The sequence below is a fragment of the Caenorhabditis remanei genome, chromosome X (assembly GCF_010183535.1).
Source record: "Caenorhabditis remanei strain PX506 chromosome X, whole genome shotgun sequence".
Lineage (NCBI taxonomy): Eukaryota > Metazoa > Nematoda > Chromadorea > Rhabditida > Rhabditidae > Caenorhabditis > Caenorhabditis remanei.
Window position 1 is genome coordinate 14,954,825 of NC_071333.1, and position 56,342 is coordinate 15,011,166.

Sequence of the window (56,342 nt, forward strand, 5' to 3'; positions counted from 1 at the left end):
CACCAGAGATATCACGGATTAGAAAAGGGATTTGCCCTTTTTAAAGTCCAAGATGCGGAATCAAAGCCTAACATCGAAACAAAGTAGAGAATGAAGAAATATGAGGGACAAACTCAAAACGTAGCCAATGAACGGGCGGTAGTTCTCGCAACGGCTGTCCACAAAGCACTGTCAAACATCATTGACCTGACCTTATACTTTCGACGACAAACCGCGCGTGGAAAAACATACAACCTGGTTTTTCCCGCAAGTTTTAGTTTCGTTCTCCGATTGTTGTACTTTTTTCAAGTGGTAAACTTGTTGTGAGATCTTTGGAACAGAAATTTGTTCTCAGTTATAATTTTTAAAGAAATGTTCATATTTTTATGGATGAACGTGAAAATTTTTATCCGACTTTGAGTTTAAAAACAAATTTCTTATTTGAAAATCAGAGACTAATCCCATTTCGAAATTTCTTGACGTGCTTTTTATTGTTGGGAACCCCGAAAGTAAATTTTTTCTCACATGAAATAGTGCAAATCACCCCAAAAAATCTTTTTGACACATCGTTCATTTTTAATCTCTCAAATCTTGATGATCGAAACGATCAAAAATATCATCTTATTGAAGTGACGAGAAATCCGAAAAAATCTTATCAACTCTATCGGATCATCCTTTTTTATGTGTTTTAGTCATACACTTTCACAATATTCCTCCAGTATCCCAACAAGCTGTAACTAATGAAAAAATTATTCGAGAAACGGCGGAAACAGGAAAACGAGGAGAGAGGACCAATTTGTTCACACATAAGTGATTAGAACGGGAAGAAGAGCATTAGTAGTGGTAATGCGCTCAGCTAATCTGAGAGGTTCTGACGTTTTGATATGCTAATGTGCTCGTTGATTATCGAAGTTTCCTAGAAATCCAGATTTTTCTGCAAATCTATAATTCGTAGAAGTGTTATGCTTTCAGGTTTCACTTTCAGAAAATCACTTTCAATATCAAACTTGGCATTGAAAATTTCTAAAACTAAAAACTTTTTAGTTTACGCTCACCAACTGTTTTTAGTAATATATTCACGTTTTGAAAAAGACGCAACAAACAGAAAGATCACTTCCATGTTGAAAAAACTGTTTTTTTTAATCAATACAGTGATCACTAATTTCATACAATCCGCCGTGAAACTAGTATTTTTAATTCGTTTTTGTTACGAATTACAAATCAAATAAAAATATCGAAAGTTCAAAGTTTCGATTGTCTTCCTTTCTTTCTTTGATTCTCCCATTGATACTATAATCAACAACAATTGGTATGGTCATGCGCAGTCTGCGTTTCTATTGATAGACACTATGCCAAACACAGACTATACTTTTCTAGAAAGGTCTCGCTTGTTTTGAGACCATCGTTCCGAGAACTTGTGATATACAGGTGCTTTTTTGAAATTGATTCTAGTGGAGAGTGAATATATATATATATATAAAGCGTGGTGATGAACTTTGAGCAAATAATGTTTATCTGAACTGATTCTCTGAATCTGAGAAAAATTTAATCCGATTTCATCCTGCTACAATGTGCTTAATTTTAGTGCATATTATGATCTTGATCTATTCATCTTTTTCTCCCGAAGCATTTTCAAAGTTCTTGGTATATGAGTTCTCATATTGAAATTTAATGAGTTTTATCTATTTCTACTAGAGTGTGTGTACTTTACATTTAGCTATTTGCTTAAGAAATGTGCTCTTTTTCTGAAATCGTGTTATTTTTCACAGCTCTTCGTTCTCAAATCTTCTTTTTTCAGCCATGCTGGCTTTTGAAAGCCATATCGATTCAACCTACACACGTCAAAAGGCAAAAGATCTTGCTAAAAAATTTATCCCTGGTTTGTTCTAGCCCACATTTCACCTGAAACGGAGAAAATTTGCAGGTGAACTATGCACAGTGTGCGGTGACGTGGCGTCAGGAATCCATTACTCGGTGGCTGCTTGTAACGGGTGCAAAACTTTTTTTCGTAGAGTCGTTTTAGAGGTAAGTGGACTCCAAAACGGGGGATTGGAATGAAAACGTAAAAATTTTCAGAATCGAACATATTCCTGTAAAAATAACGGTGACTGTATAATTGACAAGTCGATGAGGTGTTCCTGTCGACATTGTCGATATAAAAAATGCATAATGGCCGGCATGGATCGGGCAGAATTGAGTATGGAACGAAGGAGGAAACGAAAAAAGCTGAATGGATTAGAAGGATCAGAGGAGAGTTGGGAAACTGAAGATCCGCTGATCAATTTGTTGCTTATGAAGGAGGCACTGTGAGTTTTCAATCAGCTTTCAATCTTATACATATCTGAAAATCAAAATTATTGTTTTTTAGGTATCAAAAACTGTTACATTCCTCTGCGATGACAATACACACATCTTTACGAGAAGCACTGGATATGACACAAATTGCTTTCAATGATAAGAACAGCAAGGTGGGTTGATTATTCATTCTTGATAACTCAGAGTTCAAAGATTATTGATAGTGTAACGAAATCAAAAAACAATCGTTTTTGAAATTACTACAAATTCGAAAATGTTTGGAAGACCATGGTACTGTCAGCGGAGCCAACCTTGTACAGTTAAACTTGTGATATATCTAAAAACAGTTCGGAGCGTCATATTTCGTCTAGCTCCACCGCTGGGTGTATGTCTAGTTGCGGAACTTTGATTTACGAAGGCTCTTTACCCATAAAAAAGTTTTGATACTACGGTAGTCGCAACGAGACCCAGACCTCGTCCCCGGGCTGAACTTTGAGTAAGCGGTCAGCCACCATAAAATGACTCATATTTAGTAATTTGGCAACTTTTCGATAGCTCTACTAGAAACATTGATTACTGTGAAGGAAACTAGGGACAGTGAAAATAAAGTTGATGTAAATCAACACACGTCCTTCACACAAAATTATCTTCAGCTTCTACCATAACTATTTCCCTTTATTCAGTATGAATCTCGCATGGATCCTAAGTATCCAACCAACTTCTCATTTTGGCGTGCGAAAATACTCACTGTTCTTGTGGAATGGGCAAAGTCTTTTGAGGTAACCATTCAATATTTTTTATCCAACGATTCCTACTAATTTTTTCCAGGTATTTGCTCATTTGATGCCAGAAGACCAAAAACGACTGTTCATCCACACCGCATTTTCCAATTTAGTACTAGCAGAAGCATTTCACACTCCGGAGAAATACAACGATCGGATTGTGTTTCCTGATGGATTGTGTGGGTATGTTTTAGTTATTTTGGCAAATACAGTGTACATAAAAACTGTGCTTCCAGGTTTCGAAACGTAGCACAATCAGTGTCAAGCGATGGTGTATCGAACAAGACGTATGGATTAACACCTACGGTGGTAGCAGTAATCAACGATGTTCTTGTACCGATACGAAGGATGCGGTTAACGAAAGTTGAATATGTGCTTCTGCAAGCAATTATTTTTTTCGATCCAGGTGAGAATTTATGTTTTGAAACGTAAAACAAAGAAAAAATCAGTCAGAGAAAATAACTCAAACACGTTTTTTTGCTAATAAGCTTGTTTTTGTAGTTCATTAGATTATTTCCAGCTTTTGGACTACATTCCCGAGCCATACATTCATAAGATACTGTAAATTCACACGTGCTAATCCATTTCAAGTCAACCATTTTTCAAAAATAAAATACAGCAGTTATTTCCATTGTGTACGTTGTTTCAATCCTCACAAGCAATAGCGCATCCATACTTCAAGCTAAAAACCAATAAATTTATCTTCAAAAGTCTCCCCTCGTACAGTTTATTCATTTCCCAAACAAACCAAAAAAAGAAAAAAAGAAATCCGTCGAGCCGGATTCGAACCAGCGACCTAAGGATACCCACTGACTCTACAGTCCTCCGCTCTACCAACTGAGCTATCGACGGCACGCAAGTAGCTTGGAGAGACTAGCGTTAAATAGCGGGTAGACGACCGCAGCGCCGCACTCTTGTGTCTCTCGAAACATCAGTGTATTTCTCCTGGAGAGGAGAGACCCAGAGACATTGGTGGTTGAAGGGAGATGCAATCCTATGTGTTTCCAACCCAACCTAGCTTCTCTTTTACTCACTCAGAAGTATGACTCGTTCACGAATGTAGGCATAAACTAATTTAGAGGAAAGTACGATTTGTTGATTTAATTAACATTGTGCCCCAGGTGGCATAACACATTTTTTGGTAGAGGAAACTCTTGCACAGCGAAAAGTTGGGTGTGAGTAATTTGATTCAAAAGCCCAGAAAGGAAAAACTCAGGAAAGTGCTACAAACTACAAAAATGAAATCATGAAATGATGTGAATAGAATCATAAAATTAATTATGAAATTTTTGAAGACCAAAATAGAATTACAGTATGATTTCCAGTAAGATATAGTTACTGTCAGGATTGTACACAAAGCCACAAATTTCCCTCTGTGAACATTGCGATTATCTCCTACCGTTTCCTTAATTCCAAAATTTTAGACTGTCTGTCATTAACAAAGCACGGTGCCCAAATTATTGCTGCCAAACGGAAACGACTTCTAGATTCCCTCCAACGATGGCTTCAAGCTCAAACCAAAGATGCTATTGAAGCATCAACCAGATTCGCGGAAATCCTGCTCAGAATATGTAATGTACAGGTGAGTTCTTTTTCCATTGTTCTTTTTTTAGTTAGTCTCTAAAAATTATGGAAATTTGGAAAAACAATATCGCAAAAACAATGATCCATCCTTTGTGTTATATCCACACAAATCAGTGTACAGTTCATTGAATTCCAGGCCAACTATACGCTTTTTTTATACTATAACATAATAGATAAAGTATTTTATCAATGTTTTTTTCAGAAAGTCGCAGCATTCAAACGAGAAACGTTATGCACCATCGAAACCTTCGAATTGATGCAACCACATCCGTTTACGATGGAAATATCAAAAAGTTATCCGGATTTCTCTTATTTCTAGCCATTTTTCAATTCTGCCATAGTCATCTAGTCACTTTAATACTGTGATCCGTCGTTTAGCGAAAGTGTCAAATTGTATTTATAACACCTCCAACTACCTCAAGTTATTGTATATCACTGCTCACATGTTTATTGTTTTGAACGATTCGAAGTCAAATGTCTTGTTACAAGTTTCCCCAATTTATTTCATGGTTTTTCATTGTCATGAAATTTATTTCTACCCAATATTCCTTTCAAACTTTCTCTTATCATTTCCTTACGGGTTCTCAGTTTCTCGTAGACTTTTTTTTCTTTGTTTCCAATTTCATACATTGTCTTATTGGATCTCTTATAATACTCAGTCAGTTGCCAACCTTCCCCCACTCTACCCTTTTTTCTAGCATTTTCCAAATATCAGTGTCAAGCTGAGTGTCTTGTGATAACCGACACAATTCAATAAAAGGTTTCTTACGCCAAACGTTTCCGTGATAATTCGATTCACAGGTCGGGCCGACTACTGTAGTGCATGACGTGCAATGCTGGAATTCAATTATTATTCCGTTGGCTCTAAGAAAATTGGAAAAGGGGAGGAGTCAGCAGGGCCATGCCCACCTTTCGAATGGGAGCTCAGAATAAAACTTGTCATTCGACATTTGAGCTACCAGCTAAGATGAATCGACAACTTCTTCTTGGTGAGTTATTTTATTTTTGAGTGGTTGAGTAGTAGTTGCTAACATTGTCTTAGGTACCATAGTAATTAGAAAATTTCAATTTCTATTGAATCGCTTTCAGTCTTTGTCGCTATCTGCGTGCTCTCCCAAAACGCAATGGCTCTCCGTGGCGCGCTTTTCCGTTCCGGACGCAGTCTTCTTCACCGTCAAATTAATCAGGAGGTCGCTATCGAGCAACCGCAGATGATTCAATCCGAGAAACGTTCTCCTGTGAGTCGGCCTATTTCTTATTAGATTGATTGTCCAGTATTGACTTGGGTGGTATACGAATTCCTATTTTCAGGTCGTTGAGCTCTATCCGGTGGTCGACACAGGAAATGGGGATCCAGAAGCGTTCGCATCATACTTCAGATTTTAATGTTGCTGGCTCAGGTTGCGGTTGACATCGACATAGCAAATCATCTCCTATCCTGATAACCCATGTTTATTATTTATTCCTCGGTACCACGCATAAAGAGTAAACGGTTGTGAAATTGTGTATTATGTGGGAGTATTCAGGGAAACAAGTTATCACTTTTGCAAATGAGTGGATAAAATATTAATTATGAGGACACCACACTAGGATAACTTCTGGTTTTTGGCAAAAGTTACTAGTTTGCACGCAAACAGAGATGCTTCCTGATATAATTAAACTGCAATGTAGACTAACTTCATACAACTATCAGAGCCAAAACCACTGAAAATCAGCAAATTAGAGGCAGCACAATAAATAGTTTAAAAAAAACAAAAAAATGTCGAAAAAAAGAAAATTGGCGCGGTTGTGACGGCTTTTATACAAATTTGGGAAAAAAGATAGAAACAGTTCGAAAATGAGAAGACACTCTACGGAGAAACGGTTTTGTGACGTCACTAGAAGATTCGATTTGCTTCTGGGAAGATATTTTTTCATTCTCCCAATCATTAGGTCAAAATAATGATTTTGAGAAGTATATGGAAGTAACAGTAATTTCTATTATCCTGAAACCATAAAATATTTAGAAATTATCCAAACATCCAATTTTCTTTTTCATAATTAAATACTGCTCAGATATGAACTTTTCAGACCCCTGCCTTATTCACTGTTCACTGTTTAAAAATCTTTTTTTGTTTGTATCTTTTGTTCCGTTTCGTCTACCAATACTTTACACTGAATCTGCGAAAAAAATACCTTGAATCATGTCGTATGTTTTTCGTTGGGTAATTTTGTTAGGTAATGGTCTTATGTTTATTTCAAAAGTCGATACTCAAATATTTACTGAAAAATATCAAAAAAGATCTGCCCCATGCCAGGCTCGAACTGGCGACCTTGGCATACCCTATAGACTATAAGTACCACGCGCTAACCGACTGCGCCAATGGGGCACATCTATACGTCTGAGAGATGCGGGAGAAGAGACGACGACATAAACAACAACAATATGAATGCGAAGGAGGGGGGATGCGATACTGCGCGGAAAAACGGCTAAATGACGTCACACACAAACGCGATGTGCCTCTGGGAAGCCTTTACTGCCCCTCTCATTACTTATTTAACGTTGAAGTTTAAGCTGCGCACTAACGAAGAGTTTTAAACCTAGTATCTGAAAATGTTTTTTTTTCCTTTTCTGAGAGTTTCAAAGCGGTAACTCCCTCTCAGTAAATTATTTTCAATTGGTTTGCTCATGACAATACGTTGTTGCATGTTCTTTCTCTGTTTTTTTCTTGTCTTTGTTGATTTTAATAAATTCAAATTCATGAGTAAACGCATCAAACAACACTCAACATCACAGCCTGAAAATTAGATTGAAAAAAAAATGATCTGCCCCATGCCAGGCTCGAACTGGCGACCTTGGCATAACCTATAGACTATAAGTACCACGCGCTAACCGACTGCGCCAATGGGGCACATACACACGTCATACCGTTCGGGAAAAAATGGCGACGGGAAGAAGGACAGAAATCCAACAATGAAACAGATGCGATTCTACGCGGAAAACGGCTATATGATGTCATGAACAGACAAAATGTGACTCTGGGAAGAAAATCTCTATTGCGTCGATCCATTTTACTATTGATCTGCAAATTTATAATTTTTGTCATCGTCGATATTGTTTTTCTATGATATTTTATTCCCGAAAGAAGTTTGCCCAAGAGAGATGAAAATCGAACAGTGACAAGTAGTAAACAATTCAAATAATAAGGAGCCGAAAATCAAGACGAAAATAATCTTACATATACATTAAAAAAAGAAGTCAATGTAAAACAGAAAAAGTATCCCAAATGAGAATAAATACAGAAAATTGAGTTATAGCCTACCGGATCAAAAAAGTAGTTTAGAAACCAAGTTTTGTGGATCAAACTGGTCGCTTCCAGAGTATCACCAATTGACGGATAAACAAGAGAAGGGACTACCACTGAACAATTTTGAGTAAGGTCCAACTACCGTGTCTTGTTTGAAGGCTGTGAGTAAAGAAACCGATGAAAAAGTAGATCCACAAAACTCTCCCATGTTGAATATACAAAACTAACACAGAGTGAATTAGGAATGAAAAAAAATGACTCGAGGAATGGGTATGTGAAAAATAGAAATGGGAACGACACGTGATAAAATAATACTGTACAATATTCTAATATAACGTAAAAACTGTATGATAATGGCACGCCGTTATATTTTTCAACTGCCTCCCAGAGAAATGTTGTGGTTTCATAAACTAATTAGAGTTAAACGGAAAAACTTATTTGGACGTTCTATTTGTTGATCTAGATGTTACTAAAAACGCTGATTTTTATCAGAATCTAGAAAAACACAGGGACAATCTTACTCATAAATGAAAGAATAAATGGTGTGCCGTTATAATACAGTTTTTACGGTAAACGTAATATTTGGCCTTGAAATTCTAACTAAAGTAAACTTGAACATTGTCGACTTCCTGAAAACTGCATGATGCCGTTGAAGAGGTGATGAGCTTGGGGCGAGAGTAAAAAGTGGTAGATTCGGGAAAAACAAATGCAAAAATGTCACATCCAACATAATTAGGATTGTTCTCGCCCAACGCGGTACGCTCTTTTTCTCGGTTATCGTTCACAATAGTTGTGACTTTCTTGTACATAAGCAACGCGGCGATGATGAAAGTGGACAATTGGTAGACTTCTTTTCTGTGCTCATCAGATGAATCGAAGCCACCGTACTTCATTTGAGCCTCGCATACTTCGATCAAAAGGAAAACGACAACAGCGTTGAGTCTGTGGTAGAAAGCATCCAAAATCTGAAACTTGGTCAGACAATTTTGTTCCTTAAGGCATCTCTCCACGATTATGAAGGTCTCGTAGTAATCCCGGACGATACGGTCAAAATCGAATCTGATTGGTCCTTTGGTCCTCTCGTTAAAACTGAATTTGATTCTCATTTTTCCCATCCACACTTTGACGTGTTGCTCTTCAATATCACCAAGACTGGCCTCCAAAACACCGTGATCCGAGTTAATCTTTGAGATAGCATCGTAGTTTTCTGAAACAGAAAATGTTAACAAAAATAAGGTTGTGCAAGTCATTACTTGAGCCAATTCGCTCTTTGCAAAGAATGTGGAAGAGATCGTGTTTATTTCTCTCTCTTGCTTTCGCAGCAGTTTTGATCCAACCGTATCCAACTTCCTCTGGCTGGAAAAAAGAAATTATGAATTGCAGACGTTCAACGAGCCGGGCCGATTTGAGATTTTTCATAGACCTTTTCAAAAAACTTTTTTTAACTCTTGATAAAAACTCAAGTGTACTTGGGACTTTCGACTTTTTTCGGTAAAAAATTTCAAAAGAATTTTTGCATATTTTTGACTCGGGCAGAGATTTTGAAAGTCTGATGAATTGCGTCACAGGTCGCGCAACTAATGTAAAGGGAACATCAAAAAAAAACACTTCACAAATTTTCTACGCTGCTCCCAGACATTGTTCAGAACGATTGCGCCATTAATGTATTTTGTGAACTTTTTCAACATTCCGACAATATTCCCATTTCAATTACTGTTTCCCACGATCATACGAAATGGGAGCCTGCGTCTATTGGTATGGTAGTCGAAAGGCTCATTTATACCTTTTATTTCCATCAGCAAGGTGTTTACCCGTTTTGTCTCCTGTTTTTCTTCTTTTTTAAACAAGAAACTATTCTAAAATGACGCGAAAAACACTTGTTCAATAACACCATGCCATTTTTAGTTTCAGTTTCTTGTTTCTAATAGTTTTAGGTAATGCATTGTAGAAAGTGCTGATTTTCTAATTCCGGTGACTAGAATCTTACCGGCATGTAGAGATTCAAGGTGTAGTACTTGTCCAAGTCCACATGTTGCCACTCGTCATTATTAATAACCTTCTTTTTGGAGCTTTTCTTGAACAGCTTTTCAATCGGTTTCATCTAAAATCTCTATTGAGAATTCGGTCCAACTGTTCCGAAACTCACGATATCTTGTGAGTGACGAAATTTCGTTCTGAGCTCATCAACTGCCTCCTCTACCGGTGTTAACGAGATTAGCTTGGAGAAGATCATACTTGTGTCTCTGGAAATTGTATTCCCTGCAAATGAGATATACATAGTAATATATCGAGTTGTAAAGGATAAATGGTTAAAAAAGATCATAAGATCGGAACGACTCAAAAGGGGGACGGTCATAAACCATATCGAAAAGTTGCACACTCAATTGTAATTAGATAGTGCGAAAACAGATTCATATATTTTACGCCCTCGATGTCACGAGTGTATCTGCTCAGACATAGCCATATGGCTAGAACATCAGACAAGACAGTCCGACACAACAGTAATTAAACTTCTGTCAAAAGTTTTCAGATTACCGCGATTAGTGTAATAATAATAATAACAATGTGCACGTATCCTGCTTTTTTTCTCTAAAGCTCTCTACTCTCTCCTCGCTCTATATAAACCCTCTTCTGTAATCCACCATATGGTTGAAGGCAACCGTGTGCATCACTTCTAATTAAACTTTTCACCTAAAGTATTATTCTTACAGCTTGAAACATTTCAAGAATGACCAACAACGAATCCATTCAGAGTGCAGACTCTCTAGTGAATGGAGCGCTGTTCCAGCACCTCAGCAAGACTAGAATTGAGAAAGAAAAAATGATGAAGGAAACGCAGTTCAACATGGATGAGTGTTGGACCGTAAGTTTCTTTTTAAATTAAGTAGACCTTATAGGGATACATAAATGGAATAGGAATAATAATTAATGTAATGTTTTGTGTAGAGTAAGAAATTTGACATGCTTAAGGTAGGCGCTGTAGTTTCTGTAGCTGCACGGTTTCTGGGTACAAGGCAAGTTAGTGAAAAGTTTTAAGGAAGTGGGATGAACTAGCTCGTTTTCAAGGATATGTTATCTTTTTGGCCCCATTGTTAGGTTCTGTAGTTTTAAAGATTGTTGCCTAAAAAGAGCACACTCGGACCGTGAGAAAAAGTCAACGTTTCTGAAGTTCTAGATATATATATATATATATTCATTCCACCATCAAGCCGGATTTCCTATTCAAGGACGTTGAAAATTTTGGATGAATATAACCTTTTTGGCTCTACTAGAATATTGAGGGATTCCAATGAACGAAAAACATTTGATTGTCTAACACAGAATCTTCAAATCATCTACTTATTTCAGAGAATTGCTGATGATCTCTATCACCGCACTTGCAACTATTTGGAGGTAATCCCAACAGTCATATAAGTGATAACTAATACCTGGTATTCTAGGACAAGACCCCAAAAACAAACAAGTTGCACGCAATCGTCCGCGACATCCGCATGGGCCACAAACACCGTCTGGAGTTCATCCTCCCTCGTGCGACGCAGCGGTACAAGGCGGTGAGTCGCAAGAGTCGGTTACGAGCATGACGTTTCCATGAGCACCGACATGGAGCTCACATAAGAGGAAACAAAAAATCTTGACATCGTAATACAATGATTTATGTACATGGAATCATGCGATTCACTTAGACAATCCAAATCTGCATAGTAATAAATCAAGAGTTTCAAAAATATAAGAAAAGGAAAATGAAAGCGTCTTTGTCTATAGAAAAACGTTGAGTCATCGAAAAATACAGTTGTTTTGTTAATTGTAGAATCAGCTATAGTTATCATAAAAAATTTTCATGTGAACGGTTTTAGTACCAGATATCTATCATCTGCCGCTAATGAATTTGAACTTCAAGAAAAACAGTCAAAGCCACGTCAGCTCAGAAAAAATTGAATGCAATCCTAAAGATTGTTTCTTCTAGAAAGGAAAAATAAGATTCGGGCACATTCTAATGTTTATGGCTCCACTTGTCTGTGGCATCGAAAGACAGAAAGCTAATCACATAGTTCCCTAAATTGCTATCGGCGCCAAAAAATTGCCTTCCGATTCTTCATTGAACGTGTTCGTATACACGTTACGAATCGGGGTTTCTGCGTAACAATAGACATGTAAAAATCACACAATATATTGAAAGAAACTATTGAAAAATATAAGAAAGCATTTTGTGTGGCATATTGAAACATATTTCCATTGCGAAGTCAATGAAACCAAACTATTTGCCACGACTAGATTTTTTCATGCCATGCTAATTTCGATAACCAACACAAAAACACTGTGAATTGATGAAAATAAGGAAAACGCGCAGAAAATTGTTGTGGAGTGAAGACATGTTTCGAGAGCTTTCTGTCGGGACTTCTCATGGAGCGTTTCCAATAGAAACCATTCCGAAATGCCATTAATGTTTTCCATGTATTTTTCCTAATGGGACTCCACCAATTTTCCTTATTACAGTACACCTGCTTCATATTGTTCGAGAGCCTCCACTTGTGTCTTCAAACAGAGGGAATTGCTCTCTATTATTTAGATCGTATCCGCAAAGAGGAAGAAGCTGCTCAAACTGCTTCAAATGCAGTCGTCGTTGCAAGCAGTGCTCCAACTCCCAACGATTGCACCATCTTGTAAATCACCTTTGGATCCGATCAACTTCCATACAATCTCTTGTAACTTTAACAAAGACTGAAGCATTGCACGATTTTTGATGAAACCGGATCTTTTTTCTGCTCAAAACTCAAAAGATACCATTTTTCATCAAATGTCGTCCAATTTTGAAATGGGATTATTTCTGACATGTAAAAGTGTATTTTCAGATATTTCCTTATTTGTGAGCGTCGAAAAATTATTTTTTCTTAAATGTCATTTTTCCGCCGTCCGTGAATAGTGAAAAAATGTAGTATAATAAAATACACTTTTACATGGTATGAATCACCTCATCATTGTTTTAATGAGTAACTGCTCAAAATTACTATACACCTTCCCCAAAATAATCTCATCGTACTATCTCCTCCTTTTTCTACCTCTTTCTTAAGTTCTGAATCTCATTGTTTTGTTGCTTATCATTTGTTCAATTGTTTTGTTTCTTCTTCGATGACTGTTTTCACATTTTCAATGTAATGATTCTTCTTTTGATATATAAATCGAGATCCAGCAACTCAATCTTTAAAAAAAACGTTTTTTCAGATCAACGCTCCATTTTTCAAACCCATCACTCTCATTTCCATTTCTTTTTTCTCTTTCTTAAGAGGTCCCGAATTTCATTATCTCCTAACGTTTTCTTCTCTTTTTTCCATTCCTTTCCCATTTCCGCACTCTATTTGTTTTGGTTGACGCCGGCGTCCGGCGGCCGCGGCAGCGTCCCAGAAACCCCTTCTGCCGAGAACAACATTCATGAAAAAGAGGGACCGACAGAAGCAGTCGACTCTTCCCCTAAGGGTACACAGGCAACATTCGAAAATTCTAGAGAGGACTAAGAGGCAGAGACTTGTCAGCAGAACGGGCGGTGCCGTGCGGTGTCGTAGCGTTCGTGCAATGCGGAGTCAAACGCTCCTCTCGGCGCCCCGCTCCCTCTCTTGGATGAATGACTAAGGGAAAAGAAGAGACATAGAGTATTTCCCTCCCACAAGGACAACAAAGGCGGAGTGAAAACGAACAGACGAACAGTTGGGAAAAAAAGAAAGGTAGAAAATAAAAGTAGTGACCCAGTGACCGTTCCTCTTTTCACTTTCACTCGCTAACCCTCAGAGTGAAATAAAAAGACAGGTAGAAAAAGACTATTAGACAGGTAGCATTCTGTTGTTCAACTTTTACTCTGTTCTCTCTCCGGGAGAACAGCAAAATGAAGATATCGTTAGGAAAAAGAAGGAAAAAGTGCTTAGGCTACCACCAGGGAAGAAAAGCGAACAAAGTGAAAACGAAACTTGACTTAAGAAGTGAGAAAATGGAATAACAATAAAATAGGATGGAAATGAAAGAGAATAGAAACGAACGGAATGAATGGAGAATAAAAAATGAAAGAAAAAAGAGCAGAAGGTTGGGGGGAAATAGGTTGGAACCTCACACCAAGCTATACAGCTGTTCTCCTCTCTTTCTTGGCGAAGAATAATCAATCACCAAAATTGGGAGGTTCATTAAGCATGGAGGACTTCAGGGACGTCGAAAAAACCTGCATTCATTGGAGCCTTCGGAGGGAAAGAGGCATTTTATTTTGTCAAAACTGCTGGTGTTACTTATCATAACTTATTAGTGATCAGTACGCTAATTGGAGTGTGTGATTCTGAAATGCCAAATTTGAATGGATAGTTATCTTTTAAGGAAAAGTCTGAAGGAAAATATGATGTCATGATAAGAAGATCTGTAGGATAACGTCGTATTATCTGGGATAGCGTTTTAGATTTGCTGGAAGATGTTTCTGGATTCTATTTCGTATGCCTCAAATATTCATTTTATTCATGTTTTAAAAAGACACAGTGACTAGACAGTCCGAGTAACTTTACTGAACTTGATATATTTTACGACATTGAGGTCACGAGTGTTTCTGCTTAGACATAGTCATATGGCTAGACAATCAGACAAGACAGTCTGACACAATTTTAATTAAACTTGAAACTTTTGAGATTATTGCGATAACAAGTGCTTCTGCTCAGACATAGCCATATGGCTAGACAATCAGACAAAACAGTCCGACACAACTTTAATTAAACTTATGTCAAAAGTTTTTAGATTACCACGATAAGTGCAATAATAACAAGAGTTTGCATTTGACCTTCTCTTTTTCTCTAAGGCCCTCTACTCTCTCTCTATCTTTCTACTGTAATCAACCAGATGTTTGAGTTCAACCGTCTGTAACAACTTTGATTGAACTTCTCCCTTTAAATATCATTCTTATAGCTTGGAACATCGCAAGAATGACCGACAGCGAGTTCATGCGGATTTTTGATAGTTTTTTCAGATTTGTTTACTGTGTTTCTTTTTTGAAGAACATAACTTCAGTTCATTTTGTTTTTACTGATACCTATGCTTTCAATCACCCCTCAATCCAACTTTAGTGTAATTACTGCACTTTCCCAAATTCTTGATGACAAATGTTTCAAACTGCACAACAAACATTTATACATACACAAACTACTCGCTCTTATCTTTCCACAACGAATCTCCTCCTCTTCTATTTCATTCGCCTCCTTGAATGCACTTTTAGAAGACCATTCCTCCATCCTCTTCTCGTTCCGCGTTCTCTCGCCCACCCCTAGGCGCCGAGCAGGGGAGCAAGCGGCTTTACGCATGGTGCCGGCACGGACTGATACTGAAACACGGGCGCCTGGAAATGTGTGCTCCGAGGAGGGGCGGCGCCGTCGGTCGCCGTCGTCGTTTTACGCACTCAATGCAACAACTAGAGTGAAAATACATCTAAAAGTGCACGGCGCCAACAAAAAGAGCGGAGAAGATAGCGCGCCGGGCGCAGAGAGGCGAGAGGAACGGGTTCGGCAGAATGCAAAAAGTGCAAGCGAACTTACGTGAAGAGAAGAGAAATGTTGCGGACACACACGCTAGGGCGGTGCCAGTCCGCGTGCCCCCTCCGCGCCTGGGGGTCAGGCAACAAACCGAACGTCTGATAGATGAGGCGAGAACGGGAGACCCAGAGACTCGAGGCGCTCACCCCCAGGCCCTATGGCGTCCAATTTTATAGAGAAAAAGAGGAGGAGCGTTCAGTATCTAGAAGTTTCTCCTCCTGGTGTAGTAGAAGAGTGACCATCACCATCTCACCGGTGAGAGAGTTTATTTGTTTGGGGTCGTCGTGCTCCGTTCACTTTTTTTTTGGTTTTTTTTCAAACCCGTTCGGTCAGTTAGTATAGTGGACACACGGAGCTCTGCTATATAATATTGCGTTTCTCTCTAATCTTTCTTTCTACTTTCTTTCTATGAAGATTTCATCCTCTGGGATTTAGTGATTTCTTATCAAGCTACTAGAACCAAAATCGTATAGTCCATGAAGTAAAAACTTTTTTATAATGCAGTCCAGTTTCATTCTCTTTATTAGTGGATAGGTTGAATGGGGAATTTATAATTTCTGAGTATAATTAGCTTCGTTTTCTTTTCTGAAAACGTCTGGGTAGTCTCAATGAGCAAGAAGGTTCACTAGTTATCGCTTTCAATGTTTTGTAGTGCAATTTTTCAAAAAGTTCTTGAGTCTGCTCTGAATATGTTCAATAGGATATTGATACGATTTGAAATAGGTATCTAAACATCAAGACCCCGTTCTTTGAGTACTTTTTTTGATACTTCATACTACTATTGAACTAGTCGTACCGAAGGTGTTTTGACGTCCGCCATACCGGCGTCTCTTTTCTCTGTTCGCTGTTCCCCTTTTCAGCCTCTATAGAAAAACAAGTGACGGGGCAGTGGTAGTGGTGGAAATAGTAGCACTGTTCCAGAGAGCGTCAGACATTCTGAACGTCTATACGAAAACATGAAGCTCGCTTTTTTATTTTCACTTGCGCCCCTTCTCCTACTCGTATACTTTTTAGACTCCTCTCTTATTACTATTATTTTGAAGTACGGAGATGAGATATTTATATTGATTTCTTTTCAGGGGCTCTCCCGAGGACAAGGGCTAATCAGGCCTGACTCTCCCAGTCCGCGATGCGTCTCACGGTGAGTGGTCCCTGTGGGTACTATTTCAAAAGTCTTTTTCAGTAATTAATGTATAAAAGTTTTTGAATGTTACATAAAGTTCCGTAATCATTCAATTAATTGCTCGAGTGAATCACAGATTTATTAGCTTAGTTACTAAGATTCATTTCAGTATCGAGCACAATTAGTGATAGCTTCCTACTATAATTAAACATTCAAATAAATTTCAGACCATCGTAAGTGGGATGGTAGCAGGTTGAAGGCTAAACCAACCGGCCCAGTGTTGTGACCGAATGATCAAATGCTGCGATGTCACCCCGTGTATTGTTGCGTTTTATTTGTAGCTAATTACGGTGTTTTCAATTACTCATTCCAACTTTTGATATGATAATCGAAAAATAAAGAAAAACAAATCAACTTCACTTCACATTGTCACATTCGTTTATGCCACGTACAAGTCTGTACATATGCCGATTCATTTAGTGAGTTTTCTAATTTATATGTCTAATTTGTATCAACATCCTATTTTTTCAGTGCGCATAATGTGGCTCTTAACATCGTACACTCGCACAACGACTGGCTTAACTAGGTGGTCCGTTCTCGGAAATGAAGGTCGCTGCCATCCCTCCTCAGGCCGAGTTGAGCTAACCGTAACTGATCAAAAGCTGTATGGTGGATCAGTGACCATAACAAAGAATGCACAACCTCTTCGGACTTTCTGCATCTATGGTGGCGCTGTATCTGATTATTATATTCACTAGATGAAATGAAAGAAAGTTGGGAGCAATTACTGTGTTCTGTTTTGTTTTTGCATTTTATGAATTTACAGATAGAAGACTTTCAGATCTCAAAAACTATAGAAAAAACATAAGATCATTTATTTGAAAAAAACCAGGTAGTTTAATTACAATGAAACCAATCCTTAGCAATTGACCTTGGATACCCAGGCTCAATGCGCATTGGGGTTCCACTAACTTTCCAGTACTTGTCCTGATGGAATAAAAAAGACGATGTGTTGTTGAATTGGAATGCTGCATCAATTTCAGGTGGGTAGTCCTGTAAATCAACTTATATTTTTGTATATCCAGAGTAAAACTACCTTGTTGTCAAAAACAGTCGACATAGCTTGAGGCCATATGCCTTGTTTTCCGTGCCGAGAATATTGCCAGAAGTATGATTCTGGAAAAAAATCAATTAGTAATAGTATGATTAAGAGATATTCTTACTTTTGAAAAAATAAGGTTTCCCATCTTCATGGTAATACAACGCAGCACTTATTCCATCAGGTGTATCAGTCAATCCAGTAGAGATCTTTTTCGGATACCCATTCATCATATCACCGTACTTTGTCATGACCCAGTAGATTTCCCGCTAGAAATGTAAACGTAGATAACTTGGTATAAGAAAATAATGAGTTACTTTGAAAAAATAAACATTGCCATGCCTGTCAGTGGTAGCTGCTTCGAGAGGACCATCAAATGGGAATACTTTGTTGATTCTTCTTGGTAAAAACCACTTGCGATTGGTTCTTAACTCGAAGAACATGTTACCTGCTTGTATTAGTTTCAGATACATAGAAAAATAGGAATCGAATTTCAAACCTCGAAATGCCAAGACTGTTCCATTTTTCAACGTGGTAACTGCATCCAAGTAAGGTTTCGTGCACAATTCTGATCTCCAAATGTGATTTGTTGAAGTTTTTTTCCGAATTTTCACTGGTGATCCGTATAATCTTTTCACAGCCAGAATGTCATCTGAAATAAAAATTTTATTAGGACACCCGCGAGATCAACCACCTTGATGAAGATGCATGATACTACCAGTGTACTGTTTATAGAACGGAGCCATAATGGACAAGTGGTTTGAAGAGTGCTTCAGTCCAAGTGAATGACCAATTTCGTGAACGGCCACTGCATACAAATCAACTCCTTCTGGAATTATAAACTACATTTGTATGGTACTTGTTTTGCAACATATACCAACTTTTGAAACAATGTTTCTAATTTTAGTATTACTTTTATTTAACCTACTTGACTTATTTGCACTCCAATTCTCATCTTCGTCGAAATGTACATCTCCTCCGTACCTTGGAAAAAAAGCGTGTGCCAGAATATTACCTGGAATAATTGCACCCATAAAACGGCCATCATTTCCTGCAAACCTTTTCCATCGAACGGCTCTCCATCATCATGATTGCCAGCGGCAAAAACAATATCAATGTTGGCTTTCTGCTCATCGTCATCATTCACGGCGACAAACCAGAGGCGTGTGTGTTCTTCCCATGTATGCAAAATGACACGAAATTCAATTAGTATGTACTTACGCATTTTTTGAGTGTGTCTTCTTTTTCTTTTCCCCCAAAACACTACACTTTGACAGGCTTCGAGTCACTTCTTACGACTAATTCAGTTTTTGCACTTTGTGCTTTAGGCTTTTAATATGATTCTTCAACACGCCCACACTTGAGAGTGTTCTTTCTGATTTTAACTTGTATCAGAGATGTTTTTTGGTGGGATTACGGTGTACATCCCTCCAAACGTAATCCGGTGGTCTTTTCCACCTCATACATTTATTTATATTTGATCTACCCGAAACAAGGTGAGAGGATGACGATCTAATTGTAATACCCGCACTCTCTGCTCCATCTTCGCCCCGCAAACATAAAAGTGGCGTACCGCGAACGCTTTAGCAAAGACTTCTCTTTGTTGGCTCAAACTCATCCGTTGACTGGGCCGCTTCAATCGGTACGTTATGATGCTCTTCCCCCAGTACGATCCTGTAATTTGGCTAATTTTGTTGTTGTTAAAGAAGGGCAGATGATAAGTAGCATCGTTTGGTGGGAATCGTAGAAAGTACTATTATTGGCTCAATTAGGTTCATTGTTACTATTTTAACAGAGCTTATTAATGTTAAAAATTGTTTTTCCTGATTACAGTAGGAGATATCCGTGACTTTTTTGAGATTTAATGCAAATAGTGAAAATGTAACAATTAGGATTGCTCCTTGAGGTAAAATACTTCCACCAAACCTATCATATTTTGACCCGACCTATTTTTTAGCAACTAGTTTTGAATTTTTTTCAACTTTTACCTAAAATCAATCCAATGCCTTGATTCAACTAGAGTTTGATTGGATTCTGAAGTATAATAACAAATTCGACATTTTCGGAAAAATTTAAAATTTCGTTCAAAAATTAGTTATTACAAACACCGGGTCAACGGGTCGGGCCGAGAAAAATCCGATTTTGCCCGTGACCAGACTGACTCTTACTGTTGCTACTTGACACATCTCCAAAATGTTCATACCTTCTATAGAATACCTCTTCACACGCAACGCCGATTCCATCTCTACGTTCTGCAACAAAAGTGACCTCATGTCGTTCATTTTTATTAATAATAGACCACACCTCGGAAAGAACTTACATTGATGAGATATACAGATAAGAAATAGAATAAGTGCCACCGCCAAACGGTCATAATCGGATTATGATGAGAACTTAGGAAAAGAGGGAAGTTGGTAAGAAGTAGCAAACGAAGGTCAACGGTCTATGGTAATTAGCGGGTAGGGGCGCAATGCGTCATGAAAGTCAAAAGGCTTGTATTGTTGGCGGTTGGGTGACGTTCGTTCCTTTTATGAGCCATTGTTTCACTATAAGAGCCGCCTACTTGACTAGTATCCACAACATCTGCTTTGAGCTTCTGAGATTCCAGATGTTGGAAGGGATTTAAATGAATTATGGGTTTTGTATGTTTTAAATGAAATCTGATCAAATATATGATAACTCTGAGGAAGATAATTTATTGTATTCTATCAAGACTTGTTTCAATCAATATCAGTACTCGATCATTCCCATCTTCAAAAAACCGCTTTTCGATTCCACCTACTAGGATGAACCAGGATGAATCATAAGTGACAGAAATGCGCGAGCATTTATCCCACAATTAGATCTTTCACTGTAACCAGATCCGACGAGAAGATTCAAGTGTTGTTCCTTCCGTCCTTCCCTCAAAACTCAAAAGTTGAATCTTCGTATTCCCAACGTCCTTTCTTTCCCTTCCTTTCACGCATCGGTGTTCTAACAGTGTGTCCTCAATTCCATCCTTCCACGCTCGTCACTCCGTCTTCCTCTAAATACATTGTGAACGGTTGGCGGTCCAAGGACACAAATTTCCATGAAAACTGAGTGGCTTGAAACTGAAGTTAGAAACCCGAATAGGAATAGGAAATCTTTTGAAAAAAAAATGCTGGGACAAGGTGCTCTATCCAAATTGTTTTCATTGGCTTCTATGCAACATTTTGACTTGAGTTCCTCGCAGCAATAAGTTTCACAATATCTATCTCAAGAGCATTAAATCTATTTCGCAACATGAAAACCTACTGCCAATTTTTTCAAACAACTTTCTAAGCTGATGATCTAAAAATACTCAATGTTCTCTAAAACCAACTCAAGAAATATTCCCATCCCATCTCACTCAACGTTCTCTCTTAATCCCAGAAAAGTTCCAACCTAAACTAACCCATCTTCTTTTCTCTTCCCAATTTCCCGCCGTCGACATCATGTCGTTTTCTAATCGTGTCCGCCATCAGTCTGTTGGCTCTCTTCTCTTCTTGCTTTTCCTTTTCTCTTGCTTTTTTGTTTCTCTTTCCCTCTCAGTTTCTGTTTCAAAACCAGCATGTCGTCCGTGTTTATCGCTTTATCCATGGTCCCATCTTGCTGACCAAAAATTCGCTTTTTGTGTTTTTCTTGGCCCCACCGTTTCGTTTCATTCTATGTACTTTGATGAGTTTGCACCACCAACCACCTAAATGTCTGTTGATTTCACCAATTGTTGTGTTTTATCAATCTCATAACTTTAAACATTAAAATTTTTTTTAAATGTTGCCAAATGTTTTTCAGACTTGAAAATTTGAAACCGTCATCAATTTTTGTGAAACTGAACATTGAGTTTTGTGAAGTGGAACATCACTTCAATTGATCCTAAGAATTCATATCCATCTCTCCATCCATAATGTAAAAGGTTAATGAATATTCATGAATGTCTATGTCTGTAGAACGTCAAAACATTTCAGTATTTATTATTTTGTTATTTGATTTTATGAGTAAGAGGCTGATTTCCAAATTTTGGGCTGTGCTGACGAATATAATCCTTCCGCCAAACATTTTTCTTGTTTGACCTTCTTTGTAAGCGCTTTCCGCCAAAAAACAACAGAAAAGTTCCCAACCTCTTTTCTTTGACTATGATTCATCCACACTGAAAAAAAGCAGTAGAATAGTACGATGATGTCGAAATCGAGATCCTTCAGGAATCGTAAATTTTCTTAATGTCTTCCCATCGCCTTTTTGGTCGGCAATGAAATCTTCACGCAAATATCTCGGTGGGTGGTCCTTTTAACTGACGACTTCCCGCTATTTCGGTCGTCTTTCTTTGTTCACAATCACTCTTCTAGTTTTCTATGTTTTGTTCTATCAATTTGAATTTTATTTGTTACGAATTGTTTCCATCTACGAGTGATATGCTCATTCCCAAGAAAAACTTCATATCTGCGTTGTGAAGTATTCCGATATTTCATAAACACACCCGTGTACTGTTCAAACCAAAAAACTCTCACGTGGTTTTTTTTCGTTTTCAAAAATTTCTCCCTCAATCCCTCGATTTCCTAGTTCTCCAATTTCAGTACACTATTTTCCCCACTCATTTCACCTTGTCCGCTCCCAGGTAAACTTTGAGGGTCGACCAGCCGGTTCTGTTCACACAATTTTGCCACCCCACCGACCAACACTATGCTATTTTTGTTGTTGTTAGTTTTGTCCCTACGTATTGATTTTCTAACTTCAATTTCAGCGAACATTTTTTCTAGAAATGGAGGGAAATTGAGTTTTCGCTTTCCGTTCCAGTCCCGTTTGTTAATTAGGGATGGCTCTCGTCTAACAATACATCATCTTTTTTAGTTTTATTCTTTCGGCTGCCATTCACAATATTGTTTTTCCAAGTAGCAGCAGCAGAAGTTTTTTTTTCTTCTTCGTCGTGCCTAAAAAAATCTCTCCTGACTTTTACCCAAACTTTAACGTATCAACCCCAAAAACTGAGCAGATTGCTCGGTTCGTGAACCTTTTGAAACCTTAAACGTAAAAAAATACTCTTGGGATAACCATTGCCTGCAGAACAGAATAAAATGGAAAATGAATACTCAAAGGAAGCGGAAGTGTGTCCACATAAGCAAACAGTATTTTTTACAGCACCCACACAGCTCTTCTGATGTAGCACACCTCTTCTACATAGAAGGAAACATTCTTATTGAAAAGCTCATGATTCATCTTTACCCTCTGCTTCCGATGATGATGCACATCGGAAGTTTCACACCTTCCTTGTCGAATTTATGTTTTCCTGCTGCCCTTCTCAAGTCATCCTTACCTTTCCTTTTCGAATCAAACATAAACATTTCAATCTTTCACTTTCTTTCCTTTGTTCACCTATCTTTCTTCCAATGCTTTCATTTCCGTCAATCATATCAATTTGTTCCGGTAGAATAGATTTTAACAAAAAGGTGACGATTCTCGGGTCGTTCATTTCTCCAATGTTGCTTTCTCGAGGTCTGGAATACCATTTAAACTAAAATTATAATTTTATGCCACTCCAATTTCATTTCTCTCTTAAGTTAATTATCCAGTTCCTCATTTCTACTGATGAATTTTATAAAAACTGCTAGAATCTTCATTTCCATTTCTATTCTCGTCCGATGAACAGAATATTTTCATGCATCACGTCCTTCCAGATGTCACTGGGCATCCCTCCGTAAAAACATAAAAGTAGAAGTCTTCCTTTTTGAGTCTTACTTCTTTTTTCTCTGACGTCAGTCTGAAAAAAAACGAAAGGCAATCCAAGAGTTCAGTTAAATTCTTAGGACTGATGTGAAATCAAGCAGTTCGATTCTGAATTTTTAATGTTTTATATATTTTGACATTTTTTTCTTTATCTGGTTTTCTAACATCAGTTCTGAATAACTTATGCATTGTGAGATACTCGATATGACAGTTTTGAGAAAACAGGAAAAGTGACATCACTGTGCTCCGAGGCTCCGAGTAGAAGTAATTTGCGGTGAAAAACGAGAAATGAGAAAAAGAGAGCGCTAGTTACCTATTGTTCTATTACAACTCTCGCCAACACTGGCTAGAACTGTTCCTCCACATAGACACCCTCACTTTTGTTCTTCTTCTTCTTTTTTTTCCCTCACTCATTCACAAACTTTCCATTCCGTCTCCCATTTTTCTTCGTCGTCTTCTTTACTTTTTTATGACGACCACCACAACATCTATTCGCCTCTTTTTGATGACCTGAAGAGGCAACAACCTTGTCTTCGAGAAGCAGCGTGTTGAGAGGCATTTAATTGACCATAAATGGTCAGGCGGCCAGTCGAGAAATTGAAAATTACTCTCTCCTCATTTGGGAAGTCAGGGATTTCAATTTGGATTCAGAATCACAGACCCATTTCTTGTTCTTTGTTACTGACCTCATTTTCTTATTTCAGTAAAACTTGAACATCTCATTGCCTATAACTAGATTACACAGTGAGTATACAAATGGACTACGTGAGCACCAGAACGTGCAAAACAACTTCTTCCTCTAACCCGTGAACCGGAAAGTCTTAAGATCAGTGACGAAAATGAGCCAATTTTCTTATTCCCCACTATACAAATTCATCAGGCTAATGGATTTTCATTTTAGTCTCCCTGCCAATGTGACTAATCATAAAAATATGAATGCAGCTGTTTTTTTTTGAAAATTGGTTCTGAAATCTCTCTTGTTGTTATTACTGTTTCTATAATCACAAAATCACCTGCGTCTAGCCTCCATTTGTTAGAAAAGTTAGAAAACCCTAAGTTCAGTTCCATTTTCAGCTAATAGTGTTCTACGAATCCTCTGAACGACCGAAATGATATATTTCTTTGGTATCGATGACTGGCTAACATCTTCTGGAAGAACATGTAACGTCAGCATGAAGGTGAAAACTATAGGCTATGAGAAGTTACTAATAATTGTTTAATTTCAGAAGTCAATACTCAGTGCAGTACTGTTCTTACTGTTGTTCGCAGCTGGCATTGCGCAGTTCTTTTTTATCGATCACTTTAAACTGGTGGTCCCATCAGTTGGTGAGTTTATTTAAAAACAGTACATCATCTGAAACAACAACATCACAAATTTCAGGTCACGCAGTTCTCTTCTTGTTTGAAATGATATGTTTCCTCGTTCTGATCAATGCTCTCTTCAACGAGAGACCACTATTCTTCTTGCCGTTTGTCGTTACTGAGCTTGTCAGATGCTCATGCATCCTGGTGGTTATTGTTCTCTATATTGTAAAAATGTTCCAGGTCCAAGGACGTGAGGATGAACGGTATGACGTTTTCGATATTCTTTGTTTCATTATTAAATTTCAGACCTAACATCGTTCTACCAGCTCTTCACTACGATAATGAGCACAAGACTGTTAGACAAATGGTGAAATTGGTTATCCATCTTATTTTCGTATTCTTCGTTCACTTGGTTTTAGCTGGAATCGGATACCGATGCTATCAGGTAACACCTAAATAAAAATATTTCAAAAATTACTCACACAATTACAGATCTACTCTTGGGGCACCCGAAGGAACCGTATGAATCATGCGGATTATCGTCCAACACAGCCAATGCATTCAGTTATTGTACTCGAGCAACCAATTGAGCAAGCAATGTACGGAAAGAAGCCAGTAAACTGAGCAATCAAAAAGTGACAACTCAGAAAAGAAGCAACAAAATGAATTCCATCGAGCGGGTCACTTCGAATCTCCAGAAACTATTGAATCTTCCGAATTAACGAATGATTACATTTCTTACCGTGTTTTTTCTTTTACTAACTTTGAACCTTTTGATGTAAGTATGTACAGTCACATACTATTTTGTGAACTCCAAGTGATGTTCATTTTCCGAAATTTTGATTAAAGAATATGTATATAATATGATTGCGGAAAGGTTTTGATACCGAATTTTCAGGTTTTGATGTTATAAAGTTCACAAAGCTGATTTAATACAGTAGTCTATTATACACTAGTCTGGAGAAATATTAGTTATTCATTTTTAATAACTTACCAACTAGTAATAATGAAGTCAAAATCAAACTCTACCAGAGTTGTCATGACCTGGCCAAAATCAAATACATTCTCGGCCTGGCTCAGTCCGGCCTGCTCGGCCCGTTTTTTAAATGTTATTTTGAAAAAAGTATTGTTTTTGTCTAGAAAATTCAAAATTCAATTAAAAGACAAATATGCATGAAAATTAAAGAACTTTTACTCTAAATTTTCAAAAATTTTCAAAAATTGTTTTATAGAAATGAGTACTCATTTTTGAATCCGGCCCAACCTTGCCTAGCCTGCTCAATTTTTGACAAGTTGAATTCTTTGAATTCCAAACAGAATTCAACATAATAAAATGAAATTTGGAAAACGTCAATAAGTACCACTTAATAAAAAATCCATGCCATTCAGAATTTTCAAAAGACCTCTTCAAACGAATGTGAATAGAAACATTTTTTGAAAAAAAAAAGTATTTCTCTATTTTACCGCTAGAATATAAACCGTCGGTTAGATTTCCAGACGTTTTGGATGATTTATAATAATGCTATCAATGCAGCATCGTCTACATATCCCTTCCCTCATCCTCCTTCCGTTTTCTTTTCTATAATTGCATATTCAACCGACGCATTTGAATGCCATCATCATCTATTGGGTTGTTGGGTCGGTTGGACAGCTTCGTTCGCCTGTACAAAGTCCCGTGTATCAAACGGTCGCGTAGGTGAGACGGGTGGAAAAAAGATGCGCAATCAGTAGTTGCGCAAAAATCACAGCATTTATGAAAAAGTGCCATCGTACAATGTTGTTCGGTGACTTGAAGAAAATCTCATTGTCTAGTGTACAGTTGAATTGTTCCGGTCCCCAAGAGCTGGAATGTGTTCAAATATCAAGAAGGAAAAACGTTTTGGTTTGTTTTGGAGGACCAAAAAAGTGTAACCTGATACGCTTCGACGTGAATATTTGATGGCGTCTCATCTACTTATTTCTCTATTCAGTTATTCAAAACAATGTTTTTTTTTGAAATCAAAAAATGTTGGTTAGGAAACTTACTCGGTAGTTAATCGGTAAGTCTCCGCAGATTATTTTGATAATTAGTACCGAAAAGATTTCCAAGAAGCAGGGAGTGTAATAACCAAAAGTTGATGAAAAAAGAAGTCTCACAGATATTATCATTATTAAACTGCTAATAATACCTTTCTACACCGCGCCACCGAACAACTACGGCGAGACGAAAGAAGCGGTCGGTTAAACCCGCCCACGAATAGTGTAAGCGACTTCTAACGGCCAGGTTTTTTCTATATGTCCTCCCCTATCATCGTCGCGGTATAAAAGCTTCTCCAACCACTTGAGATTCTAACATTCACTGATTCAATCATGAGTGACTCCGCTCGTATCGCAGCCTATGGAGCTATCACCATCTGCACCATTAGCATTGCTGCTACACTCTTCTATCTGCCGATTTTCTTCTCGAGAATCGACAATATCAGATCTACTCTTGCATTCAGCATGGAGGAATTTAATACTCTTCAGGTTGGTTATTTGATATATTGGCTTAGAATAGAAAATATGAATTATTTTACAGGCTGAAGTCTGGGGGGACATGGTTCACCTCCGTGGAGAGATTCCAGGATTGAAGAGACACCAAGTGAAGAGACAGGCTGGAAACGAACAATGCAACTGTGATCAACAAAATTTGTGCCCATCCGGACCAAAAGGACGTCCAGGATCTGACGGACTTGATGGACTCCCAGGAACGCCTGGAGAGCAAGGAGAGCAAGGACTTGCTGGAATTGCTCCAGAAGCTGAGAAGACCAAGGATGGATGCAGAGTCTGCCCACCAGGACCACCAGGACCACCAGGATACCCAGGACAGCCAGGACCACAGGGTCTTCCAGGAAACCAGGGAGAGCTCGGAGAGATCGGACGTGAAGGATCACCAGGACCACAAGGAGCTCCAGGAGATATGGGAATGATGGGAGACGCTGGAAAAGAAGGAGAAAAGGGAGCACCAGGACGTGAAGGAGTTCGCGGAGAGAAGGGACCGTCCGGACCACCAGGACTTCCAGGACTTGTCGGACCAAAAGGATTCTCTGGAAACACCGGACCACCAGGAAACCCAGGAGAGCCAGGACCAGAAGGAGAGCAAGGGCCAGCTGGAAAGGATGGAGCTCCAGGATACGATGGAGGATTCGGCAACTACGGAGAGGCTGGACAGCCAGGAGAGGATGCTGGATACTGCAAGTGCCCATCCAGAAAGCAAAGAAAACACTAAATGTTTTACTTGTTTTATTAAAAAGTTATATTCCAACAATAAATCATTTTATCATTCAGTCCTCCGCTTCGGGGAAAATCGATGAAAAAAGTAAAAAAAAAGTATTTTTCAAGGCCCACATCATTCTGCTTCTCACTAGTCAATCTTCACTGATTCCCATTCATTTCTACTAGAATTATCTCAAGAAACAATCTTTGCCAGCCTCTGACTAATTGTCTTTTCCCCTTTCTCCCCTTTTCCCCTAATTTCCCTGGGTCTCTCTCGTTTCGCGCACTGTTTGTATGCATCCTGTGTTGTCGACATGACAGGATACGTCATATGAATAATGCAAATGTGCCCTAATACAATCGCGGGTCTTTCGAATATTCGAACAATGATGACTCAACCGAGATTGCCTGTTTCCCTCATTTCCTTTCCCCCCCCTCTTTTTTTCGTGTTTTGAAGCCTTTCTTCTTGAGAAACAGTCGATCAGAGGCCCTAAGCAAATATTTTCTGTTCCTTGAGAACATGCACTCATTTTCTTTTTTGATCCAAGAGTGTTTTTGTCTCTTTTTGTCACATAATATTGACTGGGTGAGGATGGGAAAGAACAATAGGGGGCGAGGTTTGGTAGGTTGTCTAAAGATTTGTGATTTTATTAAGATTTTGTATTTTTTCAAACATTTTCGGCCCGGTTGGCCCGGCTTCAAGAAAAAGCACCTATTTTTTTGACAAAATTTATTGAATAAAAAAAAAGAATTTACATTTTAAAAATGCTATTTTTTGATTAAATTTTGAAGTATAGTTGAAAATTCGACATTTTTGAAAAACATTTTAAAAAGTTTTAAAATTTTGTTCAAAATTTAGCAAATTTTTTTTTTAATTTTCGAATTTAAAACCCCAGGCAGGACCAAGAGAAATTACGTTTCCGACTAGGCCCATGACAAGTTTTTACTTTTTGAATTGACCAAAAAAACATGTGCATTTCATTTTCCATTTCAGATTTCAAAACAAAAAACATAAAATCCTGGTTTTTACGACCCATTTTTCCCAACATCTCCTTGGAAACATCTTTTTCTTTCTCTATAGCTGCCCTTCTTCTTTTTGTGCCAGCCCTCCCAAAAAAACCGACTTATTCATTTCCCTTGTTTCTTACTTCAACATCTCATGCCCTTATAAAACGCGTTCCTTTCTATTTCAGAAGACGTCATCTAATCGGAAGTGACGACAACTACGATATTGACGACAAGTTTCGGGGGGCCGAACACAGTGACAAGACGATACCAATCGATCTTCGATCTGCATTATTGACGAGGTTTGAACTTTGGTTACTTGTAAACAATCGGACAACAATTCCTGGTGTTCTGAACTTTCCCACGGTTAACACTTCGAATCATCTCTGCGAAATATGAAAATGAATCCACGAAATCGTTTGACTTTTGAAGTTTGGTGTATTGCCTCAACTTTCATTCTTCTATTGGGCATCGCTACAGTCCGACGGCATTTCTTTTTCCGAGTTTTTTCTACAATTTTCTCGGAAATTCTTGCTATCAGTCACTATGTTATCAGCGACGATCCTTCAATTGTAAGTCACGTGAATTAAATGATTTTATCATCAAGGACTTTGCTTTTTCTGAATTATGATCAGTTATCATTTAATGACTTTTCAGGAAAATGTCAATTTCTTTGGAAGTTTGATATTCAAAATTTTAAATTTTGAAGCTTGAAATTTTGAAATATGATTCCGTATTCTCACTTACAGTACCCGGGATGGCCCAGTCGGTCCGAACTCAAAAAACATGCACAATTTTTTCCGAAATGTTTTGAAATTTTCATAAAAATCTGCTTTTTTTGAAAATACCTCACAGAAATTGCGCATTTTGATGAAATTTTTCTAAGAACTTTCAATTTTCTACAGTAGCTGGGCCGATGGGACGATCGGGCCGGGCTGGGCTCAGAAAATGTTTTTGGTCGACCCGGAAGAGCCCGGTCCGTTGTTTCCCAACCCTGACTCCAAGTACACACGTCAGAGTCCTCGCCGTTAAAAATTATAGTCGTAAACGACATGACCACTTGACCCTTACACACAACTCCAGCTGACATCTTATCTCGTTTATCAACGGGAGCATGTCGTCCAAAACGTCTCACTCAAAATAATACTGGGGTGTACGACAAAATCGTGGGCGAGACAAAATGAATGGAGAGCCGAAAAAGATGGGAAGATATATTATCCGAGATTTAGAGGATTAAGAAAAGTCGGAAGCTTCCTTGGAAGTACTTCGTTCGGACTAATCCAAAAGTATTTTTCCTGTCTTGAAAGCTCACTGGCACGTCTAGGTACTCTAAGTCGTCGCAAGTTTTTTGAGCTTCTCTATTTGAAACTTGTGGGAAAGTCCTTTAGTTGTTCCAATGAATATTCCCAAGAATGTTCAAGTGAGTGCAAATTCTTTTGTCTATGTCATTGGTGAAATTTTGAAAATCTGAGATCAGAAAACCAGAAGAAGCTTTTTTGTTCTATAGGGAAGTCGGATGAGAGAATTTTATGCATTTTTGTTGCACTGAACCAGCACCGGAAATTTCATTTCCTTTAGTCTTCCTCCTGCAACTCCTCCTGCTTCTACATTTTTGCATTTGTTTTTCTTTCATCGCTTTTTTTTCACATTCGCAGCTGCAATAGACATTACACTTTCAGTCTAAAGACAGTTTCTTTTGATCAATAAAAATTGATCAGCCGTTGTGTTCGTTTGCAAAAGTTGTGTTGTATGTGAGTGGTGATGACAGAAAACTCCCTGATTACCTGATAGAGAACCAAGATAGAAAACTTTCGCTTGCTGTCAAATCGAATTAAATGTTTATTTTATGGGTTTTGGCCTCAACTCATCTGATCTTTGTGATTATCAATCTCCTGTTCCTTTGATTCGAACAATTAAGTAACTTCACTTCATATTAGTTCATTGGAAGTAGATCGAAGATAAGAAGTCAGAGTTCTGATACCAGCTGGTCAAAGGGCAATACACCTGGCTAGGCTAAGAGTCATCTAGTTTCGTAAGACTAGAGCTCAACTTTGTTTCATGACGTTCGATGCTGGAAATCAAGTTTGTCTCTCTTCTCACGAGTTATGCGGAAACTTAACAGGGGACGAAAAATCGTGGTGTGTATCGGTCTTAGAGTGTGCTGACCTTTTTCATTGACTAATACTCTCCATTCTTTTCTCAGACACCGCAGCTTCCTATTTGTACTGACCGAACCATTTTGCCACGCAACACTTTGAACTATTTATTTGCACACGTGCGCGGTTCGATTTTTGAGATTTTCGAGATTCGCCTTCCCATCTTTCCCATTATTTTTTTTCCTTTCATCCCCACGATTGAGCCCGACAAAACAGTTCATGTTTGTAAGTGCCATATCATCTCTGACGCTTTGCACCTTGGTCCTCACCTCGAATGCATTTTCTGTCTGAGATCAGCCACCGGGCGCAAACGTGACAATCGCTATGAGAATAGGGGAGGGAGTGGAAAGAGAAGAGGAAAAAGAAGAAGCTTCGGTTATGTGACCCCACGACTCTCATCAAATTGAATATAGTCGTGGGGGTGAAATTATATATTTTGTTTAGTGGAGTCCATCAATTTTTTTCTTTTCCTTGGAAGGAAGGCAAAAAATTTTATGAGCTGAATTTCACTTCTTCTTTTTTTTTCTTTCCTGTTCTGTTCTTTGGTTTTCTTTCTTTCCTGCATCCAAATCGACCATGGAACACTGAATCTTCAATTTAGCAATTCAATCATTTCTAACCAGTATGTTAATCTCTTTGTTGTCACAATAAAATCCAAATTCAATCAAATGCCTGTTCTTTGTCCCGGAAATTACTTTTGAAAAGAGAGAAGCTTATCAATGACAATGGATGGATAAAAACGACATGTGGCGAGTCGAGACCCATTGCAACACGATAGATTTTTTGACGAGTCAGTGTATCCAGAGAACATTTCTTACTATTCGAAACTCATTTTTTGCCCTTAGAGTATAAACTTATTAGTGATGTAAATTCTTCAAAAGGAACGGATGTAAACCTACAATTTGTTTGTTTACAAAATAACTCTCCAAAACAAAAAGATTTTCGAGAACTTAATGTTTAACAAATAACAATAACAAAATCAACTCCAGGATATGAGTCCTCCGTTCCCTTTCTACTCCAATTTTTTGCTTCCGGGCCTCCATTCACCGTCTGTTTGCTTTTTCATTCTCTCATTGTTCTCAATGAAAATTGAAAACACTACGAGAGAAAATATCGTTTCCATTTTCCTTGCAAAATGACACAACACCCCTTTAAAAATGAGATACATGTTTTCATTCATCATGCTATCAAAATCATTCGCCCTTAAAACAGATGATCTTTAAATTTTCCCTTTCTGTTCCTTGTACAAAACACGTTGATAGAAAGATAGTCTGAAGATGAAAAAGGGTAACCCCCAAAAAGTTTCATCTGCCTTCAGTCAGTCCTTATCAGTTGTTTCACTCCACCCCTCGCAACATGCCTTTGTGTCTCACAAACACTCTTTTTCGACTGTCTGTATGCGTGTGTTGGACATCGCAACACACAACCAAAAGTCCAACAAACTCCGCCCTATTAACTGTGCCCTTCGCTCCAGTTTTTGTCTATACAAATACGTGTCCTTTTTGTTTCCCAACTCCTCGTCTTGGTTCTGATAGCCAGTTTCTTCTGCAAAACCTAAACTATTTGCAAAGCAACACAAACCAACGCTTTCATATTCAATTTTATTGTCAACCACCCCCTGTTCCACTGCATTTAGCAGTTGGTGAGCTAACCAAAGAATAAAAACATAAAAGAGAAAAAAAACAAAACCATATAAAAGGAATCACTAGAAAGAACCCCCACTTGTTCTGGGACAATGTCGTTCCAATTCTCTATATCTCCGCTTCCCCTTCTTTTTTTTCGACTGGTCAACATTTAGTGACAATGACGACCAGGTTCGTCTCATTTCGCAAACATTTTCGAAAACCGTCACATGTTCGGTCTTTATTCTCGAATGCTCTTCACTTCGGCAAATGTTTGGTGTCTTGGATAGGAGCCAAAAAGTTTTTTATTTCTTTCTTCGCCCTTAGAATAAGTTGTTGTGTTGAGGTCAGGCGATCATTGTTTTGTTTTGAAACGTGATCTATAAAGAATGAGTTTGTTTTTAAAAGGGTAAAAAAAGAAGACATAGGTCTGACTATTCCATTCTAAAATTCTCAACAACATATGAAAACCACAGTAAGTCTCAAAGTTTTCTAAAAAAAACTTTTTTTGAACTTTTTTCCGAAGAATCGTAAACATCCTTGAGCAGACTGCACTTTTTCTGTCCTATTTTTAATCTAAGGGTTCTCGCTCCATTTCCGATTGTCCACTCGAAAATAGCAGCTTTCAATCAAAAATGTGTGCGAGTCTAGGAGTGGGTGTGTTGGGGCATTCAATTTTTTTTTGACAATCATTTCCTAGCATAAAAAAAATTAATGGATGGCAGATGAAAAAATGGAAGAATGAAATAAAAAGAGAGTCCAGATGGTGAAAAAAACAAGAGGGTGGAGTGAGGGTGGTGTGTGTTTCAAAAACGCCATGGCGAGTTTCCCTCCGTGTCGCGTGAGCCTTCTACCAACATTGCATTCACAAAGGAGATGAAAAAAAAGCGCGAGCGCAAAACGTCTCGTTTCAGAGGGCCTCAGACCGCAGAGCAAAAGAGAGACTGGCTAACTGAAGGGAGGAAAAAGGGGCCACACACACAGTGAGAGCTAAATTGTAGAGTAGAGAGCCCCACGACTCTGACCAAGAGCCGTCCGCCACGTGAGTTTGTAGTGAGTAAAGCAGTTGAAAGAAAACGAAAAGAGCAGAGAATCTTGTGTTGTTGCATTCTATTCCATTCCTTGTCTTTTCTACACATAGTCATTTTTCTTCTTTTTTTGTCATCTCGTTCATCTTCAGTTTTCATCACTATTACAGGATGTTTCGGTCTAATATGTTTCTCAAATTTCTAGTCTTATAATTTTAAAGAACCCGTAAATATATCAAGATACGATTTCAGTGCCTGAGTGTCTACTCATTGCCAATCCTCCAAATTTTCTCAAAATCCAAAACTATATTTCTTTGTTATTCTCACAAAATCCCGTATCTAATCTTTTCCTGATTTTTAAATTATTTTCTTATTTTCAGCCTCGGCTCCTTCTTCGGTGTTCTAAAACCAAGTTCTCAAATCAAGCCGACCATTATTTCAACGCTCTCGAAAATGTCTACACTCAACATCGACCTGACCGAGGAGCGTCCGAAGGTTCCGGAAATTGTGGCGTTCAAACTGGATCAGGATTCTCCAGTTTTGAAGGTGAGTAATTGAGATTATGAGCACACGTGTCTGTGTGTTTTGTTCTGAAAACTGAAACTCCTGAAATATGCTGCTCGGTTCACTAGTTTCGAAGGAAATTGTGAATTGAAATTTTGATCTACGCTCATATAGAGTTACGCTTAACTGAGCACTACCAAGTTTTTTTATTGCTTTTTCACTAGTAGTAAGAATATCTCATGTTTTCATTCAACCAAAATTTAAAACCGTTGATTTTCAGAACAACCTCCTGACCCTCATCCCAAAACGAACAAGATCCGCAGTTTCAATGCGTGCAGATGAGACAGACAACTGGGGACAAGAGGCACTCGATGAGAAGGAAGCCTACATTCTTATTCTTCGCGACCCGAGCATCAAGGTAAGACGGATAGAAGATTGCGTTTTTCTCTTTTTCAAAAAGTACAAGTGCCCCCTACTGGCGGTTTGCACGCACTTCACACACACGCGACATGTGTTGCCTTCGAACATATATTAGCAAAGTTTCACATTTCAAAATCTGACAGACTTAGATTTAGATCGACGGTCAACTCAACTAAAAATAGAAAATATGAAATCATGTGAAAACTTTTGTTTTCTTTTTCTAGAACGAGTTGTTGGATCGGTTGAACACCTTCCGGCGGAATAGAGAGCTCTGTGATGCAGTGCTCTTTGTCAAGGAACGAGAGATTTTCGTACACAAAGTGGTGCTTGCTGCCGTCTCCCCAGCACTTTTCGACATGTTCAATGCCGATTATGAAGGTAGTCAAGAAGGTAACCTCTAATCCTTCGGCGGTCAGAGACGTAATTGTTTCCATCATTCCAGAAAAGTCGTTGACATCAAGCCCAACCAACGGAGAAGGACATACCAATGGAGTGACAAATGGCAATGGAGTTATCGCCCAAACCAACGGATCTCCAGGACAAACTCAAAAACCGGAAAAGTCATCAACAAAATTCTATGAGTTTGCTCAAACTGACTTCGAGTGCTTCGAGGCTCTTGTCAACTTTGCCTACACTGCCAAGTAAGTCCTATCAGTCGATTAATCTTCAATTTGTGTAAGACACGCAACCTTCACATGAACACGATTTCACGGAGATAGAGAAGGGGGGAGAGACAAATTTGATAACAGACATTAAACACATATGTCTTATCATAGAGAAAGGGAGAATCAAAATCATTGTTGAGAAACGACCTGTCTAAAATTAGAAAACGGGAAAAGAGGAACCAGGAATTGAACCGAATACGTAGAAGCCAAAAAAAGTTCAGTTGTTGACAAGTGTGGATTCAAAACATGAAAGATGAAAGTTTTCAGTTTGGAAATCAGCTCCAAGAAGGTGGCCGAGCTCTACAAAACTGCGTTTGCCCTTCAAATGAGCCCTGTCATCAAGGCATGCGCAGCCTACTTGGCTGACAATCTTCAAGTCTCCAACTGCATTGGTAATCCTTTCCAAAAAACCACTTTCCTCAAATTCACGTGTTTTAGGAGTTCGTCGTCAGGCTAACTTCCACAATGACAACTTCTTGATGAGCAAGGTTGACCAGTTCATTGTTGACAACTTTGATTCCGTTGTTAATGACAGCAAAGAGTTCACTCAACTTCCTGTAGTCCAGGTAAGCTATTTGGGGGAAACGTGAGATAGCAAAACAACTGAAGATGATATGATAGATCATATTAGAGATCAAGGGAAGGTTTGACTTGTCAACGAAAATATAGTCATTTTCTTCGACTAAACGAGTTTCTGGTTTTTGTATTCTTTCTCTATTCACCGAAAAAAAACATTCCAAAACATTCCAATTTTTTAGGTCAGAATCATCGTTCCAGCTGATGATGGAAAAGTGGCTAACAACGCCAACAACCAAGGCGGCTTGGCAGAGATGGCCCTTTTCTACTTCCAAAACATGCCACATGACCGTGCGGAACACTCGATTGAACTTCTCACCTGCAAGGTTTGAATTATTGAACAGTCAATCATCATTGACCACTTTTTTTAGACCCATATCTTGTACATGGACGAGAATCATCTTGCCGATTGTATTGATATGGATGACCATTCTTCGGTTGGAAGTTGTGACATCATTCGAGACTACAAGAAATCTGGAAAGGATAAAAAAGATCTCGCCAAGGCTATGACTGTCCAGGAGCCAATCAGCAACACAGCTGTGCAGCACAGAGTGAACGGAGCAGTGCCGGTTCGTTTGAATGCATCTCGGATGCCCAATATGAATGCGTCAAATGAAAGTCTGGAATCAGCTGGTACCGATGAATCCGACCCACAGGACACCATCGAGGCCAGATTGATCTCCACACACCGCACTGCACGTAAGCGGATTAATTCTAAAATGTTATAACTAACTAATATAAATTAAATTTCAGCGCAATACTGGGTTGCTCTCGTGGTCCTCTACCGTCGCCTCTGTGTCCTGAGCCTTCAGCTCACAGACAACGAGGAACTGCTTCGCACCAAAACCCAGTCAGTGGATTCGCAGAAGGCTGCTCTTCTCTCTCGGCTCATTTCATGCCTTGGGAAGCAGCAGAAGCCCTTGGAGTGCATGAGTGCACCCCGCTGCTCGATTGGAGCGTCCTTCCTGCATGGAAAGATTTTCGTTTGTGGTGAGTTTTTTTTTTTCAAAAGACGGAAGTTGAATCTATGATACATCCGGGAAGAAACGGATAGGGCTGACATTTTTTTCAATTGAATCAAAAAATTCTTCGAATAGATGAACTATTCAATTGCAGGAGGATACGATCGCGGAGAGTGTCTGAGAAGTGTAGAGGAGTACGATGTGGAGCAGGGAAAGTGGCGAAATCTCGCCAACATGAAGGCAGAGCGAGGACGATTCGATTGCACCGTTCAAGGAGGAAAGGTGTATGCGGTTGCTGGAAGTAATGGAAACAATGATCTCAAGAGTGCAGAGGTCTACGATCCAAAGACTGACACATGGGCTCCACTCCCAAACTTGAAGACTGCCAGATGTCACAACGGTTGTGCTACTATTGACAACTTCATCTACTGCATCGGTGGATCGTTCGATCAGACAGTTCTCAAGGATTGTGAACGATTTGACACCAGCACTCTCGGTGCCGAAGATGCTGCTTGGGAGCCGATTGCCTCAATGGACCAGGCCAGATACCAGGCTGGAGTTTGCACATGGAGAGGACTCATCATTGCCGCTGGAGGATGTGATCGTTGGACTTGTATGGATTCTGTGGAGGCGTTTGACCCGAAGACCAACGCATGGCGTCAACTTCCGAAACTTCGTCAGGCAAGACGTGGATGTGCTATCGCTGTGGTTAGAGAAGCCCTCTATGTAATTGGAGGACACGACGGAACTCAGTCATTGGATACTGTGGAGATTTTGGACAGCCCATCTTCTCAATGGCGTGTTGGGCCGACTCTTACTACTGCAAGGTAATATTTATAGAATGATTGTTAAAAACTTGAAAATTGGAATTTCAGAGCAAACACTCATGCTGTTGTCACCGCTGGCAATGTCATTTTCTGTATTGGAGGTTTCACTGGAGTGAAGTTTCTCGACACCATCGAACTCTTGGAGAATGGTAACATACCAAAACGTTTTGGGATGATTTCCTCATTTTCAAATTTTCAGAACCAATCGGATGGCGCAACTGGCAAACCTGCCCCGAACAAATTCTTGAGGAGCAAGAAGAGGAGGAATCGAGTCAAATGGACAATGAGACTACCTCCAGTGCTCCATCTTCTCCTTAAATATGGAACAATTTTGTGTTCCCTTGTTTGTACAATTTTCTCATACTTTTGTTTCACTTCAAATTTTTTATACATTTTCTGGTTTTCCCAAAATCTTCCCAAACTTTATTGTATCCATCTTTAGTTAACTCGACATTTCTCCTCAGAAAACACAAACACTAATTGGTACATTTCTTATGTAATATACATCTCGTTCTTGTCTTATTGTGATTTTAGTAAATTATTTCATGTTGTTATCAAATCCTGCAAAAATGTTATGTAGGCTCAAAGATTGATAACAACATGAAAACTCAAGAGAATTTCATGGAAATTGTTCTTTCCCCTCTTCTTTGGTTTATTGTTTTCACTTTGACTTCTTTTTTGAATGTAAACTTTGTTGATTCCTTCCCATACCCAAATTGCTTTTCACATTTCTGCGTATTGCACCCGTTCTTTTTTGGTTTCCACCTTTTTCCACATCTGTTTTGCAATATCTGTATATCTATAGATTTACTGGTAGTAGATGGTCCTCTCCCAATAATTTTCCCACACTAATTCGGTTTGTTTTATTTCTATTCGTTTTGCCATACGGTGAAATTTGAAAAGAGGTTCATGAAACGTGTAATAAATTTTCACAAAGGGTTTCCGTTTTAACAGTAAAATATAAGAATTAAAAAAAAGAATGGGCCGAACCGGGGATTGAACCCGGGACCTCTCGCACCCAAAGCGAGAATCATACCACTAGACCATTCGGCCACACTTCTCAGCTTCCATCATCTCATTAGATAAGACAGTTGCTTTCTAACAACATCCACACCACTTGTTCAATTTCTGCCTCTTGTTTCTATTCTTCCTGGCTAGATGGAAGAGAGTCGTCACTGCGAAATCTCGGAAAGCCGCTATTAATTCCTAACTTCCTATTTTCTTGTCTTGTAATTAAAAGTTGGTACTCCGTAATTACTATTTGTAGCCATCAATTCCAGTAATATCCAACTTGCTGAGCTACAAAAATAAGTTGGTATTGGTTGATTGACGTTTATAGTTTTAGAGGCTCAAAAATTTATCAAAGACTTCTCTCTACAATATTATTCCTCGAAAATGTGCTAGTGCTAAATCAAGGTTTCCAAAATGATCTCGTTATCTTGTTTCGTTCTTTAGAAATGTTGCCCGTCTTGACTTTCCTCACTTTCTTATCATTCTCCATATAAGAAAGTCTACAAAGGTTGCATTTCGAGACTTTTTTGGCAAACTTGAACTTTGATCATTTTCCTGCCCCAACAATGCCAGGTTTCACACACATTCCATTATTTTCCTTCACGATGGATGTGATAGGAGGAACCAGGAAATGATATAAACCATTATTATGTGTAGGAGGTTTGGTTTTTGCTCAAATATTGTGAACCATTATCTTTTGATTGGAATTTTTGCTTTTTTTTTCCTTTGTTTGAGATTGAAAAATTGTTGGGAGAGACAATCTGTGTGCTTCCTCCACTCCAATCGATGTACTTTCCAGTTGTATCATTTTTTCTTCTATCGCTCCAATATCTTTGTGTGCCTGGTGTAGAATGGCCTGATTGACAGCTGTCGTACAGAGAGAATTGTCAGCGCTGCTTTCTCTATTTTTCAAAAGTTCAGAACACTGGAAGGTCTAGGGTCTCTCGGTATCAATTGTTCATTCTGAACAAAGCCCTAATGTTTTGAAACTTTCGTTTTTCTCACAGTCACTTATCATTCGTTTTCCGCTCTCTGATTCCAGCAGAAAGCTTTTTGCATCTTTATGAAATATGCCGATCCTGATAACGTTCCAAATGCACAACGCTAACACTAAACGCGTTAGGTTTGTGCTGATAAGATAGCCTTTGAGGGGCATAGAGGTCTATCATTTCAAATGGTTTGCAGTTTCAGTGTACGGTGACAACCATAAGGTTATGAAAAGGTTAGTTCGTAAGGTTTTCTTATAAGTTGTTAGTTTTAGATAATTTCCTGAGATATTAAATAGGTATCCAAACTTAGTACTAGGTTTCATGGATATCTATAAGTATCTATAAATATCGGAAACACCCCATCCCTCTCACCGAAAAATGTTCCCCTCCGAGAAGTCTTTGTTGTTTGACCCTTTTCTATTATATTATCCATTCACATCTTTGAATTCGACTACTAATAATTGTTGGTCGCTCCCTTTTTGAAAATTCTAGAATATGTATTTCGACTATAATTTGATTAGTGGCTTTTGTCGTACATATTATTGTGTCACATGACGGCTTCGCCTGACTCTTGCAGTTTTTCAAGTACTATACAATTTTCACTCCAATCTCCACTCCTTCATAATTCAATCTCTTTTTTTCTTGTTAAACTTTTTTTTTGCCACTGATGACGCTGAAATCAAAGAATGGAACAGCAAGAGAAGACTTCGAACTTTCTGTGAGGATTTGGAGCGGAAAACGGAGGAGTGGAAAGAATAATGAGAAATGTGTCAGACATCCCTCATTGGCTCGGCTCCCCCCAAGTGGGTTTTCGATACTATTCGGAAATTAGATGTTTGATCATGAGCCTTTTTGTTTTATTTGGTTGTAGATGGATAGGAAAAAAGTTTTTATTTAGGGATGCATGCAAAAGATATTAAGAACAGATTAGTTTCTATCTGGGGAAAAAATAACTTGATGGCAAGCCAGTTGCGCACAGCATCTCAAATAACAAGTTGCCTAAGCTGTTGCTCCAGTTTCTTTGTGTGCATTTCTTTTTGTTTGGTTCTTTATTTCATCTTCTTCTGAAATCACCTTTTGCTGTCCTTACTGTTTCACTTACATTTATATAAATATAAACTAACTCATACGGCCTTCTAGTATTTCACCTGCGCGCATCGTTTAAAAACAGCAATTATAGCGATTTGGGGTCAGATGGCCTGCTGGTGAATGATATTTCGGACGCGATTATGGAGAAAAATGAGGAAAAGAGTAATTGCGTACGGTTGTGCCGTCGTCAATACCCCCATTAATAAAAGCGAGGACGCATTCTGCCAACAATGTTTATAAAAAGTGACTGGACCCCCTTTTTAAGTCAACGAAACCTCATCATCTCGTCAACCTAACGGGAATTATCTTTTTTGTAGACGGTTTTTGATCATCTCGCAAAATTTCTGAATTTTGCAAATATTTTCATATGGCTCTGTGTTTTTTCGGGTCAAAAATTGTGGGAAAAAAAAATCTCGCTGCCAGATGGGCCACCCGGACTTTGACTTCGCAGCGGGAGGGCACCGGAACGTCAATAAACTTTTTGACGAGAAAGAGATTGCATATTGTTCCAAAGTTTCCGACATGTTTTCAAAGTTTTGCAGACGTTTAATAAATTTTGGTTGCGGCCTTTTTTTCAATCGGAAAAATATAGTCTAGTTGAACACTGGAACATTTTGCAAAAAGTTATTCTTTCAGTTTTCTGTGTCACATGGAAACGATTTCTACTTGAAAAAATTGTTATCTTACCAAAGATCAGTAATTTTGGTTCTGAATTTTGTTTTCATTTTTATTTTCAAAAAAAAGAAACCGTATGACCCAAGTTACAGTTTTTTTCCCACTTTTGATTCTCACAAACTACTTTCGGTCATGGATTTTTAGTGTACGTTCAAACAAACACATGATCATTGCGCAGGAACCGCCTCTGAATTTGCGATTCCAGTTTTCCGGTACTCAATTTTAATTTTCAGTTTCCACCGATCACTCCACAGAAAAGTGTACGCCTTCACTTTCTTTTCCCTCGCAGGTGTTCAATTCTTTCACGCAAAGTCTCAAAAAATGTGCGCTTGCCCCAACCCTTATTTGGAATCTATATCCAAACGTAACTGACCCAAAAACAGAACAAAAACAGTTGTGTGCAGTTTCTGCACCACACCAGCCATGCCCCTTTTACGACCGCCGCTGAAAGATTAATGGTAGCCTCTGGTCTCCTCAATTTGGGACTCAAGGTCGTCTCCGCTCCTTTTGTCAGTCCTCCCTTGTCTCAGTATTCGCACCCACACAGGAAGAGGTAGTAATTGTAGATCCGGGCACCAGTCGCCAGATGGATAATGAACACCAGGCTCCGTCCTTCCGTTAATCGGTTTTTTGTTATAAATGTACGGTGTCTTCCTTGCTAATATTGTTATTGCCAGGTCGCAGAGGAGCTTGATTCTTTTTAGTGCGGTTTTTATTCTTGCTTCCTTACTTCCCATCTGTCTTGTTTCCCCATCTTAGCTGACAGAAAATGTCAAAAAAGGTCGTTTTTGCATTTCTGACGGTCGCCCGTTTTCGACTTCCCATCATGGTTTCCGGAGTAATAAATCTAACACAAAGTGCATTCTCATTTATGGGATTGCTCTATGAACTCATGCCAGGTTTTCCTAATTTTCATTGTAGCCATGAGTAAAATGACTAATTGTTTACATGAACTAAAGCTAGAATGCTAAAATTTTGCAAAACTAAAGTGCAGAATACTTTTGGTGTTGTAATTGGATTAATTAGCATAACATTTTTCTTCCAGCAAAACTTTTGCATATAGTTTGATTCTAGTTGAAACCTGAAAACTGACACTCGAAGAAATACTGAATCCCGGGGACGTATTCACGATAGACAGAAAATAATTAAGCGAGAATTTCCAATACCAATCTCATAAAAGTTCTGTACTTTTTTCTCATTAAGAACAATGGATGTGTTTGTTCCATTCAACAAAAAGCTTTAGAAGAACTGATGAAAAAAATAGGAAATCACAAAAATGAAAGTTAGAGAGAAAGAGTTCTTGGGTAATCGTATTATTTGAAAAAATTCAGTGTCTGGTGCAATATTTTTGGAATTTCTAGCTATTCACAAAATCTCAGAACTCCATCTTCAAAACTTGTCGAGCCTAAAAAGCCAACCAACTCGGCGCCCACCAAGTTCTTTCATCAATCTGATGCACTTTCAAAACAAAACCGCTTGCCATCAGATCGTCGATGTTTTCACCATCCCCTCTACACAGCTCCCTTCCTCGCTTCATCAATCTTGTGGGTAGCGAGTTCTCTCGCCGAGAAAGTTTTTTTTGAGTAATCTTTCCTCTTCTAGATAGAAATCTACAAAGCCCATCGTCCGCTCCTCCCTCGCTTTTCTCTTCCCGATTGAGACCACAATAAAGCATGTGCCGCCACTTCTAGTAGACGTGGAAGAAAAGAAATGCGTAATATGTTTTGCCCGTTTTGAAGATGGAGAAAGAATATGTCATAAATTTGGAGAGCAAGAGGAGGGGGGGGGGGTCGTATCCATTTTAGTGCTCTCGGTCATAACTTCAACTTTCATTTTGTATACTTTATCTACCTGCCATAAATCATGTCTCGAAACTTATTTATGTCGCTCGTAAATATATCAAAACTGAAACTCCTTATTTCTCCTTTCTGTGGTACTCTTCGTACATCAGCATCAAAAATTCCCACGTTTGTAAATTACATACTAGTAGTAGTAAATTTCAACTCCCACACAATCTATCCATATTTAGAACAAAATGCGGGATTCTAATCTGTGAACATTCTAGAACTTGGAATTGAGTTTCTAGAACTAGAAACAAAAGGTTTTTTATAGTTTTCTAAATGAGGGTTGTGTTCTCTCGACAAGACATGGAAAAAGTTTTCGAACTTTTTTCAACAGGCTTGTTCCATTTTCCTTTGAAACTTGCCGCCAGATTTTATACCATCTGTTATTTTCTTTGTACACTTTGTAGAAGGGACAAGAAGAAACAATTTCGTTTACCATACGCTATAGTTTTTCTTTTTTCTAAAACTCTCAAATTCTCTCAAGATGTTATCTTGTTCTTCTGCCAAACTTTTGTACTCGCTACAAAAAATAGTTACAAAATGTAGTTACAAGTACCTACAATTTCTTATACGGATGATAGTACGTCAATTAAACTACAATCCGTTCTCATCTATTCTGATCGATGCTTTGCATCCAATCAAATGATGTATTCACGTCCGGTTACACGAAATCTGAGAATCGTTGGCTGATTAGGTAGACGACGAGTGCATATTTGATGCTACCCTTCTTGTTCTTCCGTTATTTGATACACGGGGTACGTCAATGAGTAGGAAAAATGAGTAGACTGTTGTGGAGATGACAGGAGGAAGTTATTCAGATTTAGCTCGTTGCAAATCTGAAACATTTTGGGATCTTATTGCTTGCGAAAGTGGTTACTGTATCTGAACATGATCTCATAAAATATCTGAAATTTGCCAACGATCAGAGTTCTAATTTTGATATTTACGTGAGAGAAGTTTTTCGTATCCACAATGTGACTCTTTCCCTCCTGGGAAACATCTCCTGACTTTGGAGTTGATCATAACTTTTGCTGTTGACGTCGGCTAGAACTAATCACTCACATCATTTGATTCTTCATAATTGCATAATGATGACTTTTCGGAATGTCGAAGTCTGGATGGCGTGACCCTCGTCATCGGAATCGTCACTAGTTGACAAGACAGGCTTACAAAAACAGGAATACGTAATGTAGAACAATCATGCGTTTTTCTGACTTTTCAATCAACCAGGCTCCTCTGGAGTCTCGGTCACAGACAATTACCACGAGGTCTTGATTAATATTGCTTATTTCTCATTTGTCACAATTTTATGATATCTTAGAATGCTTTGCGTGTCAACCTATATTAAACAAGTGCTTCTTGGAGGGTAGGGGGGCGCTCAATGGGTTCCTTCTCCATTTTTCTGAACTTTTTAGACATGCACAATGAGGAGCCGGCAAGGCTCTTCACATTTTCGCCTCTTTGTGTCTTATTGCCCTTTACACGAACGCCTTGTACTTAAAGACGTCTTTTCCTACCCTTTTTTTTGTTTTTTTTTCTGGCAAATCCTCATTCCAATTCCATTGGCGTTTCTCGTGTCGAACGAAGAACCAGCGCCTCATGAATTCATTTCATTAAAAGGGTTGGTGTTTGAGAGGCCTTTGCTATAGTTTAATGGCTTACTACCGTATTCTAAAACCTTTTTTCTCTCGACCCTATGCTCTCTTTTCAGAGCCCAACCCCCCGGTCGCATGGCTCTTTGCTCCGCCCACTTCGAAAGGGGGCTGTACTCTCAGATAGAGCACGCTGCCATTTCATTCTTTCTCATTCGAGTTTGACTGCTTTCGCTGTTCTCTCCGCCTGTTTCCATGGCTCTCTTCGGAAAGTTTTGACTCTTTCATTTTCTTATTTTTCTTTGAAAAGCATAGTGTCTTGGTCCCTTTCATCAAGTGTTGCTCAGCACCCGAAGACGTGTCTAGAGCTTCCAGACTCCCTGTTCCCATTCGATTTTATATTTTTTGCATTGTTCTTTCTTCTTGACGTCATGAATTCTGAAACAACTCCATTCAATATGTAAAACGTTTTTTTAGTGCTTTGCCCGTTCGAAATGGAGTCTTCCAAGCAAGATCAACTGTACGAAAGCCCAGATAAGAAGAAGGTGGAGACGGTGTTGGTTGAGAAGAAGGAGGTGGAGACGGTGCTGGCGGAGAAGAAAGAGGTGGAGAAGGTACAGGTGGAAAATAAGGAGGAAGAAGTCAAAGAAAATGTAGAAGAAGAAAAAGAGGAAAAGTCAGAGCTTGAGGAAAAGCGTCATAAGAAGTTGAAGAAAAGTGATAGCGACTGGGATTCTGAAACCGATTACGTGCTCAAGTGGAATGGTGATTATGATTATGATTATGATTATGATGACGAGCCAGAACAGCATTTGGAGGATGAGGATGAGGAGAACGAAGCCGAGCATTCGGAGGAATACGAAGAGCTGGTTAATTGGCGTGTCAACTTTCGTCTTCGCTACCGCATCAAGAGTGATAATATTGCGGTAGACCCGACGTCTTCAGCTTATGGATCGGTAGCAGATATGATGAGAGAGCTCAACAAGAATTCGGATGGGTGAGTAACGGATTATAAGGGGAATAAGGGGGGGGGACTCATTAGTTCACTCGGGGTGCGTTAGAGAAGTGTCATATTCGTAACTTCATATTCCGTTTCCAAAATCATATTCCGTTTCCAAAATCCTTCTTTACCTTCTCTTTCTATCCACTCTCTACCGCAAGCTCTCACGTACTTCATCGAAACAATTATCGACCAGACCCTGAGAATCTCTAATTGCGTCATTCTCTCATGATCACTCCTTTATTATCAACAGCACGTCTTTTCCAGAGAGACTCTTGCCAGGAACTTCCAATTTCGTCATGAACTCAACGACAGAACTTACAAAAATGTAAGCAATTTGTTCATTAGGTGATATACGCCAGCAATGGTCTTTCAGAAGTACATCCTACGTCTTGATGCTTGCAAGCTAACATTCAGCGAGCGCGATGACAGCGCCCTCATCCGTAGTATCACTGAGGCTTCCGTTCTCAATGAAACCCCTAGCAATCAAGAATTTCGCAATCGCAACATGGCTATGGAAGAGTTCCGGAAGATGCTCTCTTTGAAGATTTGTGTCTGGAGATCGTTGTTTGTCAGCAATGACACCAATCAGGTTACTAGACAATTTTATATAAATTCTCACAGTTTTTATTCTTTAGATGGGAGACATGGACTTGTCCAAATGTGTGAAAACCATCTCAGCCGAGAACCTTACCGTATACATGGACTCGTACCCAAACGTTGTTGAGATTCTTAACCTTCATCAACCAATGTTGCAGAAGTTTACATTGATGTGCCGCGAGGAGTTTTCAGGTGTTCTCGAATTGGAACAGGTCCGCAACTGTCCAAGACTCAAATTTGATGGACCATCTGATTTCACTGATGAACAACTTCTCTCTATCAGAGCTAGAGTCTTTGAGTTTAGATCAGAAAAAATCACTTCAGCAGGAATTAATGCTTTCCTTAAGGTTATTTGTTTTCAAGATCTGATCCTCTTCATCCTTTCATAATTTTTAGGCTCTGGTTGCTGAGAATATCCCAGAGGGATTCCACGCGTGCGTAACTACGAACAACCAAAAATGGACCGAGAAAGAAGTGATGAAAGGATTCGATTACCTCATTTATGAAAGTGAAGCTGCATATGTTCGTATCAAGTAAGAAAAACAACTAATTACACAAACAACTGATTACACGAAACAAACATTTTGCAGTGGAAGCATCCCTCTCAACGTGTATCGACCTCTTCTGTGCACTATGGCAACTAACCGATCGGATCAGCGTTTGGTTGTCATTTTAAGAAATAATCACTTCCAATGCTTCAAGGAGGGGCAAATGGTTGAATACCTCTGTCACGACAATGTTCACCTTGATTAAATACTTTCTGGTCTAATTTCAATAATTCATTCCTAATCAATCTTGTTTCTTTCACATGTCTTCCAGCGTCTAGTCCCTTACTAGTTGCCTGCTACCGTATTTTTTTCCTCTTCCCGATTTTCACTCATATCCTCTTATTACCCCAAAACTTCTCGTACTATTTTTATTCAAAACCACCCACTTCACACATTCATCATATTTCCCCTTTTTGTGATTCTGTTCTTTTTCACCAGTTGTTCTAAATTTTTCTGATTTCATGACCAAACCAATACTTTGTCTATTGAATTCTTCACGTAGCTCTTCATTCATACTTTAAAACTTCAAAAAACCCCTAAAAAATTAAAAATTGCTAAAATCCAACAAATTCTTCCATATATGTTAAATTCGCCTTTTCTTCGTCCGCTTAATTCGCAATTATTATCCTATTTTCTTATTTCGACCATCTTCCCAACTCTCCCTTCCAAAGCTTCCACCACAATTTTTGAAAAACATATTTTGTTTATTTTGTAAAATTGTAACATTTGCTTTCAACATTCCCCTTTCACATCTGCTGTATAATGCTTTATATTTATTGTTTTTTTATTTATTTGGAGTGAACTAATAAAGTTAACGCACAAAATACAAGATAGTCAATACATAAGTGATGTGACCTCTCTGTGAGCCGTGACTTATCACTGGAATGTCAAAATGGAGTCCACATTGGCCAATACTATGCTCAAGATCGAAGCTAGTTGCGAAACCAAAGCATCAGATTCGCAAAATCTGGACCGGGCCGGATCGGCTCGTCCCATGAAAAAATTTCCCGGCCTGCCCGGCTCTTTTTCACAAATTTGTTCGATATTTTTTTGAAGTTTTAATCAAAAATAGTCAAAAGTTCAATGTTCGTTTGAGTTTTTATCAATATTTAGAAACGTAATAGAAAATTCGACTTTTTTCCATTCGATCATGCGTACCACATCTGTATATCGTTTAAATCGAAAATAGTTTGCATCCAATTCATTTTATTACTAACACAAAAAAAACAGTTGAAGTAACTTTGAATGGATCACGAAAAACGGAAAACACGGAAAACGGAAGGTATACAATTTGAGCAAGTTACAAGACTTGGAAATGAAAAAAGTTGGGGGGTTAACAGCACAAAGTTACAACAAGAACGGGAGGAAGTGAAACATTCGAGAAATTAATATCATGAATTGCACTGAAACTGCATTCTACACAAGTGAGGTGAATACCCGGTGCACAAAACTGCGAAATCAGGCAACTTGAGTGAAGACGAGGGCTGCTGGGGGAAATGTAAGAAGTAATACTTGAGCTAAGGTGACTGTGAGATTAAAATAAAAGTAAATTTTCCAGAAGCAATGGTGAAAAGGAGAAGGGAAGTTAAAAAAGCAACAATCTAGACCATGAACTCAATTTCGGGGAGAATTTGGGTTATGAGGTCTTTCTCGAGTCCCAGATAATCTTCGAACTTTCTTGAGTGACTTGCCGTGATTTCCAGGAAGCATGCCAAAGACAGCAGCATTTCGGAAAAGGTGATTTCCAACATGTTCTTCAGACATGTGAGGACTTTGGTCGAAACCATTGCCAGCTTGTCTTCTGGCATGCGGCTGGTGAGTTCCGCCCTATATTGAAGAAATTCAACTCCCATTTTGATGTGTTCGTCGCGCTCGTTGTCGCGAATCTCCAGTCGGCGGCGAAGATCGTGGTGGTCCAGAATTTTCTTTTTTACATCCGACAACTGGTGGCGTTCTGAAAAATTCCTATGTGATTGAAACTTTTTATTTATGTAAAAATCCTTACTGTTGGTGTTTTGATTTTCAAACGGATCTGCCTTTTTGAGTTCCTCAAGGAGCATATTAATATTGATCTCGATGGTCATATCAGCCGGCATGACGAATTCTTGAACAACATTACTGTAATAAAACGATTTAAAAACTGAAATTCATGCCCATGTAGACTCACAGTTCAGGAGATCCTCTGTAATCAGCCGGGTAGAGATCTTCCAATTCTTGTGGAGATGCAGCTCTTGTTTCCATTTCTTCGTAGCCGCCATCATCCACGGTTGAGGTTTTTGAAGCAATATTGATCGATGGAATGACATTCATTGGTGCAACTTTGACTTTTTTCTTTTTCCCATCAACTGGTTCGTTTCCGTCTCCGTCTTCATCTCCAGAAAGTTCGACTCCAGCCATTTTGCATAGAGATCTAAGTCCCTCCTGGAATGATGGCTCGCTGTCCATGTCATCCATCTCATTCATAGTCTTTATGGAACCGAATTTTTCGGTGTCGTCTCCAATTTTGACTCTCCAACGAGCGAATTCAGCGGAATCGTATGATTTAGTGAATGCGAATCCCTTATTGATTGTCTCCTTAGTTCCAACTTTCATATCGCAGTGTTCGATTTCCATGGCATCCATTCCGAAAACTTGATTCATTTGGGAGCTACGGTGGACGCTATAAATAAATGAATCATTTTTGTCTTCAAATAAAACAGCTACCTGTCTGGGTCCAAGATCACAAATGTACCGTTGGCGTTATACTCATAGATGAGCGCATCCCGTGGTGGTGGCGGCATCGGGTGATCCCAATTCATCAATTCCTCGTTTCCCATAGTTCTATCCATTTTTATTTCAGTCGCCGTCATGGTGTTTCCTTGCATACTAGGCCCATCTTGAACAGCATGTTGAACATCATGTAGTTGCATCTTTTTCAACTCATAGTACTCTTTGTCGTTGTTTTCTGTTCCATTCGTTTCATAAAAAAGATTGGTTCTGAAAATGTTATAGAATCATTATTGGGAGGATAAATTAGCTGGATTACCTTTCAGCAGTGGCATTTCCAGGCTGTGCGAGTTCTGATCCGAACCCCAGAGGTGACAAATCCTCGTAAACTTTCTTTTCCTCAGAGCTATCCATTCCTGGAAGACTGTCAGACATCTCCAAGTTCACAGGACCGATGATTCGTCTGAACAATTAAATATAGAGATAACAGGAAAATTTGAGACGGAATACGGGAACGACACATGTAACGATAACGGAAAACAGTGAAATATCGATTACTATAGACAACGAACAAAGGGAAACATGACTCATTTCTGGAACCACCAATCTGACGGAAGCAACACACACGATGAAAATGAGAGGGTTCGGGAAAGGTAAAATATGCGTTCAGAATGGCGAGACACAAACATAAGTTGCCTACAAACCTTGCGCTCGTGCGACGAAGTGAATGATGCAACCGGCAGGGACTAGACAAGAATCGCTACTCGAATCTTTAGAACCCGCCCATTCTAAGGATGAAGTAGAGGAGACTTGGAAAAGCAAAGTTATCGATTAGCATGTCGCGGTATGAGGGATCTCTGCACACCAGCAGATGTCATGTGAGCGCGCAACATCACTGTTATACACAGCCGCATAACTAACGGTTTTTTCGTGCGTAAGTGCTCATATGATGCGGGACACCGACACCTCCAACGCACCCAGAGCCATAAAAACGGCTCTTTTAATTGAGCGCTTAACGGATAGTTCTGACAGTTCAACGAACAAAAATGAGACGACGATAGCTGCTGAGATACACATTGATGGAAGAAAGGAAAAAGGAGAAAAAGGTTTTTGGAAGAGAAAAAGAGTCAGTGTGATGTTCAGAGAGATTTTGATAGATTTTCAAAAATAAAAAGGAGGAAGAGAATGAACTTTGGAGAATGCAAGCTGTGTATGAGTTTCAACTTTGTATGAGCTTCAAAACTTTCCACGGAGATAGGAGTGGATAACCTTCACTTGAAGCGCATGATCATGGACAAAAGCCACAATGACTCTGACCAGATCATCAAGAAGAAAAACTTGGATCTGAAAAAAAGGAACCCAAATATAATGGTGAACAGCAACATGGATAAGAATGATGTGAATCCAAACAACAAAATGAAAAACAAGAATATTGATATAATTAATGAAACGTAATGAAAAACTATACAAAGTCAAAATCTATGTTAGATGATAAGAAAGGAAAATATGGGCATGAACAATGTTAATTTTGGTAATATTTAGCTGAGTATTGAAACAAATTTCAGAAAAAAGTATCCTTCCAAATATAAACACTGATAATAGTATATTTGTTCGCACTGTGAAAAGCAGTAAATTGAATACAAACCGCAGACATGACTAAGGATGGGAACGGAAAAATGAAATACGCAAGCTCACGTTTCATGATGAAGAACAGAAATATAAAAATGGTTGAAAAATTCCCGGATCACTTGATAGAAAGCAAGAAAATATGGAGAGTGAAAAATCTATCAATGTCGGACTTGGTCTAGTAGGGTATGTCAATTCGGTGAAAATGGCCAAAGCAGTCTCGTTCTCTGGCAAACTTTGAAGCCCGTTTCATTGCTTTAGGTATATGTTTATCCGTAAGTAGAGTGTTTACTCTCAAAGTATATGAGGACAATGGATCCAAATTTGGGTGTAAACCTGCAAAGTGAAATCTGAGCATTAATTTTAAATCGTATTGTAATACCAGCCGCTAAATCTGCCCCATTTTTCGAGATCGGCCCATCTTTGGCCACTATAAGATATAAAGTGATGATGAGCTCAATGTTTTTGTTGCTTGCTGTTCTGAACTCCTGAATGTATTTTGATCTTTACTTAGAGTTTTACAAGACAGCTCCCCGCTGTTAACCGTCCCATACACTGAATTAGTTTTTGAACTGGCTGTGGGTTTGTTTTTAGCTTTTGGCAATGATTCAGAAGTTGGAAAGTGAAACAATTTATCTTTATTAGACCTGAAAGTGACGAACCTTCATTATTTCTAGTTTCTATAAATGTTTACATACGTTGCATGAGTTGAACACTCAGTACTTGATTTTATTGTCGATGGTGCTCTAAAAATTGTTGAATAAGACACAGATTGATATCCAACTGTATTTGAATTCTTTTTTTTTCTTTTTTTTTCCGCTACTAACGACAGTCTCAACAACAAATTTTTCGATAATGTGACCATTGACGAAGTCATAAGTAGAAACAAAGATATACAGGGAAAATACAGGAAAATAATAAGTATACAACGTTCTTAATACTTGGATATTTTACGAAAATACGATTTAATTAACCAAAAAACCGTTATTAACAGTGTTAATATACGTATTACATTTAGTTTACAGAAGGAATTCGAAGTTGGATATTTTGGCTCTGATACATGCCTTCAGACGTAAGACACCAAAATCGCCTGTGCGCCGCAGGTAGTCGACTTTGTCTCATATTTTCTGAAGCACGGTCTAGAGAAGATCGACCTTCAATAAAACATTTAGTTAAATGGTAACTTGGACAACAAAATGTTCAGTAAAAAACGAAGAACCGAATAAATGATAAGGAAATGAGTTAGCAAGAACCGAATAAATGATAAAGAAATGAGTGTGATAAGAAAATAAAATGAATTGTGATCTGTTGGTCAAATTTGTTCACATTATCCAGAACTCTTAAATCTTTATTTTTATCATTTTGGCATCAGAACAAATCCCAGATTCACTCGTTTTTGTTTAATGATAATATTCAATTACTCTTCCTCTACCAGATTACTTTTCCCTAGTTTAACAGTAGACCATTGAACTCTCAAAAGTTTTTGTACATCTTGATAATAAGCTTTAAATTCAATTAAACTTATTTTGCAGCCCGAACGTTTTTTATTCTGACTTTGCCGATTGCATGTCAAAACAATATTTTCAATTCAAACAACTGCTTTGTATAAAGTTTGATTATAATAGTCAATACCCAAGAGAAAAACAAAATTTTTCACGCGAGTGAAGCAAACGCGCTCTACGGACACGCGAACTGTTTTGCGGAGGGACCACCGAAACAGTTTGCTAGTACATTCGCTGCCCGGCCTCAGCCTCCTTCACATTTCTCACTGCGGTGTACAGTGTGAGTGTGTTCTCTCTTGCTTGTTTTTTCTAGAGATTCTTCCGTTCAGGTTCCACTATTTTTTTTTCATAAAAAAACCTGCAAACCTAAATCCTATATACCTTTTTTTTTGCCACCCCTCCCGATTTACTGTTTTCGCATTGTGATATCAATTTCCATTGTATTTCATTTTATCTCAAATCTTTTTTCAGTACTTCATAGGCAAATGTCTCACGCCAACCCGTCTCAGGACATCCCTTTCCGTGGGCTCTTCGGGGACAACAATAGTGTGAGTTGAAAATCTAGAAACTTTCTTTCTAAATTGAAAGGGGAAACACTTTCATGTCGTTGGATAACCAGGCAATACTAGCAAAGATGTAAAAATTGTGTAAAAGTTGCCTAGAATGTCTCAAAAAATCTATCACTTCTAGAGCCTGATTTGTCCAGAATTGGCTAAACATTGATTTGCTCGGTGTCGTCCTGATTGCAAATTTTTTTTTCTGAAAAATTCAAATATGAATTTTCAATTTTTCAGAATGAGTGTCCTGTCACATATCGTCAATACATCGAATATCGGGACCGGCTTAATAACCTCGCAACACTAAATTATTTGGAGGAACTCGGAATTCCAGACGTAAAGGAGAGTGTGTCGAAGTGGTTGGACGATGCCAACCACGGACCCAACTATCACTACGATAGGATTCAATAAGAACATAATGTTGTAAATGTTGATATAAATTGATTGGTTTTTAGTAGTAATATAAAATTATTTTTCTTAGCTAAAGTATTACTCCAGATACACTCATATTGTGAGTTGTCATTAAAAAAAGAACCCTCAAAAACCGAAAAAGCAACTGAAGAAGAAAATGAAGGCAACACCGTAGGAGGTATACTCGTGGGAGTCGTGTTTCCTGTTCTCGGCATTAGTCCTCGTTGTCGCGTTTTTTTCCGAATTTCGCGCTTGAAATCATCGCCACCGCAGCAGTCCACTTTCGTCTTCTGCTGAGGAAATAGTAATTGCTCAATCGAATGCCCTAATGTGTCAAAATTATATATATACAACAAAATTGATCCATAAATTTAGTAGCGAAAATCTAGACCGTATGTTAAAGATCCTAAGTGTCACTACCAGTATGAAAAATGAGCAATACATGAAAAAAAAAACTGCAAGTGATCAGAACGTACTCGAATAGAATCACCCGCCTAATGCTTCATCCTGAAAAGATATTGTCTAAGGTCTCAAAGATTATCTCGCTCTCATTGTCTCTTTTCAATGCTCATCCACCTAAACTACTACTTTTCCACAATTGAATGACACAAGTTATAACTTTCTTCATATTCTCTGTCTCTACGCATCTCCTTATTCCTATTCATCTCAATACACTAATGACGCGCACATGTGAGAAGTACGAGTCGAATATATACATACATGCATAATAAAAAGGAAAAGAAAGTAAAGCCAATTAAAGTTTTTCACACTGAAACATTGTTTTAGAGCAGCGAGATCATTGTCCGATGGGTCATGGTTTACTACTCTATGAATACTCCTAACATTATTTATACTTGTTGTCTTCCGCGGTATCCTTTTTCATTAATGAGGAAGTTATTCTCATTCAAACATCTTTCCACATTCTTGTTGTAACCCCTCAAAAGTTATTTTCGATTTCTGAAGAATCTATCTTCTCATCTTCACTTTAAATTCTTGAGATGGGAATCAAGAGGAAGACGTGAAAAATTTATAAGATTGTTGAATTGTGTGCGAGTTGGGATATTTTCTTTCATGAAAGTGAGCTCATGATTTTTTTTCTATTTTTGGTAATGAGAGTGATGAAGGATTGATGTTGAGTTTTCACGGGGGGAGACTGTGGAGAAAAATATCAAATGTAAGCCTCCTGAGCTGAAATTGATGAAACAATCCATTTCTTCCAAAAAAACATATCCAATTTGACAAGTGTCGCACTCTTAGCGACGTTGTACATATCCCTACGAGTTTCCCCCTTCCTCTTCCCTTTTCCTTTCTTCACACCTCCTTTATTCCGTTTCGTCATCCAGATTGACTGCAGAGCATCGCGACAGCCTGTGTAATCGAGAAATCGAGTCTAAATTAATGGACAGATATTTTTCTTCCTTTTCTGCTCCATTTTCCCCGTTTTTCTCATCCTTTTTTCTCCAATCTCCCATTTTTCATCCCCCACTTCCCATTTTTCTTTTTTTCTGGACATAATGGGTAGCTTGTGAAGAACGCTTTTCTTCATGTGAAACCCGATGTGATTCTTTTTTCGCTTACTTCTTTTTTCAGTCTTTTGGATATTTGATACGGTAGGATGTAGCCTCGAAAGGAAATATGTCTCATTTTAGAATATTCTCATTTGTCAATCCGTTGAATATTCTCGAATGAAATGTGAACGTGTCATAAAGACAAAAGAATTGAAATAAGGAAGAAATAACTAATTTTTCATGTGACATAAGTCATATGCAAAATGGACTTGTCTTGTGAAGGTCAAAACTGAACATTGTTCAACACTCATCACCTAAAAGCGCCTCGTGCCTTATTGAAATCCCAGATATATTCTGAGAATTGAAACTTTCATCCTCATATTTTCATTTTCAACAAGGAAGAGCACACCGATCCCTGATCCAATTTGTATTCAAAAGCCACACCATGCACATCTTCTGTCCACTACATCCTCTATTCTTAGAACGTGCACTAATATAATAACGCTATCCGCATATTTTTAGATGCCTAGTTGTGTTTGACATGCTCCGTCAGATTGATGAATTCCGAACATTCAGATATGACCGGAACTGAATTCATTAAATGAATACATTAAATATTGAATTTTTGTGAAATGTGACGTATAATTTTCGATGACCAAAAGTGGTGTCAAACTCCAGGTTCACTGGGAAATAATGCACCTGCTTCCTATGTGGGTTCCGATGTTTTTTTTTCGAAAATAAGAAACTAATAGAAAAAGGAAACCTGAATTAACCAGACTTCACAGTCTCCCAGACTCCGAGAAAGAACTGCAAGGAAATTTTTGATCTACCCTCATGAAACGAAAAGTTTGAGAAAGTAGCAGGTCTAGAACATTATTTCTATAATTTTTAGCGTGAAGCTCAAGGTCAGAAGTAAGAAATTTTCAGTTTTTGAATTATTCTGAGAGCATTATCCACCGATTA

General features: G+C 38.5%; 11 protein-coding genes across 11 annotated transcripts; 8 read left to right on the forward strand and 3 right to left on the reverse strand.

Moving 5' to 3' along the window:
• Window positions 1–1,779: 1,779 nt before the first annotated feature.
• Window positions 1,780–4,959, forward strand: GCK72_024965 (uncharacterized protein; the record flags this gene model as incomplete). The annotated part of the gene is made up of 9 exons (XM_003099778.2): window positions 1,780–1,858; window positions 1,904–2,004; window positions 2,056–2,285; window positions 2,348–2,447; window positions 2,958–3,053; window positions 3,103–3,239; window positions 3,293–3,462; window positions 4,481–4,638; window positions 4,843–4,959. The coding sequence occupies 9 exons, from the start codon at window positions 1,780–1,782 to the stop codon at window positions 4,957–4,959; spliced, it is 1,188 nt and encodes a 395-aa protein (XP_003099826.1).
• A 582-nt stretch (window positions 4,960–5,541) lies between these two features.
• GCK72_024966 (uncharacterized protein) lies at window positions 5,542–6,026 on the forward strand (the record flags this gene model as incomplete). Its single annotated transcript, XM_003099793.1, has 3 exons — window positions 5,542–5,629; window positions 5,730–5,878; window positions 5,952–6,026. 3 exons carry the CDS (start codon window positions 5,542–5,544, stop codon window positions 6,024–6,026), a joined length of 312 nt encoding a protein of 103 aa, XP_003099841.1.
• Window positions 6,027–8,523: 2,497 nt separating this feature from the next.
• On the reverse strand, window positions 8,524–10,160 carry GCK72_024967 (uncharacterized protein; the record flags this gene model as incomplete). Its single annotated transcript, XM_003099729.2, has 4 exons — window positions 8,524–9,134; window positions 9,181–9,283; window positions 9,915–10,028; window positions 10,074–10,160. 4 exons carry the CDS (start codon window positions 10,158–10,160, stop codon window positions 8,524–8,526), a joined length of 915 nt encoding a protein of 304 aa, XP_003099777.2.
• A 495-nt stretch (window positions 10,161–10,655) lies between these two features.
• On the forward strand, window positions 10,656–12,592 carry GCK72_024968 (uncharacterized protein; the record flags this gene model as incomplete). Its single annotated transcript, XM_003099724.2, has 4 exons — window positions 10,656–10,790; window positions 11,276–11,320; window positions 11,368–11,478; window positions 12,422–12,592. The coding sequence occupies 4 exons, from the start codon at window positions 10,656–10,658 to the stop codon at window positions 12,590–12,592; spliced, it is 462 nt and encodes a 153-aa protein (XP_003099772.2).
• A 4,902-nt stretch (window positions 12,593–17,494) lies between these two features.
• Window positions 17,495–18,921, reverse strand: GCK72_024969 (uncharacterized protein; the record flags this gene model as incomplete). Its single annotated transcript, XM_053736143.1, has 7 exons — window positions 17,495–17,650; window positions 17,694–17,773; window positions 17,821–17,965; window positions 18,014–18,348; window positions 18,391–18,525; window positions 18,625–18,711; window positions 18,756–18,921. 7 exons carry the CDS (start codon window positions 18,919–18,921, stop codon window positions 17,495–17,497), a joined length of 1,104 nt encoding a protein of 367 aa, XP_053579709.1.
• Window positions 18,922–24,526: 5,605 nt separating this feature from the next.
• GCK72_024970 (uncharacterized protein) lies at window positions 24,527–25,346 on the forward strand (the record flags this gene model as incomplete). The annotated part of the gene is made up of 5 exons (XM_003099773.2): window positions 24,527–24,595; window positions 24,644–24,743; window positions 24,799–24,985; window positions 25,029–25,167; window positions 25,215–25,346. The coding sequence occupies 5 exons, from the start codon at window positions 24,527–24,529 to the stop codon at window positions 25,344–25,346; spliced, it is 627 nt and encodes a 208-aa protein (XP_003099821.2).
• A 1,725-nt stretch (window positions 25,347–27,071) lies between these two features.
• GCK72_024971 (uncharacterized protein) lies at window positions 27,072–27,969 on the forward strand (the record flags this gene model as incomplete). Its single annotated transcript, XM_003099796.2, has 2 exons — window positions 27,072–27,227; window positions 27,280–27,969. 2 exons carry the CDS (start codon window positions 27,072–27,074, stop codon window positions 27,967–27,969), a joined length of 846 nt encoding a protein of 281 aa, XP_003099844.1.
• Window positions 27,970–34,220: 6,251 nt separating this feature from the next.
• Window positions 34,221–38,039, forward strand: GCK72_024972 (uncharacterized protein; the record flags this gene model as incomplete). The annotated part of the gene is made up of 12 exons (XM_053736144.1): window positions 34,221–34,313; window positions 34,552–34,689; window positions 34,916–35,081; window positions 35,134–35,332; window positions 35,624–35,748; window positions 35,795–35,922; window positions 36,115–36,258; window positions 36,304–36,631; window positions 36,686–36,922; window positions 37,049–37,721; window positions 37,770–37,870; window positions 37,921–38,039. The coding sequence occupies 12 exons, from the start codon at window positions 34,221–34,223 to the stop codon at window positions 38,037–38,039; spliced, it is 2,451 nt and encodes an 816-aa protein (XP_053579710.1).
• A 7,376-nt stretch (window positions 38,040–45,415) lies between these two features.
• GCK72_024973 (uncharacterized protein) lies at window positions 45,416–47,274 on the forward strand (the record flags this gene model as incomplete). The annotated part of the gene is made up of 6 exons (XM_003099755.2): window positions 45,416–45,918; window positions 46,189–46,249; window positions 46,298–46,513; window positions 46,560–46,868; window positions 46,918–47,054; window positions 47,112–47,274. The coding sequence occupies 6 exons, from the start codon at window positions 45,416–45,418 to the stop codon at window positions 47,272–47,274; spliced, it is 1,389 nt and encodes a 462-aa protein (XP_003099803.2).
• A 1,396-nt stretch (window positions 47,275–48,670) lies between these two features.
• GCK72_024974 (uncharacterized protein) lies at window positions 48,671–50,210 on the reverse strand (the record flags this gene model as incomplete). The annotated part of the gene is made up of 5 exons (XM_003099756.2): window positions 48,671–49,023; window positions 49,075–49,187; window positions 49,237–49,728; window positions 49,773–50,045; window positions 50,095–50,210. The coding sequence occupies 5 exons, from the start codon at window positions 50,208–50,210 to the stop codon at window positions 48,671–48,673; spliced, it is 1,347 nt and encodes a 448-aa protein (XP_003099804.2).
• A 3,178-nt stretch (window positions 50,211–53,388) lies between these two features.
• On the forward strand, window positions 53,389–53,871 carry GCK72_024975 (uncharacterized protein; the record flags this gene model as incomplete). Its single annotated transcript, XM_003099769.2, has 2 exons — window positions 53,389–53,451; window positions 53,698–53,871. 2 exons carry the CDS (start codon window positions 53,389–53,391, stop codon window positions 53,869–53,871), a joined length of 237 nt encoding a protein of 78 aa, XP_003099817.2.
• Between the last annotated feature and the right edge of the window lie 2,471 nt (window positions 53,872–56,342).